At 40.0% G+C, this 60,948-nt stretch overlaps 3 protein-coding genes across 3 annotated transcripts; 1 reads left to right on the plus strand and 2 right to left on the minus strand.

Moving 5' to 3' along the window:
- Positions 1 to 1,629: 1,629 nt before the first annotated feature.
- On the minus strand, positions 1,630 to 12,365 carry LOC110963833 (sodium- and chloride-dependent betaine transporter-like). The gene is made up of 13 exons (XM_051953685.1): positions 12,242 to 12,365; positions 12,064 to 12,148; positions 11,855 to 11,987; positions 11,123 to 11,257; positions 10,692 to 10,795; positions 10,474 to 10,598; positions 9,175 to 9,287; positions 8,435 to 8,572; positions 8,170 to 8,272; positions 7,595 to 7,695; positions 6,948 to 7,118; positions 4,406 to 4,541; positions 1,630 to 1,679 (listed from the first exon to the last, which is right to left on the minus strand). The coding sequence occupies exons 1-13, from the start codon at positions 12,339 to 12,341 to the stop codon at positions 1,630 to 1,632; spliced, it is 1,494 nt and encodes a 497-aa protein (XP_051809645.1). The 5' UTR covers positions 12,342 to 12,365.
- A 7,847-nt stretch (positions 12,366 to 20,212) lies between these two features.
- Positions 20,213 to 22,637, plus strand: gadd45aa (growth arrest and DNA-damage-inducible, alpha, a). The gene is made up of 4 exons (XM_022212336.2): positions 20,213 to 20,482; positions 20,991 to 21,092; positions 21,214 to 21,448; positions 21,742 to 22,637. The coding sequence occupies exons 1-4, from the start codon at positions 20,433 to 20,435 to the stop codon at positions 21,853 to 21,855; spliced, it is 501 nt and encodes a 166-aa protein (XP_022068028.1). The 5' UTR covers positions 20,213 to 20,432; the 3' UTR covers positions 21,856 to 22,637.
- A 6,335-nt stretch (positions 22,638 to 28,972) lies between these two features.
- Positions 28,973 to 60,590, minus strand: gng12a (guanine nucleotide binding protein (G protein), gamma 12a). The gene is made up of 3 exons (XM_022212325.2): positions 60,228 to 60,590; positions 31,979 to 32,087; positions 28,973 to 31,031 (listed from the first exon to the last, which is right to left on the minus strand). The coding sequence occupies exons 2-3, from the start codon at positions 32,069 to 32,071 to the stop codon at positions 30,906 to 30,908; spliced, it is 219 nt and encodes a 72-aa protein (XP_022068017.1). The 5' UTR covers positions 32,072 to 32,087; positions 60,228 to 60,590; the 3' UTR covers positions 28,973 to 30,905.
- Between the last annotated feature and the right edge of the window lie 358 nt (positions 60,591 to 60,948).

The following is a 60,948-nucleotide window of genomic DNA, read 5'->3' on the forward strand; positions in this document are numbered from 1 at the left end:
TCCTGCGTTAACAGAGGGGTGCCGCCGCCACCGACCTCCGGCCCGGCCTCCAGAGGGTCCTCGTTTCGGCCACCCGGCCTCCAGAGTGGTTTCGCTGCCGGCCTCCAGAGTGGTTTCGCTGCCGGCCTCCAGAGTGGTTTCGCTGCCGGCCTCCAGAGTGGTTTCGCTGCCGGCCTCCAGAGTGGTTTCGCTGCCGGCCTCCAGAGCGCCTTCGCCAGAGTGGCCTTCAGAGCGCCTTCGCCGCCGGTGCAGCCGGTCCTCAGAGCGCCTTCGCCGCCGGTGCAGCCGGTCCTCAGAGCGCCTTCGCCGCCGGTGCAGCCGGTCCTCAGAGCGCCTTCGCCGCCGGTGCAGCCGGTCCTCAGAGCGCCTTCGCCGCCGGTGCAGCCGGTCCTCAGAGCGTCTTCGCCGCGGCCAGTTCAGACGGCTTTCAGAGCGTCTTCACAGCCGCCGGCCTTCAGAGTGTCCCAGCCGCCGGCGATCCTCCAGTGGAATCCTCTGTTCCTGTGATAACTGAGGGGTTCCTACACCTGCGGCCGCCAGAGTTTCCTCGCCTCGTCCAATGCCGCCGGCCTCCAGCCCGGCCGCCAGAGTTTTCTCGCCTCGTCCGACACCGTCGGCCCCCAGCCTGGCTGCCTGTCTCCGAGCGCCTTTGCTACCGTCTCCAATATCCTTCTTGGAGTTATTTTGTTTTGGACTGGTTAACGTTTTTGGACTTGTTTGGGACCCTGTTTTGTTGTTGGGGTTCCCATTTTTTTTGCGTGCCTTGTTGCCGCCCTGACTGTTGACTTTGTTTTGGCCCTCCGGCCTAACCCCCGCCACCCGCCCGACTGGGGCATTTTTGTTTTTGGTTCTTTGTACTTGCGCCAGGAGGCGCACGTTAAGGGGGGGGTACTGTCAAGAAGCTGTCCAGTTCCTGACTGGTATGTAAGCTCAGTCATGTTATTTAATAGCCACACCTCGAATTCCATAAATGTTTTGTCACAAAAAATATTCCGTTAAAAATAATCCCTTCCTTCCCTGAAATGTATTTATATAACTCTACACTGCTGTTTCCTCCAGAATGTGCAGATCTGTGAAGTTCCTGCCTCCCTCTCCACACATCCATCGGTGTGTACTGCAGCTCGAGCACACCAGCTCACCTACGAATCTGCTCAAACACTGTAAAACTACTCTACAATGCACAATGGCAAGCCGCACATTTGAATGGGAAACCAAATATGAAGAAGAATACGGAAAGCTCCACCCTTCAAGTTTGATTCTTAGATGTGTCACATATGAAGTCTCAAGGCAAAAAAAAAAAAAGAAACTCAGAATTTCAATTCTTATTTCCCTAATGTGTCCTCTAGCCTGTAAGCAATCCCATATGGTCATGCTAAGAAGGCAACGAACATAGTTTTCTAGTTTTAACCAGAGTTCTTCACACTGCGCTTCAACAACAAGAAGGAATATCAGGTGGACAGGCTGCTGATAGCGTCAATGGAAAAGTTACCAAAGGTACAGCTGACATGCATGACATTGTATGTTAAAAATGTCTTCACTTTTAATCTATTTTATAAACCGGTTACTTATGCATTAATTATAAGAAAACTTTGGTAACATCAGTGGAGAGAAAGAGCCTGAACAGACTGGTCAGGAGGGCTGGTTCTGTCCAGGACTGCTTCCTGGACTCCATAGAGGAGCTGGGTGAGAGGAGGATGTTGGCAAAGCTCACATTTATCATGGACAATCCTTCTCACCCACTGCATGACACTGTGGGGTCTTTGAGAAGCTCCCTCAACAGCAGACTTAGACACCTACCCTGCAAGAAGGAGCGCTATCACAGGTCTTTCATCCCATTTGCTGTAAGACTGTACAACATCAGCATCACTAGCTGATGTTGACATAAACTGGACTTATATCATTATCTTTAACCATGGTAAACCCTGTGCAACAATTATTTACACAGCTGGCATTTTGCACTTTTACAGTTATATTTATTTCATAAGCCACCTTATGCTGATGTCATTTATGGTGTAGTAATACAATATTTATTAATTTTTCATTCTTATATATATTGTACATATTATTGTTACTATAATTCTTATTATTACTGTACATGTGGTTAGTGAAGCGGTGTATAGAGGATGGATGGATGTGGTTAGTGCTGCTTTGAAAGATGTTACCGCTGTAACATTGGAAATGTCTCCTTACGTGTGGAGCAATAAAGGATTGTCTTATCTTATCTTATCCAGTATGTGAGTTAACACGTAATTTACACAAAGAAATTCAATCAAAACCGATTTTCCTTTTCCTCTTTGGCAGGAAGAGAAATATTTTTTAAAAATCATCATCTGCGCTGTGACATGTTGTGTATCCACTCCAGCAAAGCTTCAAACAGACCATGTTGTGTGTTGAGAATAAACTGCAGCTCAGGCCTTAGACTCCTGTTTATTGATGCTTTCATCAGGTCTGCTGCAGCGCAAAACAAGACCAGCTTCTGTAAAGATGGAGGAAAAAGACAATTATTAGCATTATTTTCGATTAACATATTGGGGGCTTTTCTGTTTCAGAGTGGAAGTAACCAACTGCAGGGGACTGGACAATCTGGTCTTTGTTATGAGCTGATGCTCGACATATAGACATAAAAGGTGAGGTGGATCTTTGATAGGTCCAGAAAAAAGGACTTATTTGAGTCTTGGGCCTTTTAAAATGTCTAAACTTAAGTAATCTATTTATTTTGTTCAGTCATAAATGATGGCTTCAAGTTCTGCAAGCTGCTTCTCTGGCCCGACAACTCCAGTGTTTAAAACTTTGACCTTTCTAAAATACTGCTGACAAAAAAAGCAACAACAGGTCACAATGCACACATATTTTCCTCTTTGTAAAGGCTTCCTGTGCAAGCTGGAAACCAATCTGTCACAACATTAAAAACACTGGTGGTTGAAGTGAATGACTTTAATTATCTCTTTACAATCCAGTGGTCTGCTAGGAAACTTTGGCTTCTAACATTCATGTGGGTGTTGCTTTGACACGCAGCACCCACCTAATCGTTGCTGCAGACTGAACACTCTTTTGAGCTGAGGAGTTTTGGTCAATTTTGCATCAATATTATCCCTCACAATGATTAAAAAAGAACTCTGTCCTGGGATCCTGGTCTGACCTGATGCTCAGCCCAGATTATTTGGTTATGTGAGGAGTTTAGAGATCCAGTCTTTAGGATAGCAGCCTGCTTGCAACCTCACTGGAGCTTTTTTGATTAGCATCAAACATGTTTGGTATTTACAAGTTAAATTATGGATGGGCACAATTATCACGGAAACAGTATTGCAAAGCAATGCGAAACCTGTTGCTTATCTATAGCTATAGATTAGCTAACATTAGCTAGCATTATCTGTAGCTAGCATTCGCGATAGAAATTAAACCCTTTAGAACCCAATAATAGTTTTGAAAGTCATGACATCTTTTTTTAAAAATGCCAATATCGTACCATTTAACTTAGTCAGAAACTGTAAAAACATAAAGAATCATCAGGTCTTCAACATTCTGATGATCCTTGAACTACTCATCTGTGGCATGCTGTTCCATTGCAAAACTTAAACAAGTCTAAGCTACCCTAATATCATGATTTTTCTTTATTTAATCAAAATCTGCTGTATAGTACATGTCTCATTTAAAAATATGCCAAAAAGAAATTGTTTGCTCTAATCAGATTCTTCAAAAAGCTAAAATTTCTGTGTTCCTCAGTACAACCATGAAAGAATTACTGGCTCATCTGTGATCAACAGTAAGACATCAGACGGTGATCCCATATGGGTACCATACCAATGGAGCTGGTTTTCATGCTCAACTTGTGAGACAACAGAAAAAAAAGCAGCACATGGTCTAGTTCCTCACCTCTGTCATTGAGTCACTGTGTTTTAAATTTTAAAAAAAAAGTCTTATTTGGCAGATCAGTAAAAGACTACAAAGGATTTTCACAGATTTGTGACCTATTGCTGGCTTCACAAACACAGACACATTTACAATTTGATGCCAAACATCAGCCTGAGAGGGAAAAAATACCAAAGTCCAGACACATGTGAACTCATGGCCTGTAAACAATTGATTAAGGTTGGGATGGAGAGTGGTTAGAAGACACAAAGACAGAAGGTCTGGAAACAGAAAACCAGTTTTTGCAGGTGTTAAACTCCAAACTTTCTGCTGACCTATTCCCTTCGACATCCACTCTTTTGTAGATCTGTTGCTGTAGTATGACTTTGCACATTCTGTATTGTTCCAGATGACTAAGGCCTCTTGTCACTTGAATACTGAACATAAAAATGTGGTTTCTGGGCATTTTTGCTCGAAATTTTCATGGAATGGCAGTTATCATTCTGCACAGCAAAAGTCAAGAAAAAGTGGTATCAAATTAAAGCAGGTGACTCACCTTCCAAAGTGACAGCTTTGGGTTTCTCAGTCATATTTAGAGCACACAGCTCTGTATCAAACAGAGGTTGTTCTTGGTACGGAGTTTTCCTTGGGTTAAGGAGCTCAGCTGCTGGAGTGCATAATGTTGTCAGTCTCTGTAAAAAGATCAGAATATACCACTGAATTCTTCTTCAAGCTGTGTGGATAGAAACCATCCATCCATTATCTATACACCGCTTAATCCTCACAAGGGTCGCGGGGAAGCTGGAGCCTATCCCAGCTGACTCGGGCGAAGGCAGGGGACACCCTGGACAGGTCACCAGTCTGTCGCAGGGCTACACACGTGGACAAAATTGTTGGTACCCCTCAGTTAAAGAAGGAAAAACCCACAATTCTCACTGAAATCACTTGAAACTCACAAAAGTAACAATAAATAAAAATTTATTGAAAATTAAATAATCAAAATCAGCCATCACTTTTGAATTGTTGATTAACATAATTATTTTAAAAACAAACTAATGAAATAGGGCTGGACAAAAATGATGGTACCCATAACTTAATATTTTGTTGCACAACCTTTTGAGGCAATCACTGCAATTAAACAATTTCTGTATTTGTCAATGAGCGTTCTGCAGCTGTCAACAGGTATTTTGGCCCACTCCTCATGAGCAAACAGCTCCAGTTGTCTCAGGTTTGATGGGTGTCTTCTCCAAATGGCATGTTTCAGCTCCTTCCACATATGTTCAATGGGATTCAGATCTGGGCTGATAGAAGGCCACTTTAGAATAGTCCAACGCTTTTCTCTCAGCCATTCTTGGGTGTTTTTGGCTGTGTGTTTTGGATCGTTGTCCTGTTGGAAGACCCATGACCTGCGACTGAGACCAAGCTTTCTGACACTAGGCAGCACATTTCTCTCCAGAATGCCTTGATAGTCTTCAGATTTCATCGTACCTTGCACACTTTCAAGACACCCTGTGCCAGATGCAGCAAAGCAGCCCCAAAACATTACTGAGCCTCCTCCATGTTTCACCGTAGGGACAGTGTTCTTTTCTTCGTATGCTTGGTTTTTGAGTCTATGAACAGTTGATGTGCCTTACCAAAAAGCTCCAGTTTGGTCTCATCTGTCCAAAGGACATTCTCCCAGAAGCTTTGTGGCTTGTCAACATGCATTTTTGCAAATTCCAGTCTGGCTTTTTTATGAGTTTTTTTCAGCAGTGGTGTCCTCCTTGGTCGTCTCCCATGAAGTCCACTTTGGCTCAAACAACGACGAATGGTGCGATCTGACACTGATGTACCTTGGCCTTGGAGTTCACCTTTAATTTCTTTGGAGGTTGCTCTGGGCTCTTTGGATACAATTCCAACGATCCGTCTCTTCAATTTGTCATCAATTTTCCTCTTGCGGCCACGTCCAGGGAGGTTGGCTACTGTCCCGTGGGTCTTGAACTTCTGAATAATATGAGCCGCTGTTGTCACAGGAACTTCAAGCTGTTTAGAGATGGTCTTATAGCCTTTACCTTTAAGATGTTTGTCTATAATTTTTTTTCGGATGTCCTGGGACAATTCTCTCCTTCGCTTTCTGTTGTCCATGTTCAGTGTGGTACACACCTTTTCACCAAACAGCAGGGTGACTACTTGTCTCCCTTTAAATAGGCAGACTGACTGATTATGAGTTTGGAAACACCTGTGATGTCAATTAAATGACACACCTGAGTTAATCATGTCACTCTGGTCAAATAGTTTTCAATCTTTTATAGAGGTACCATCATTTTTGTCCAGCCCTATTTCATTAGTTTGTTTTTTTAAATAATTATGTTAATCAACAATTCAAAAGTAATGGCTGTTTTTGATTATTTAATTTTCAATACATTTTTATTTATTGTTACTTTTGTGAGTTTCAAGTGATTTCAGTGAGAATTGTGGGTTTTTCCTTCTTTAACTGAGGGGTACCAACAATTTTGTCCACGTGTGTACATATACAAACAATCACACTCACATTCACACCTACGGGCAATTGAGAGTGATCAATTTTTGGACTGTGGGAGGAAGCCGGAGTGCCCGGAGAAAACCCACGCATGCACAGGGAGAAAATGCAAGCTCCATGCAGAAAGATCCCGGGCAAGCCAGGACGCGAACCGGGGACCTTCTCACTGCAAAGCGAAAGTGCTGACCACTATTGCACTGTGCAGCCCGCATCGAAACCTTAACTTAATAAAATAAAAGCTAATAGAGTCCAACTAAAACCCTCAAACCCTAACCCTAAACCCTCTGACATCTCACAGAGTTCAGTTTCAGAGTACATGAGTTAAATATGGACAATATTTTCCCATGGCAACAAATCAACATCCACCTGTGGCTCCCACACATGTCTGGACCTGATCAATAGACTACTACGTTGATTTAAATCTGTGTTGCTTCACAAGGTTTGTTTCACGCAGGCTTTTGCTTTGGCAAGAAACAGGTCAAGATATTGACCTTTAACTGCAAATGGTTACACCGATTTATCTGACCTGAGTACTTCATTAACTCTGTCTGTGGCAGTAGATCTTTGTGGCCATACGTACCTGTCTCATTGTTCCTGGGGTTATGGCCATAAGGTAGAGAAAATACAGAGGAGTCACAAGAACTGACGATAATCCAAGAAATATCCCAATGGCATAGCCCCAACCAGGATATATATAGGTGTTATTGTATCTCAGAGGGGTAAACCGGACAAGAGAGAAGAGCAGTATTCCCTGTTCAAGAAACAAGAGATATACAGAGAACATTAAGTAAACATTATATGCATATTCTTTTCCTTCTTGCTATATGTTTCAGCTGAGTATCGAGGCCACTTCATGGTTTCCATATCACTGTAGATGCTCCATTCATACAATAAAGGCTGACTGTGGCTGTCATTTTTGCAGGATGCAGCAGCTATTTACAAACTGGGCTCAAAGATTCATTGCCCTCTCGCAAAATTAGCAATTAGCAACTTCCTACTGTGTTTGGGCACCACTGAATGGAAACATAATGACAGCACCTCTAAAATCTGGTGTCATCTACTTCAGTTACAACTTTTTCTTTTAATGATAAATTATATAAGTGTAGATGATGATAAATCTCTTCATACAGCCTCTCTCTTTTGGATACATGAGCATCAACTGGCCTTCACTCTTGATCAGATCTCTTGTTTTCCAACATGCAGACGATACACCGTAAATGTACTTACAATGCAGAAGGATGGTGTAAAGAACTTCCAACAGTACTTCATATAAGGTGAGGGGCGGTAACCAATCATTTCCTTTATTTTTCCATAATAACGATCAGCACCTGGGAGACAGACAGTCATATTAGCCATGCCAAACTTGGAAAGTATATAATGAATCTCTTGGCATACATATATTTAAATTTGAAGATACTACAAGAGTTGTTTGTACAGTACCGATGAGAAAAAGAAGAATCACTTCATTAAATACGAATGCAAATTGTTTATTTCAAATATTTTTGTAAGTTTAACAGCAAAATCCGTCCATAAAATCATATTGAAATGACACTACACCTTAAAATAACTTTAAAAATGACTAAATATTTTTTTTGCATCCATCCATTAACTACACACCCCTAACCACCAAGCCACTGTGCAGCCCTTTTTGTATCATTTAAAGGGATATTGATGTTTTAGGATATGTCAGTGGTGTATTTGTTAATGCACTGGAACATTACAGCTACATTACTGAATGCACATGTGTCTATTCCGCTTGTGATTGACAATAAATAAATGAAGAAATGTGTCTTTTTGCTCACCAAATGCCCATCCCACACAAACAGTCTCCAACATGCCGAAAAACATTAATGGCATTCCACTGCAGGCGTAGTAGTCAAACAGGAGAAATACATAAAGTCCTCCCTGTGGCACAGAACAGCAAAAATCAGGAGACTAAAAAAGTATAACAGATTCAAATACCAGGTAAAATAATACATTTCTGTAGAAGATACAGATCAATTCAAAATGTATTTTGCAGAGAAAAAGAGATCGAACCTTTATTTTACTTTAGAAATGAACTCTTACCTCCGTGACCATAAACAGGCCAGTAACTAAGCAGATGAGACAGATGAGCAGCAGAAGCAGTTTACGTTGGTGACCGGTGAAAAAGTACGACGGATACATATCAGATACGGATGTCACCAGACCCTCCAGATACACAAACTGTGTAAGAAAAGAAACCGTATATGTTCACATTTTCTACTACATCCCCTCATTAAACTTTATAAATATGAGGCATTGGTTATCTAGCTGGTAGAGAGCATAGCAGGAGTTTAGTTAGTAAAGGAGCATGACAGAGCCTAATGTGACGCCTAATGACCTCTGACTTATGCGCAGGTGTTGGGTTCATATTGGGATAACATTCTTATTTCCCAATTGGATATGATACAGCCATTTTTGTGATTGATTCTTGTTCCTGTGTGAAAATAGCTTAAAATAAGTATTTCAACTGCTGGTAATTAACTTCAAATTCAAACCCCTAATTTAGGATTGGGATTGAAAAATCGCTAGTTTGCGATAATAGCATTACCAAAAAGGCAGCATTAATTCTTTTTTACCCATTAACTACAAAATAACTAAGATAAGCTGACAGAATGCTGTGGATCTGCTATGATGTTGCACAACTATTAAAACCAAACAGAAGCAGAGAAAATGACTGAAGTGCTCTTTTTATTTAGGGATTTGGTGATGATCTGTAGCACATAAATCAAGGAGCTTATAGGGAAATGGTATGGAAGTCTTTACCTTATCTGAATTATATTTACCTGACTGTCCAGTCCAAGGAAGACTATCATGAGGAAAAAGAAGACAGCCCAGAGTTGTGGTAAAGGCATCAAGGCGACTGCTCGAGGATAAGCAACGAAGGCAAGACCGGGACCTAAAGGGTTCAACAGCAGAGGTCAAAAAGGATTCAAGGATATTTATTGTCAAAGCGTTTCTGCAATGAATCTTTGTTGGCACTTTCAAGGACAAAAACCAAAACAACATAGTATAACAAAACAATAAACAGCTGTACAAAAAGTATTAAATATATACAGCACCCTCCATAATTAGTGGCTCCCCTGGTTAAGAGGTGTTGAAAGCTTTAAAATAAACTCAGTTTTTATTGCAAAAGCATACTCTCACACTGAGAATTGTAGAAAACTGTATTATAGGAGAAGATTAGGTGCTGTTTTGTTGGCAAAAGGGGGTTGTAGAAAGTATTAACATCAGGGGTGCTAATAATTGTGGCACACACGATTTGATGTAAAAGAATTATTTCTTAATGTGTGATTTTTTCCCCCACTGAATAAATGCACTTGAATTAAAGGTTGGATTTCCCTCTTTTTTCATTGTGGTCCTATATTGTTTAGAAAAACTGAATGTATTAGAAGCTAAAGAACACATCTTAACCAGGGGTGCCAATAATTATGGAGGGCGCTGTAAATTTAGTGGATTATCAGATAAGTTTCTTCAGGAGTTTATTGAGACCAAAAAACAGAGCTAAAGAGAGGGGAAATGTTTGATTTATGTACAGGAGTTACTGTGTACTTGTCGTCAGAAACACAGCTATAGATTAATCTGAATGGAACACATAGAATAGAATAGAATAGAATAGAATAGAATAGAATAGAATAGAATAGAATAGAATAGAATAGAATAGCCTTTATTGTCATTGTACCGGGTACGAGATTAGGATACCAGTTCCCATTTGGTGTCAAAGCAAGAAAAACAGCAATAAACAGTACAATTTAAAAAGAACAAAAAATATATTTACACAAGGGCATAAATGCAATAGCAGCATGAGTCTTTCAGGTGCCGAAGGAATGTCAGTGTCAGGCTCTGTGATTGTTGACTGCAGTGATAGTTTTTGGGAAGAAGCTATTTCTGAGTCTGCTTGTCATGCACAAGAATGAGAGTGTTAGTGACTTTTCGAGCACTCTGAGGACCTGCATGCCATGTGAGGAACATCATTTTGCTTCTGGTTTTGGGTGAACACAAAAATATATTAGCATATGCATTTCATACAGTGTTAAACGTGAGCAGATGTGCAAAAATATATTTATTTGCGAACCATTCCATACCTGATTCAGCCACCGTGGAGATGTCGACACCCAACTCATGCGACATGAAGCCGAGGACGGAGAAGACTGCAAAGCCAGCAACAAAGCTGGTTAAACTGTTCAGTGTGCACAAGGCAAAAGCGTCTCTGAAATTAAAAAAAAAAAGATTATTACGGACTCTATCATGTGTCATATGAACAAGCAGAGACACTAGACAGCATGATATGTATTTTTCTTACTTGTAGCAGTTGTTGTTGTATTTATTGTAACTTCCCAAAGACGGCAGACAGCATGAGCAGACGGCATAGGAGAACAATATCTGGCCTGCAGCGTCCATCCACACCTGGGACAGTAAGTAAGTTGGAATTGTTGTATCCACTTAAACACACTTTTTTTTAACGTATTTCACAAATAGTTACATACATACACTGTAAAAAATGTTTTTTATACTGAAAAACTGTCAAGCCATGACGGTAAACATCTGTAAACTCTAAAACAGTTGGATGCAGTTTATGGAACACTGAATCACCATAAGTAGGTTAATAAGGAGAAAAGTGTGTTTTTTAGATTTTTTTCTCTTGACGAAATACATTTCCTGACTCCTGTACAGTTTTTAATGCAAAAATGTTGTAGCATGTATAACAATACAGTAACTTTTCAGAAATCTTACCTGAGGATCAGTTAGACGTGTTGGATCAGGAGAAAGGTAGAATCGAATTCCATCTGCAGCTCCTGGCAGTGTCACACCACGGATCAGCAACACAATCAGCATCACGTAGGGGAACGTGGCTGTGAAATAGACGACCTGAGAAAGAAGCGCCATTACAGTTCATTTTAGGATTCATTTTAAAATTTTAGCTATCACTTTTAGAGCTCTGAATGGTCAAGCTCCAGCTTATATTTCTGATATTTTAAAATGCTACAACCCAAAACGTTCTCTGAGATCCTCAGGCCAAGGTTTGCTGGTCATTCCCCAAACCCGTTTTAAAAGCAGAAGGGATCGAGCCAATCAAGTAGTGGCCCCTAGGCTATGGAAAGCTTTGCCACTGTCTCTGCGCACTTCAGATTCTGTTGAGTTCTTTAAAAGGCAGCTGAAGACCCAGCTGTTCAGTCAGGCTTTTAGTTAGGTGGTGTTGTTGTGACAACTTGTTTGTATGTTTTTCTGTTTGTGCATTTGGTTGTCATTCCTTGTTTGTCTATTGCTGATTTCAATTTCCCCTACTGATTTTACTGTGAAGCACTTTGTGAATTCATTTCTGTGAAAAGTGCTATGTATATAAACTTTGCTTGCTTGCTTACATATGTTATGACGTTCCACGTGCAAAAAAGTGCAGCAAAAAGCATTTTAGTGGAGGTTTTGGCACCTTCACCTTCATGTGCAGGATAAATGTACACATCTCACCTTTCCTGAAGTCTTGACTCCTTTCCAGATACAAAAGTAACAGATAACCCAGCTCAGTAGAAGACACCCAGCCAGGTCCCAGCGCATATTACCCATCTCCTCAATTCCTCCAGACAAACCCAGAACTCTCCTCCTGTGTTCAGAGAAAGAAAAATGTCAAGACACATTTTTTATGACTCTAAAATAACTCTGGTATTGTGAATACTTACTGCCAGAATTCTTGAACTGAAGATGTTATATTGTGATTGACAGTGCCAGAAAATGATTCATTCATGCCAGAATCAATGCAGTTCTCTTGTGGAAGAAAGGTGACAAGTTAGGAAGTATTATTCCAGTATAAAGTCATGGCACCAACCATTGAGCCACTGACACAAAGCAGTTGTGCACCTGTGTTCCAGGTGTTGTTGCAGCTGGCCCAGGGCAGCACAGTGTGGAAGCAGGAGAATAAGTAGAGGAAGGCCCAAGCCAGAATGACGATGTAGTACATCGAAGTGTAAAACGAAATCACTATGTTGCCATAGCCTAAACCTATCAACAAAACAGCAAATTTAACAACAGGGAGTATTACTAACTACAATACATTTACTAAATGTTCTGCAGAGCTACTTGTACCTTCAAATAAAGGACATATTTTCTTCCAACATGTGATTCCACCCTGACCAGTTAACTGCCCCACAGACACCTCCAGGAAGAAAATGGGGATTCCACAAGAGACCAAAGTCAACACATAGGGGACCAGGAAAGCTCCTAATGATTAGAATTTAGCAAAGTAATGATTCAAGTTAGAACATTTTAATAGAAATACAAATGATTTAACACAACTCTGATTTATGAAGTAACAGACTCACAATAAAATGTACAATAGGACTTTTTTTAATCACATCCTCACCTCCTCCATTCTTGAAGCACAGATATGGAAACCTCCAAACGTTGCCCAGGCCAACGATTTCTCCAATTACTGATAAAATAAATTCCCTTTTATTGGTCCACTGGCCTCTCTCATTGCACTTTGATGCTGGACAATTTGTAATCGTGCCATCGTTCATCAACTTCTTCTCTGGAGTAGTTGGAGACTCCATTCAGACTAGTGCACTGTGGGAAAGAGTAAGTGAGGAGGTCTTCAACATTTTCTAAGATGCTATTCTAAAAGTCTTGAGGCTCGTCTAGATATTTTTTCCCAAATGCTGGACGAACCTTTATGGTCTTTTTGGTCAGTGGTGGTTTACGCCTCGAAACTCTCCCATAATGCAATTTTCTTCCGAAGTCTTCCTTATTATGGAATTCACTAGACGGAACTTAACTGAGTCTGCAGTTCTTTCAATGTTTGTCTGGCTGTTGCAACAAAGTTTCATTTGTACTTGGATGAATTGTATTTGTACAAACATTACAAATCATATTTGTAATGTGACGATCACAAACCAGTCTGGGCACGACTGTTCTCACAGCACATGATTTTGTTATGATATGTGATAATGTTATGGCCAGTGTCAAGCACCAAGGTCTGACAAGAGACCGTGAGACTCCTTGGCTGAAGAGCCTCTGTTGTCTTCATGATAGAGATGAAGCTGCTCGGTTTGAAGGACAGATGCTACTATAAGTTTGCATTTTGTTGTTTTTGTCTGGGTCAGACCTCTGAACATGAGCCTGGTGTCGGAGCTCTGCCTTCAGATGAAATATTCACTCTGCATTGCTCTTCTTTATTTTTCAATGAAGTACAAAATTACAAATACTGTTGCACTTTAATTGCTTTTGCTTGGGCTCAACCAGATTTCCATAAGACTTTTGTGACATCCTGGACGAGATACTGACGTGCTCTTGGAGAAATGTTAGTTGGCCAGCCACTCCTTGGAAGGTTCACCACTGTTCCATGTTTTCTCCATTTGTGGATAATATCACTCACTGTGGTTTACTGGAGTCCCAGAGCCTTTGCAATGGCTTTTTTAACCAGCCCAGTCTGATAAATGTCAGTGACTTTGTTTCAAAATTGTTCTTGAATCTCTTAAGAATGTGGCATCATATTCAGCTTTTTGAGACCCGTTAGCTACTTCACAAAGTCGGACAGGTTCTATTTAGTGATGTTTAGATTTAACAAGCCGGGCAGTAATCATACATGAGTGTGGACGGTGAAACTGAACCCAGTTGCCAAATGAATTTGGTGATTTGTTAGATTCACATAGTGCAAGATGGGCAGAACAGCATTTTTCCTTTAACCCTCATGTTGTCCTGTGAGTCAAATGGACCCATTTTAAAGTTTGAAAATGTGGGGGGAAAAACACATTTCCACAGTGAAAATTTCCACATCTTCAACATTTTTGAGAAATTTTTGAATTTTTTTGGGTGGAAAAAAAGAAATGTTAAAAACATGTTTTTTTAAAGAACATTCAGAAAAACATCAACCAAAATCCAGCGAAATTCACTCAATTTTGGTTGATTTTTTCTGAATGTTCTTAAGTAAAATATTAGAAGTTTTACTGATATTTATGTAATCACTTTAGAGGATTTTAGGATTTTTTTGGAAGATTTTTGCTCATTTTTAAAAAAAATATTTACAAGAATTTTCTTGCCAAATTTGGAGGATTTTTTTTAAATAAAAATTTTAAGGAAAACTTCTAAGGAATTATTGGAATTTTCTTCTTGAAAATTTTGCACATTTTCAAGAATCTGCAGAATTTTTTGCTGAATTTTTGGATTTTTTTCAGACAAAGAAACAATGCTTTTAGTGCCCGCAAATGAAGACAACAGGAGGGTTAAAAAGTAAAATCTAAAAGCTGCATTTTGTGTTTTCTTGGATTATTTTTTGACTGATAAAAAATAGTTTGATGCTCGGGAACATTTAAATGGGACAAATATGCAAAAATAGAAGACTTCTGTATATAATGTATATATATTGTATACATTCTGCTGTCCTTATCTGACCCCTCTCTTCAACACTCCGCCCTTGTCTCACCCTCCTCATAACTGCTTTTATTGAAAAACAACACTGACTAAAGTCATCTTAACATCCTGCCCCAATAAAATAGACCAAAGTACATTATTAACATTTACAAGAACGGCCCCAGCCTACCTGGATTCCCTGATACAGGTCTACTCCCCTTCACGCCCACTTCGCTCTGCATGTGAGAGACGCCTGGTGTTTCCAGCCCAGCACGGCTCGATATCTCTAGCCAGACTCTTTTCCTCTGTTGTTCCCAAATGGTGGAACAATCTACCAAACTCTGTGCATTCTGCTGAGTCCCTTTCTACTTTTAAGAGACAATTGAAGACTCAATTGTTCAGAGAACACCTAGGCACTTAATCTGACTCCACCTTAGGGGTAGAATAAGTCAGGTGGTCCAAAACCCTCGATATCTCTAGCCAGACTCTTCTCCTCTGTTGTTTCCAAATGGTGGAGCAAATTGCCAAACTCTGTGCATTCTGCTGAGTCCCTTTCTACTTTTAAAGACAATTGAAGACTCAATTGTTCAGAGAACACCTAGGCACTTAATCTGACTCCACCTTAGGGGTAGAATAAGTCAGGTGGTCCAAAACCCAGCATTTATTTAGCGCTGACAAAGATTTAAAAAAATAAAAAATAAAAAATAAAAGGGGGGTGGGGGGTGGGGAGTGGTTGGTTGGCAATTCTTCTGCAACCTTTGACCAATCGCACTTGAAGCACTTTTTGCACTTACTACAGGTTTTTCCTTATGTCTGAATTCTTGCTTGTGTTGTACGTGGCTTTGGACAAAAGCGTCTGCCAAATGAAATTGTAGAATTGTAGAATTGTAAAATCATCACCTTTCCTGCTGCACATATAATATAGTAGGTATAAATTGGAAAAATGCCACTTGGAGTAAATCTTATTTGTATTGTGGTGTAATAAACTTACCTGGAATATTCTTTACCTGCTTCAATAAGATCTGGAGATCCACATGTGCAATCCGAAAAATAGACCACATGTGGTAAAGCCAACTGTGCAGTGCTGAAAAAAAGTCAAACTGTGTCTTTAAAATTTTACCAAATGTAAAAACAAATGCAGTGAATAGACAATCCTCTCTGAACGCCGATTCTCAAATGATGACCATTCTGTGGATGAACAACTGAGTGCGTAAACGTCGGGGCGTGGCTAAGAATGGCAAAGATAACTGGTTGGTCGTTACGCAAATCACCCGTGGGCTTTTCTGCAGTAAAAAGGTAACAGATGTGATTCAAGGGAAGACGTGCTCATGCTGATTGTCACTTGATGTGAAGGGAAGCGTGACAAAATGATTTTCATTTCGGTCAAACGATCAGTCATGTCCAAACTGAACTGGGCTGAGAACACGTGTGTTGTGCATTATTAGCATCAAATATACAGTGCTCAAGTAAAAGCACATAGCACACAGCCCTGACTGAACCTACGCTGAGATGTGATGACACAGACCACGACATGTGATACAGTGTAGTAGAGGCTAACAGCTACAGTTCATAGTATTGGATCTTCAAGTTTTGTATTTTTTTCTTTACTGTTGCACAATTGTACTTAGAACAGGTAAAACCATTCAGAGACCTGAAACCTATCCATTTAATCTACTTGTGATTTTAGTGACATATGAAAATATAAGTGCGCTTTCAACATTTTGAGCAAGGAGCTAAAACTGACAATAATTAATGGAAGATATGAGTTGCATGTTAGTCAATCAAATAACACTAAGTTCTGATCCTACAATATTTCCAGTCTATATTAAAAAAGAGCAGTGTGGAGAATTAAACTTCTAACTTTACCTTTTACAGGTGTCCTTGTATACATGATTCTGTATTTCAGTAGTCAGTGTAGTAAGTAAGATATTAGTAATTTCTTATTGTATTTTTAATTTTAATACTTGTCGATAAATGATAGGTATTTAATACACTGACAACAAAATTAAATCAAACCAAAAAACTGTCATTGGTAATATCAGAGACTGAATTTAGGTTTGCGTGTGGTCCAGTACCATACAATGAATGAGTAATCAGCGGATTCAAATCAGAGCAGAGCAGTACTTTTGAGAAATGTGTTGCATGTGTGTGATGTGCTGATGCTGCCTCCTGCTGGACAGACCTGGAACAGATGAAACCAACTTTTATTGTGACTATTTAAAAAAAACCAAGGCTTTAAAATTTACACAGCCAGAGTTTTGACATACTCATATTAAATTTAAGTGATTGTTATGTTAACCATGTTGTTAGTTTTTAGAAAGTATCTGAAGGATGACATATAGCCTGTTACCTTTTGGTGATTTAATTGAGGGTCAGGTGCCTTCAACTGCAAACATCGGACACAAATAGGAGTTAGAAATAAAGAAGAGACGGTTTTTCTGTCTTGTATAATGCTTTCTGCAATGCATTACTGATATATTGTGCTTGAGTGTGCAGCCAGGCAAGTTTGGTCTGCAGCCACCAAGGGGCAGCATAACATCCCATAACATCCCACAGCATGGCTTCCTCTCACTTCTCTGACTCATTTCCACGTCATTGTCTGGATGTAACTTTTCACTTCTAAAACTTCAGCACTGTTGTTTGAACCAGCCTGAAGGTACAACTGTGCAGGTATCAGTGAGAACATTAGTTTGTGTATAGTGTAGGATATGCAGGTTTTGTATCCAACCTTCACAAACCTGGATCAGCCTTTGTCCCGGTCTGGAGAAACCCGGGTATGTTCACTGTGAGGGAAACCAGGACACTGAGGCATGCAGACACCTATATACAGGTCTCTGATGGCGCTCTGTTTGTACAGAAGTGAGTGGCTGAGATGTGGAAGGATCAAAGCATTAGTGCACATGCAGAAAACACAGAAATATATATATATAACACCATTACAACCACTAAATCAACTGTGAAAAACACAATTACAAACATTCATCTTCATTATTTTTTTTAACTGTCACAAACCCAAACACACATATGTGGGATGCATTTTGAATCTGCAGAAAATTTTAAACACAGACTGTTTAGTTACAGGAGTTCATATGATGATTTAAATTAATACATTTTCTGTTGGTATGAATAGGTACCACATGCACATTTCAGTCCGTTATTTCCTCAAAAAAAAAGGCACAAAGAGGAGCGAAGAAAAAATCATGCTTATACACACTACAGTTCAAAAGTTCGGGGTCACCCACACAATTTCACGTTTTCCATGAAAACTCACACTTTTATTCATGTGTTAACATAACTGCACAAGAGTTTTCTAATCATAAGTTAGTCTTTCAAACACAATTAACTAACACAATGTAGTATTAGAACACAGGAGTAATGCTGGAAATGTTCCTCTGTACCCCTGTGTAGATATTCCATTAGAAATCAGCCGTTTCCAGCTAGAAGAGTCATTTAGCACATTAACAATGTCTGGACTGGATTTCTGATTAATTTAACAACAATTTTTATTTCAAAACTAAGGACATTTCTAAGTGACCCCAAACTTTTGAACAGTAGTGTATGTGTAGACTTCCCAGAGATATTGTTCCATGAGAAAGTTGATCCATGGTTGAATAAATGTTTGAAATTACTACAGTGAATACCTGAGAGCCTTATTGCATTATCTTATTATATTTTGAATTGACACTTGTGCCTTTCCTTTATGCAAATAAGGACATTTCCAACATTGAACTGAAGCAGAAAATGCACAAGTTGATGCATGAAAATACACCAGAATGTAGGAAATAAAGTGTTTGATGCTCAGAATTATGGAAGCTTAGACTTAATGTGTCCCTCCCAAATGTTCAAACAAAATCTAAAGTCATGCAAAAGTGGTACGCTGCTAGCATCATTATCTCTAATCACAAAATATTTCACCCTCCTTCTTCGTCATTCCCTCAGTTGGCATTTCTCTATGAAAACAATAAGACAACTCCCCCTCTTCCTATTGTTTGTGACTCTTTTCCTACACTTCAACAATTTCATGTAGTTTTTATCCAAACCGAGAGTAGAAACAACACAAGCAAGTTAGGAGAAAACAACTTGGATAAGTGGCAGAAAACAAGTTCAAGTGTGATAATAGGCCCATGTATCTACAGGCAGTGCAGATGTAATAGAATTTTTTAAACATGTATTTAGTTTGCTGCTTGTGTCAGCATATAAAGGTCCTTAATGTCCATATATAAGTTTTTCTTTTGCATGTCAACCTGTCCACATGGTGTTTTGTACATGCTGACACGTGTTGTTAGCAAAATAAGCAGTAACTGTCATGACTGAGCATTTTCACCCTGAAACTGCAATCTACTGATGACCGTCTCAAAAACACAGATTCAGACTTTCAGGGATTCATATGTAACAGACCTAAGGAACCAATCAGATCATTACTTTTTAGTTAAGCATGAATGGATGAAGTTACTTCATTATTAAACTTGTAGGGCAGAGTAGTGTTTCAGCAGGTGTAGGTGAGGTGGTGTACTTGAGTTGCAATGAGCAGGAAGAGGTGGATATGACTAGAGGCAGGGACTTCATAGATCTGTAAGGTTTTTTTAATGCAGGGAATGAATATTTTCAACTTATAAATGTGTAACTTTGAAACAGAGGTTTGAGTTTTATGTGGTTTAATCAGTGATCACGTTCAAGAACAAGTGTTTAAAAGTTGTCTCTCTGCATTTATTTCACTCTGTTTGTGATTTTATCTTCCTGATGCTCATCTCTGAGGCTGAATCATTACGGAGCAGACATAATTAGCAGCTTTCCACCATAATCCAGAAGCTATAAAACGTGAAAAGTATAATAACTTTAATTCTGAGTAAACATGAGGACAGACAGAGCCAGTTATTCAGAGGGAGGATGGTTGCTGGGAGGGATCCTGACCTACTTTTCCAGCAGAACGACTAATGCAGGTGTGTCACTGCTCCCGTACTCCTCTCTCGCGCCAGTCCTTTGGATCTCGCGCGCGGTTTCGGTAGGTTTTCGCACGCTACGCAGCGGACCAATCAGAGCGCAGCTTCTTCCTACGAGACGTCCCGTTGCTATGCGGTTGTCCTGGAGACTTCCCGGTCCGGTCCGGCAGCCAGGGTGAGTTCTGCAGCTCCATTATTACTCCACTACTGCATTAAAACTCACTTTGAGCGGCATGTTTCACATGTAGACTCCTGCTTTGCTTCTTTCAGGCTGTTCTTGAATTGTCCGAAAATATTACTTCACTTAAATAAGACGTGCTTTTGTGCAAAACGTGTTTTTGAGGATCTAATGCTAAGCAGTAAAGTTACAGCTGTGCACAAGTTATGCTAACATAGCTAATTGCGTGCTGCAGCCGGCCTGCTAAACGGATTTTTTATTTTTATCCACATGTTGGAGGAGGCCAGCAGACAGCTGCAGTTACGCTAGTAACTCGGCCGGAGACAGACACGCCTTGTCGCCGCGTGTCTGTCCAATCCGGTCCCAGAGCCCAGCGGCTACATTAGCATACCACCAATGATCGCGGCTATGCAAATATTCGCCTGACTCGCATTGTCCCGTACTGTTTTAATGTGAAGTTGCCAGATTTATCTCTCAGTTGCAGCACAGTTGGACTACAGATAAAGTGTGTGTCACGTCGAGAAGATACGAGGAAAAAGTGGCCGGTGGTTCTGTACTCTTTGCTCTAAGGTGGATTTTGGATTTTATGTACAACATGACATTTGAGGAACTAAATGGGGATTACTCTCAGGAAAGGTAAATAATATGGAATATTAATGTTATTAATGCATATTTACGCTGCGGGTGTATCGCCACCGTGTTTATTAAGGTCTGCTGCATGCATTAGTTAAATAATGCATGATTGAGATGATTTTTTTATTGTTGTAACTTACAGTTTACAGCTGCAGATGTTAAAATCTGAAGTTTAATCGGTTTTAGCTGTTGAGTCTGTCGCGAGACGCTCTCCACTTTTCGATAACCGGTTAGCTAACAGCGCTGCACCGACCCGGTTTAAGGTGAAGAAAAACTGATAGTTTGACACGACAGCGCAAATTCAGACTTTTCTACATACGTAAAAGTGATTTTAGTCGCTGCACTGGCAAGAAATTTGCTTTTTTTAAGTGTCGAAACTAACTTGTGCACATCTGTCGGCTCTGCTCGGAGTGACGCCGGCTGCTTCGCTAGGAGTCTCCGGAGCAAGGAGTCCAGCTAACTAAAGGGAAGTTTTTGCAGCGACGTTAACGTCATTTTCTCGGTGTTACAGAATGGATACAGTGGCGAAAGCTTTGGAAGAAGTCCTGACCTCTGCCTTGCCACAGGGCTGCATTACAGTGGGAGTCTACGAGGCTGCCAAGTCCCTCAATGTGTAAGTTCATCTGCTGTCACTCAGCTGTGAGGCTTTTGTTTGACCTCCTCCTATTAAGAATACCACAGGTGCTACATATGAGCAAACTAACACCCCATCTCTTTTTATTCTCCCCCCACAGAGACCCTGATAATGTGGTTTTGTGCATCTTGGCTACGGATGACGAAGACGTCAAAGATGTGGCCCTGCAGATCCACTTCACCCTCATTCAGGCTTTCTGCTGTGAGAATGACATCAACATCCTGAGAGTCAACAACACCAGGCGCCTGGCAGAAATCCTGGGTGGAGGAGGAGGAGGAGGAGGTGGGAAGCAGAGTGGGGGCGAACCTCTGGATGTACACTGTGTCCTCGTCACTGTAAGTATTGTTGTTCATCATTCAAAGTGGGTCTTGTTGTGTTTTGATTTCATCCAAGATGTTGAAAGATGAGTGAAACTCTTAGTCAGGAAAGAACCTGTTAGAACATGTTTTCGAGCATTCAGTAAACATGCTTATGACTCCTCCCTTATATGACTTCCAAGGAATTTCAGTACCGGGAAGTGCCTTGCATCTGCATACACAAACACACAAGGACTATCAGCGAGTTACTGCAGTGTAAACCATGCAGAAATATATTCAGCTAATATATTGTCTTTTTCAATTATTTTCAGAGCCCACATTCTACATCATGGAAGGACCCCGCTCTGAGCAAACTGAACCGTTTCTGCAGAGAGAGCCGCTGCATGGACCAGTGGGTACCCATCATTAATCTGCCTGAACGATGAACTTTAAGCTGCAACAATCCTGTCCAGAGAGGAATTTTATCTGCGCAGGAAGAGTGGTGTGAACCCTGATGGACACATGTAACCACCCAGAGATCAAATTCCAAAGCACTGCTGATGGGAAAAGAAAAATTTGGTGGAAAAAAAAAGTCCCTGTCTGTCTGCACGGGATGAATTTAAAAGAGAAAAAAAAGCAGGGGGTCTGATTTCCGCTTTGGACCGGACTGTTTGGAGTTGCGTCTGTCAGCTTTTGCAACCAAGATGAGACGACGAGGCTCTTGTATCGTCATGAGGTGGAGATGACAAAAAGCGTGTGTGCTTTTAAATGTGGAACTGGACACTGTACAGAAGGATTATATCATGTGTTTGTTTGGTGAAGCCTCTGTGACGAGTCAGAAAAGTGGGGAGAGACCAGAACATGGAGCTGTTGAGTGGACCAAGGCCTCGGCCTCTCTCTCTCTGCAGAAACAAAGCACTTGTTGAAACACTGGACCTACTGCAATTTCACTTATTTGATTAAAATTGTTAATGTTGATGTTGCTATTGTCATAATTTAAAAAGGGAAGGGCTACACATCCAGTGAAGACATTCTGTGTATTTAGTGTTTCTTAAACCAGCTGGCTTTTTTGCCACAAATGAAATAGTTCCTTTGTTACAATTTAAGTTATTTCTAATTATATTTAAATGTATTTATGTTTCATTTTTTTACCATAAATATTTGCAACATCTGAATACCAGACACATATATGTATTGCTGTCAATAAAAAGTATTTTTTGGAACAAGAGCTACACGTGCTTTTTTTTCTTCTTCTTTCATTTCTGGAAATTTGAGCAAAGCCGAGCTGAATTCTGACCTTTTGGCGGCTGTGAAAAGGGGAGTCACGTGTGGATCACAGGGGTCATGTCGGCCTCTGTGGCCTCAGTGCCATCTCTGAGCTGAACAGAACAATAATCCTCGCCGCTCTCTCTGCACAGGCTTCTGCCTCGGTCAGCAGGACCATGCTCATTCATCCAAACGGGTTCTCTTTTCACCAATTCTCTGATTTGTTTGCGTTTTCACCAGCTGACTTCCTAGAAAGGGCGTCTGTACCAAGGACGCATTACCTACATTACATGTCACTTATTGCAAGATATGTACAGTGAGCATTCATAATAGGGCAGTTGTGCATTTACTGCTTAAACGGCGAGGTTACATCAGGTGTTCTTATGGTGCTTGTGCTGGTGGCTGCTTCTGCCAGTAAGACAGAATGTGTGGCAAAGTTCAACCGAGAGTACACAGCTGGAAGGAGGTTTTTGGTCAGCAATCTGTTGTGCAAGCCGGTCTGAACTGCTCCCTCACTCCGTCGCTAATTTCCTTTTCCACATGCATAGGCCAGGTGATCTCTCCGGAGTTGAATGTCGATGATGTCAGTGGATGCAAGGCGGGCAATCCCCTCTGAAAGCGCAGAGTCATGATCACGAGAGGAGAGAGGGCAGAAGGCTGTCCTTGAGTTGCACAATCCAGCTCCAGCTTTTCATGTCAGGGAGACCATGTGACCATTTTTTTCTTTTTTTTAATATTGCTAAACTGGGTGCTTTATACAACCCAGCAGATCACATGAAAATGATTCAACATTTCTGCAGCCGGTGTTTTTCCTGTAGCTGATGCCATTTTATGATTCCTCCAGTAATGTCCCTGTTGTTTTGTGCTGCTCTAGTTACACTTAATTCACGTGTTTAACAAGTTTACAGGGTTTTTCTGAAGGTTTTCTTCTCCCAGGAAACTCAACAAGATACCGAAGAAGATCGCCACAGCAGAGAACTGGCCGCAAAGCTAAAGCAACACTACATTACCCAGAAGCCCCCACTCCAGGCAGAAATATTAACCCTCCTGTTGTCCTCATTTACAGGCACCAAAAAATATTGTTTCCTTGTGTGAAAAAAATCTGAAAATTCAGCAAAAAAAATTCCCCAAATTTCTGAAAATTGGCAAAACATTCAGGAAGAACATTCCAATAATTCCTGAAAAGTTTTATTTTTAAAAAGTGCCCAAAATTTGGCAAGAAAATTCTCGTAAATAATTTTTAAAAATTAGTAAAAATCTTCCCAAAAAATCCTAAAAATATCTAAAGTGAATATATATGTATCAGCAAAATTTCTAACATTTTCTTTAAGAACATTCACAAAAAAATCAACCAAAATCCAGCAAATTATTTTTTTGTGAATTTTCTTGAAGAAAAATTTTTAACATTTCTTTTTTCCACCAAAAAATGTTCGAAGATTTCCCGAAAATGTTGAAAATGTGGACATCAGAAGTTTCAGCGTGACAATATATATATATTTTTCCACATTTTCCAACTTTAAAACGGGTCAATTTTGACCCACAGGACAACACGAGGGCTAATAGCTGCACTTAAAGGCAAACTAAATGCACTTTAACTATATATTTCCCTTTTATAGTATATTAAACATAACTTTTATTGTATGAGATCTACACGTGTGCTTTTATACACCACACAGGCACTACTAATGAAGTCATTAATACCAAAGTATGTCATGAATACAGCATTCAAAATAAAGCCTGATGATGTGATAATGATTTGATGGCACTTAAAATAACTTCTAAGTGGTACCTGAACTAAAATGCCCCCCTGCCCTAGAAAAGCTCCTCGGGGCCTCGTGGTTTCAGTTGGCACTGGGTAAAAGGCTGCCTGACGTGTGACTGTGGGGCGTGACACTGACTGATGTAATGTGGCATTGTTATTGTAGAAGGGAAAAGGTTATTTTAAGATTGGAGCGGTCAAGCTCTGATGCAAGTGTTGGAAAGACACTTTCCTTGTTGGAAAAAAAAGCCGTGCGTGTCATCACTAGTACCTGCTGCAGCGTGGGTCACAGTTCATGTGCAACAAGCATGTGTTTGTTTCTGAAAACAGAACACAACTGTGTGATCTTATAAGGCACCTTGCGCTTTGAATTGTTATATATAGTGCAACCCGGGAGCACATTGTATAACCCGAGTCAAATGTATGATGTATTCGGAGCTGTATTATACTCACTCATTGTGCCAAAGATTAGGAACATACAGAAATCAGTGTGCTGCTCAGATTGGGAAGGAAAAGGTAAATATGTGAAGATATGTGATGATGAAGTTGCAAAATCAACCATGAAGCTTACACTTCTTAACTGAGTTAGGCTAATGTAGCTTGAACCTGTTTTAGAGAGGTGTTTCCTTTACTTTACTACCATTTTTACTGGAATAATGTAGAATTATGCTGCTGCACACTGAGAGATCCTCCTTATATTATGTCCAACTAGTTTATATTGATGAAGGCAAAGGAATCACTGTCAGTATAAGGCAGTGAAACCTAACAGCATGACAAAGTACAGCCTCCAAAATGACCTTTGGGTGCTTTGGCTTCCTCCCATAGTCCAAAGACATGCAAACCAGGTTATTTGGTGATTCTAAATTGGTTATAGGTATGAATGCGGATGTGCTTGGTTGCCTGTCTATGTGTTGGTGATCTGTCCAGAGTGCTTCTTGGGGAAAAATGTTTTTCAAGCTCAAAATTTAAAGCATCAAACTTTAAGAAACGCTTTTAGATTCATCAGCCGTGTGGGCTCATGGAGTTCTTGTTTGAGGTGTAGCACACAGATCTGGTCGATTTCCTGATAGCCGGAGCCAGAATTAGAAAGCATTCAAGTAAAATCTACACATACAGAAACTAAATTCAACAGTCAATCTTGAGCTGGACACTACTTTAGAAATACAGTGGAGAAAAAGAGTTTTTGGACAACTCATGAATTTGGGAAATATTGCATTAAGAATCACTCTTAGGTCTTCAAGTGTAAATTCTGTTAGTACAGTCACCACTAAAGTACTAAACAAATCCTAAAAAAGTCATTAAATGCTTAAAATTGATTGATTCCATAAAAATACATATGAAGTGATGATGATTTGATGATGTGATGGTTGATATATTTTTTCTTCAGTTTTGAACACATTCTCTGTTATTTGTTGATTTTGATAATGGCAATGCTGAGAACTGACATATTGAAACTGTCAAGAATTTAGCTTTGTTAGCTTTTCTTGTAAACTATAAACAAAAAAAACATCATTTGTATTCGTTTAAGTCTGTCTAATGCAGTTGCACCTTTTGAAACACAAACATTAGATTTTTCCGCAAATATTTCATGATAATATTTGAGATTATGTAAATTTTAAGGCTGTCCGAAAACTTTTTTCCACCACTGTACGATCCATGTTCCAATCCAGGCTTGGTGTTTTCCTTAAGGAAGCTCAGTGGTGGAAGGGAGTGGTAAACAGTGGAGCACCTGACATCATTAAAGCTGATATTTTATGCCCTTGGTTTTAATGCAGGACAAATAGCAACTTTATCATTCTGTTTATTACTTGGTGACATCATGGAAATCCCAGCAAGAGATTTACAAAACTCACCCGGACTAGTCAAGGCAGATCACCGCCCTCACTGAGAATGGTTCTGCTCAAGTTTTATCTTCCCACTACTGCTAAGTTGTTGATTTTTTTTTTTTTTTTGCTATGATATCACATTACTAGGCCTTCATCCCACTATGTGAAGTGGCCTGAGGTGACTTTGCGCTGTGTAAATAAAGCTGAATGGAATATATCTAATCAGAAAACTCATACGACCTATATGGGTATTTGTGGACGTGTGTGACCTTTTATTTGTAATGCAACACGCTTAATAATCTAATCGTGTTCTTAGATTGTGGACTACGGCTGTTAGATGAATGCAGTGGATCAAAAGCACAAGAGTAAACTGTAAAAATAAAAAGAAAACTGGTGTTTTTACGGTGAAATTCCAGCAGCTGTGGTTCCCAGAACGCTACCGTAAAATTACAGTAAAACTTTTTCTACATTTATGGTAAAGAAATGTATTGATATTGTTGATTTTAGGGTTAAAAAACATGCTTCATTCCATATTTTACTGTAAAATAAAAAAGTTTTAACCTTTAAAAACTTGCAAACTTATATGAAAATACGATATAAAATAGTTTCCGTAACTTATAAATATTACAGCATTTTTCCATTATCAGCACAACAGTTAGTATATTTAACATTAAATATATGTGGTTTTAGCAAAAATTACGGTTAAAGCTGTCAGATATTAAAGCATGTCTGTTATTAACACAAAAATGCATCAATTTGGCTGGTAATAAATTGTATTTTTCACATATAATTAATGTAGAAATAGCCATATTACGTGTTTGAAATGTTTCAGCATGTCACAATTTGTACATTTAAATGGGAAGAACTGTGTTCTTTTCAAGAATTAAATGTAAAAATTACAGTATTGTTATACATATTACATCAATTTTCCATTTAAAACTGTGCAGGAGTTGGGAAATGTATTTTTTCAAGAGAAAAAACCCCCCTAAAAAACGCATTTTTCTCTTCATTAACCTATTTAGGGTGATTCAGTGTCATATAAACTGCATCAAACCGTTTTACAGTTTACAGATTTTTACCGTCATGCTTTGACAGTTTTTCACCGTAAACTGTACAACTTTTTTTTACAGTGTCGATTGTATAAAATGCATCAAATTATAAATTCTAGCACTGTTTATGTGAATACGAATAGCCTTTAGTTGGCACTTCAACCCGTTTTAAAGTTTGAAAAAAATATTTTCACAGTGAAACTTCTGACGTCCACATTTTCAACATTTTGGGGAAATTTTTGAACATTTTTTTTGTGGAAAAAAAGAAATGTTAAAAATATTCCTTTAAGAACATTCACAAAAAAATCAACCAAAATCCAGCGAATTTCGCTGGATTTTGGTTGATTTTTTTGTGAATGTTCTTAAAGACAACATTACAAGTGTTACTGATACATATGTAATCCCTTTAGATATTTTTAGGATTTTTTGGGGAAGATTTTTACTAAATCTTTGAAAATTTTTACAAAAATGTTCTTGCCAAATTTGGGTGTTTTTCTTAAAATCTAACTTTTAAGGGAAACTTTTAAGGAATTATTGGAATTTTCTTCCTGAAGGTTTTGCAAATTCTCAGAAATTTGGGGAATTTTTTTGCTGAATTTTCGGATTTTTTTCAGACGAGGAAACAACACTTTTTGGTGGCCGTAAATGAGGACAACAGGAGGGTTAATGCACCAAGAGGCTGGAAAACCATGCAACAGTTGGCAGCGGTCTAACAAACACGCAGCTGGGCCTACCAGAGGAGCAGAGGTGCCACTGCAGCCCTCACCCTCCACCGTCCAGCCTCACCCTCCCTCCCCTTCCTCGCCCCCACATCAGCACATTCCAACACACTGACACTGCAGCTGCCAGGACAGAGCTTCACAGTGGGGCACATGCTGAGAGAGCCGGGCTGCCAGCCGCTGGACATGCGCCCCGCTCTGATTCTCACTTTGCTGCACAATGACAGGCCGGGATTACGGCAGAGGGTGCGCTGCAGGGGCAATCATGCTTATGCAGAGATATTTGTGCGGGGACATCTTTGTGCTTAAAGCATTATGATTTGTCTTGTTATTTTTAGCATTCAGTGAGAAGTTCTCGAACGCTCCTGCACCTGGTTTTTCCCGCATGCGGTGACACTTGACCTTTCAGGGGAGATCACAATCGGTGAGAAAACAGCAAAGCGGAAAGTTCGGCCTATGTAGATTTTAGACAATAAATAATAGGTGGCATTGTTATTTCACCACTACCTGTTTTTATGTGTGAGAACCGTCACATTCACGCCAGTGTTTCTGCAGTTCTTTACAATAGGTGATAATATGTTGCTCCTGTGTGATCTTCCCATTGTGTGCAGCAGAATATATGACAAGCTGTGCGTCCACCAGCTGGACAGAAACAAGGTCGGAGTGACCCAAGTGGCCACCGGCAGAGAAAGAAAACAGACTCTCAGGCTAAAGAGACGGCTTCCCAAAATAGTTCCTTCACTCTTCAAGAGCGGAAATCGGGGTTTGGTAGTTTCTATATTTAGCTCTTGAGTTCTCCGCTTTCTGGCAGCCCTGGTGAGAAGCCCGATGACCCGAGTGAGCTGTAAATACGCGACGAATGAGAGGAAACGGCTCCAGAAACACTGTGAGAACAAATGAGGTTTCTCTACTGGATAAATCTCAGTCCAGTGATCTTCCAACTCTTCCAACTGTGCAACACAACACATTTTTATTTTTATATTAGTACAGTATTGTACTGTAGGAATGCTTCACTTTATTAATCTTAGTTAAGTCTTCATACAAAGGTTGGTATATTAATAAAGACATTCATCAAAATGCAGATTTTGACAGTTAAATTAATCCATCGATGGCACAATAAGGCTGTTACAGAGTGGCTGTGAATGGACAGAAGTCATGACATGGCAGTGGCAATCTGAATGTTTCTTTAGGAGGCGTACAGGATTGATTTATTGCAAGTAAGAACAGCTGACTGCTAGAGGCAATCAGAAAAAATACAAATGAACATTAACACTAGATCTGGATGATTTGAAGACCTGAAAGTACACTTTGGAGAAGGCGACGAAACAGAAACTGCTGAAAAAAGCCGAGCACCAGGTAAGTGAAACACGATTTAACATGTTCTGCTAGTGACATGGAGACAAAAACAGATGGCACGATATTGTTACAAATCACTTCCATCCCACAGATAAAAACATTTTCTAGAAACATAATTGTTTTTAGAGTACTCCCATTAAGAGTGTTCTTCATGATACAAGGCAAACATAAGTAAGGCTTTAGAGTGAAGAAAATTTTAATTTATACTATCTACTCTGTTCTTTTTTTGTTAAATTTACCGCAGCAGATATCTTCCCCCAGTGAATCACAACATGCAGGACATGTTAGACTGAAGCCCCCCCACCAACACAAATGTTATAGTTTAAATTGGAGAAAAAAGGAGTGGTTTTATCATCAATGCACACATTTGCGCTTGTACCTACGACACTTAAAAAGACAAAGATGTGCACATTCACTGGACTAAGACACTTGTTGTGATGAGCGAGAAGGCGCAGCTCACAGTGTTGCTGACGTGTTTTTGTCGTCAGCATTCTTAAAAAAGGATAAAAGAAAAACGTACCACAGAAGGCTTTCAGAAGGAATGGCTAACATGGTCTTATTCTGACTATTATAATATTGAGATGCTTTAAAATGTAGTATTGTGGGTTTGGCTTGGTCCCAACGTTTTCATTACACAGTGTTGTTCTGCATCCAATGTCAACAGTTAAAAAAATCTGCCCTGCAATCATGCGATAAAGCATTTTTTTCCCCACTCTTTATCTCTACACGGATAGCCGACTTTCCAAAAGCTTGGAAATCTGAATATGAGCAAAGATGATTTGCGATTAAAGGTGTTAATTTATCTCAAGATGACGGTTCAATAAATCAGGTGATCATACTGTGAATACCACACAAACAGCAGATTAAATGGGAAGCAGATTGTCGAGGAGCAGCTGCAGAATACTTCGAGTTACCGTCGATTAATTTAACACCAGACCTTTATCAACAATACATCGTGGTATTAGAGTGGAAGCTCAGTTTAAACACTGAAGCCTGAATTTAGTGATCTGAACTGCACAAAGTGTAAAATACTGTTGGCATCGGTTTCTGAAGCTATTACTATGATTTAATTAACCTCACACTGATTTACTTCTAAAGGTCAAAAGGGAGACTTCGGCTCTATGCATCCATTTAAGGCAAACCAGAGAACAATAACAGTCGCTGCCTGCTGGAGATGAGACTGTGCACAGACGAAGACGAGAAGTTCTACTGCCGTCTGAATGTGCAGAAAATAACATATGCTTTCGACATTTAGGTAACAAGATGTCCCCGATGTCATCACAACTCAAGTTTTGTTAGTGGTCAGAGCTTAAACTGAATAATACCGGCTAATGGGGGCGGCCACACAACGTTTCTTTGCTCAGTACAAACTGCTGCTTTTGAGAAAATCACGGCTGGATTGTTAACAGAATACACGGTAATAACACGGTCACAGTCCACCCCTCAACTCCTCCCAACAAAAAAAAAAATACAGCAACATTAATAAGCAAAAATAAACACATAAAGGCTAAGTGGCATCCACTACAATATAGTGCAGGGCTTTTTGTCCTTGAAGGGATTGTCTGAAGCAGGGATGCCCATGAGGAGAGGATCGTTTCTGGCGTGTTCACTGCAGTAGTTCATAAGGTCCGCAGAGGCCTTGGATACCTACAGAAACCATCAAAAACAAAGACACAGGGGTGGGGAGGGATTTAGCGACTTTATTTTTATTACTCATGCTTTACACGCACAATAGGTCAATCCAGTGGTAAATATGACCTGCTTTAATGGAGCATCTGAGAATTGGAGCAGCAGAGAATTAGCAGGTGTTTCTCACACTGGAATCACTGAAAGTATGTTGAGTTGGTTATGAGCCGCTTCTGTCTGCACTCCAAAAAAGACCAGGCTACAAGTTAGGACAGAAATTGTGGCAGCCAGCCACTATCTGTTCCGGTGGGCCTTAGAGTTATATTATGCACATTTACAGGTGCATAAAGTTATTTCTGGGGTTTAATAGAAAATGCTAGATTGCTACAGATGTATCAGGTGGTAGATATCAACACGTCATAGATATATCCTTACAAAATTTTCTTTTTTTTTAACAAAATAAAAGCCTGGACTTGGACAAAAAACTCTACATAACACACTGAAGGAAAGAAAAAGCCAAACAGCAGAAGATGGACCCATTAATTGAATGTGCGATCACAGTCGATGCTATAGTTGATGCTATTACTTATTGAGTTGGTGAATTTATAAACCTCAGCACTTAATAAACTTTTCTAAGTTAATGTCAAATGATTTATCATCCACTTAATGACATACATGGACCTAACAGATGCAAGAATTCTCCCAACATTTGCACCTCTATTCTTCCCTTTCATGACATCTGTGTACTTCATTTCTGCAAACTCCTTTATATCTCCATTAGCATTAGGGCAATTTGATTCCTTTATAATGTATATAAATAAAATAATTGGACGTTGGCCTAAATACAGACAAAAACTGGAGTATACGCTGTACTGAAGGAGGAACACAACAGGTGGATTGAAGAGAACAAAGACTAGTGCAGACAATGAAGATTCATGGAAAATGGCTGGTTTATTGCTGCACTGTACCTTTATCCTCTCGATGCTCGCCTCTATTCTCAGCTGCTGCACCGTCCGCCGGGCATGGGCGATGTTATTGGAACTGTGTGGCTTTGTAGACATCCTGGGCAACGCAACACTGCAATGAAGCACAACAGAGAAAAGCTTGAAAACACTGATGAGTGCAGCGATGCTATACATATATGTAGAGCTATTAAGACTGAGCTTTGTTATATTCATAGTTTCCATGCCATTTTGTATAGCAAATTATAGATTTCTGTTCAGGTTAGAGACAGAGAATAGAAAAAGCTGTGAGCTCGTCAAACAGGGAATTCACTTCAACACTGCTTCTAAAGCAGGAAAAGCCACATTTATCTGACATCGTGTGTCAGACTTGGTGGTGATGATGACAACTGCAGCTTTGTGCAAAAAAACACTTTTGTTTCTCAGCAACAGAGTGTCACATTGATATTAACCCAGTAAATGATTTGAATGCAGGTGAATGTGCTGTAAACTACACAGCTGCTGGCTTAAAAAGGCCCAGTGAACATTCTTTCATGCTTCCTCTTCCCCTGCAGGATTGTGGCTTAACCAGAAGCACGCAAAGCTGAGGCATGTCCATCCTTATGCAAATTCACTTTTGTATGCTTCAAGTGCGTACGAGCTTGTAGTGAGCGCATTATGAGTTTCAAGTGCACACAATCTGACACAAATCTGATGAGGTATCTGTGTTTAAACAGCAATGCAAAGATTTAAGGGTTGGAAAGTCAATGTGACTGAGAGGCTGATGTCTGAGAGAAAAGCGCTGCAGAGGGTCTGAGCTGTGCTTCCACTTCCTGCAAATCATTAACAGGCTGGATGGGAACAAGTCTGAACATATCCTACAGTCCACGTGGGAGCGTTGGCTCCAGCGTCGCTCCCCTGCACTCCCTTGCTTACTTATATTGCCTTTATTGTCTGTGTCTCATAAAAACACGTGCTCATTTCCTGCAACATTTTTTGCAACACACACTTCTTGTGACATGCAGTGCTTTCGCCAAAACCTTTCTCAGCAGGGAACAGGAAGCTTCAAGTACAATTTCCCAGAAGTGTATTGTGAAATCCACAAGAAATGCTTCTGCAGGCTGTGAGGTTTGTTTTACAAATACGACTGAGTAAACGAGGTTTCTGTATTACGTGTTGGTTATGCAGCGATCCATCTGCATGTGGTTAGAGTGTTTCCCAGGATTCTGTAAGTGAGTTCCTCCGGCTGAGAGGCAAAGACAAAAGGTGGCCATGCTTTGCTATCACAACTCTGGAATACTAATAATCCTGAATTTTACCCAAGCATCAACCTTATGAGTTAATAAAATGAAGTCATTGGAAGTGGCACAAACTGCAGTTCCTTTAAAGTCCACTTGAGGCTGCTCCAAAAGTGGGTCAATCCCTATAGACTCCTATATCAAAATGTCAAACTTTACAGCAGGAATGAACAGATTTACAGAATGGAACCAGAACAGTTTTGGTCTCTACAGCTAATCACCTTTCTCACAACAACAGCACAAGGAGTGAACTTTTATAAAACTCACCCATTTGAACTGCATTAAGGCTTATAGTGGTGCTGAGTGGCTTTTGTTCAGGTGGTACAGGTTGTCCACTAATTGAAAGGTTGGTGGTTAAATCCAGTGTGACTGCTTTGGGTGTCAGGTGGTGCTGTCAAAGTCCATAACCCTGAGACATTTGGCTGGCCTGTCTTGGCTCCACTTATGCTCCACCTCTTGGCTAATTTTTGGATTAGCTTGGCGCTATGAGATGGTGACAGCCAGTTTCACACTTGCTGTTCAGAAAAAGGAGTGGCATGGCAGGAAGTTTCTTCATTTTTACATACAGCCTCTGGCGTTGGATTGTCTTATTTTAACCAAATATATTTCATTTTACTATTTTTATGGGTGTCAATCAGATTAAGTCAGGACTATCCAGTAACTACTCACGCTAAATCAATTTGTTCAATTTATTTTGAATGGTAAATGGTCTGCACTTATTCAGTGTCTTTCTACCTTGGTGGTAATTAAAGCGCTTTACAATGTGCTTCACTAGTGGCGACAGAGCTGAAGGTTTGTGCTGTTGTTGGTCTGTTTGACAAGTCATATTCGAGTGTCATAGAGCTAGAAAAATACTTAGTTGACATCCAAGAAAATAACTTGAAGGAGCTTTACAGAAAAGGCACGGTTGGCTTCTGGTCTGAATTCCAGATAGTGGTAACAGGACCAATTGGTTAAAATATAAACAGTGCACAAACCTTATTCCAGATATGCCTCATTGTTTAAGCACCTTGTGATCTTGTGGTTTGGAAATATATAAAGTTGTTATTGATGCTATCAATAAATGTTTAACTTTCATATTTTGATTCTTAAGTGTGATGCAATCAGGGCTCAGTAACAGGAATCATAAATAAAAGCAATAATACAGGAAGGCTCAGTAGATGTAGCAATGGAAATGAACTTAGAAAAGTCCTAAAGGCTTATTTTTATAGTAAATCACAATATATTGGACTGTATATTTATTTTTGCTAGATCCTGGTTGTACCCAGTTCACCCTGCAGGATGTAGTCCCTCCAGTCAGCCTCTGATGTAGCTGCATCGCACTACTCTTCTTTTCAGGAACAAAGACTAAAGCAGGAATAAGGACAAAAAACGGAAACTGGGAAGGGAAGGAAAATCTCCATTTTTAGACTTCTCCTGGTGAGTGCCTGATTAAAGAGCTTTATTTCCATCTAAAGATAAGCAATCACTCGGACGGAAGCACGGCCAAAGATGACTCAAAGGGTTAAAATGTTATTGATAGCATGTAAGTGAGACATGAAAGGGTCCCAAAGACCAAAAGGAGGTGAGCAACTATCCTAAAGAAACATTCTCAGCTTAGTCATACAGGCGAGGCACCACAGGTAAAGAAGGGGAAAAAAAATCCTTTCATCTGCCATTTATGATGAGCGAGGCTGCTTACTTCTACAGTGTGGAGGATTTCTTTACATTGGGCGTATTCTGGATGAGTGACGTTCGTTTATTTGGCAAACTTCAGTTAAGTGTAAAGTGATGTGGAGAAGTTAAATTACACTTCAAGAAGAGGTTAAGCTTTTTCTTCAAACATTCTGAGACCTAATGACTTTTCAACGTTAAGTTTCAGATTCAGAAGATTGTGTCACTTCAAGCATCACGTCACTGAAGATCATTTCTAACAAAAACGAGCTCAGTGACTTCCTGGACTGACTGGAAATCCCTCCAACAGTTCTTTAGCTGTAGAATAGTTTAGTAACCAGTTTCTTTTGAACTTTACCCACTTTAAAGACTGAGCAGGAAATTTCCTGCTGCCAGGTACATATTCATGTGTCCTGACACTGCCAAGCAACCCAGATTGCACGGTTTAATAAATTGTGCAATATGCAAACAACACAAAAATTGCTGATCAAGTACAACAATGACTAATAGATAACATGAGAAATACAAATATGTCTCGCACGGCAAGGCTGCAGTAAAAAAAAAAAAAAAATAGACTCCTCTCTCTTGAAAAATATCTGCAGAGACTTAAGGGTCGATAATCTACAGCTTGAATCAAAGCCTGATTGACAGTTTAAGAGCAATTAAAAGTAGCCACCAAAAAAAGACTCTTTAGCCAAGGAACAGAGCTGCAGATGAAACCAGAAAATTGATAGCATGTCACGTGACACGATTAGGTAAGAATAACCGTGAGCAGCTTGTTTCAAAGGCAGCACAGCACTTCATGCCTCTGTGCTGCTGAAGTACCCTGGAGCAAGACAGCGGATACAAGTGCACCTCTGTATCCAACTGGGAGATTCTTGAGGAGCCAAAATTACTTTCAAGGCCAGTGTCAAGTGACAGAGGTAGCCTAGTTAACCCCTTGATGCCTGAATTTATTTACAGTTATACAAAACAACATTTTTTGTGTTCTTGCTTTCCAGCTGATGCTAAATTAAGTGGAGATTTTTATTTTTTCTGTTACACACAGAATGGATAAATAACAACAGATATATAATAATTTAGGTCCCACTCCGACTGGTCCTATGAGAAACCAGTGCTTGAAAAAGGTTCCGAAGCACGTACTGAATATGCACAAACCAGCATTGGGGGAATGGATACGTTATCTCAACGGCAGTCTGGGTGAGAGTAGCATGCTGCGAATTTGTGACAATTGGTGTCACGGGGTTAACACTGCAGCCTGTGAGTTCTTTAGCACTACCGGTTGTGCAAACTGCTCTTTCACTGTTATTATAAAGTTATGAAACACGCTGGATGTGGGCGGTTTGATGAGTTAGGACACCGAGCTTTTTTCATCAGTATTTCTCCAGTAAGACGCTCCTGCCTTGGCTGGAGGGCATCTTTTGCTGACCGAAACTTTATCGTTGCATAAATGAAAGGTACATGCCATACTATATTTTAGAGAAGTTGGCCTGTTTTGTGTGTGCTTTTAAACGTCTTTCCCTGATTGCATTCAAATCAAAGTGACAATGTGCTGCTTTGTCGCATCTACAATAAAACACATAAGTTCATTATACAATCAAGCCCTGAAAATTATGGATAAAAAACCTATTCGCTGGCATCACTGTCTTCTATTTAAAAAATATAATTTATTGAGCTTTGAAAGCTTCATCAATCTTTGTTTCATCAAATTAGTCTTTAAATGCCTCAATAACTCAGCGTTATTCTGTGGACTCATCCAAAGACTGGAAGGCTGCAGGGTCACCAGAAGCACCGACAAATACAAAATATCTTACCGCAGAACTACATTTGGACAGACAGCCTTTTCAATCAAAGGCATTCCCAAACAAACAAAATGTTAGCAGACTTAAAAACATTTACAGCAAAGGCTAAGTATTGGCTGAAAGAGAAAGGAGAATGAACCTATGAGATCTATAAGGTTTAACTGAGTGTGGATTGTGTCATTATGTGTGTGTGTGTGTGTGTGTGTGCGCGTGTGTGTAATGCAGTTTATAATGTTGTCTGTGTTGTTTTTAATGGTGTTGTTGGCCTTCTGTCTACTTTTACTGAAAAGCCCAACCATAAATGGGAGTTAAAAATGAGCTTAATGACACTCTACATGCAAGACATCTGATGTTATCTATGTTAATTACATGGTCCCTGATCAAATGAATAAATTTTTAACTTTAGATTGAACCAGATTTATTACTTTTTCTCTTTGCCGTAGAGAACACTATCAATTTTTCAAGGAGTGCTGTGGTGTTTTGCTAATTATCCGATTACAAACGGCCCTCTCACACTTTTGGCTGCCTCCATCTGTCACTTGACCGAGCCTGGCCTTGAAGGAGACACAAAGAGGCCTCTGCAGCTGTAATTTAAGATCAAGTTCACCGACAGAATTAATAGTGCACCGCTCTGTCTGCAAAGTATCAGTATCAGACGGCAGCGGCAAGACTTCAATCCCACCGACCCTCAGAAGTGATTTTTGCAAGCAAAACGTCCAAAGTGATTCACCTCATTCACCCGGTGCAGCCTCTGTGATGTGATGCCAGCTGCTACCAGCACCACCGGGCTGACTGAAACTCTATGGGAGGGCACCAATGAGTGTGTGGCATTAAGAACCACCATGTACATATAGGAGCCCTGCAAAAAAAAACGTTACCTCCAAGGATCAGAAACAAGACCACCCCCTTTATAGCACAACACACACAGGGGCAGCCAGGACCACCTACTGCACAGAGCAGCGAGGCCCCACCGCCCTGCTGTACCTTTATACACACTAACCCACCCGCACACATGCGATTCATTAGCACGGTGTTCAAAGTGCCAAGAACAGGGAGCCATTATGAGTCAATGCCATTAACACCAACACTCAGAGATGAAAAACCGTGTGTGTGTCTCACCGTTACAACATTGCAGCTCACACCAAAAAAAACTCTTAAATTGGCCACTGACAAATGCAAACGACATCCATTAAAGGCTAAAAGAAGAGTCGGTTCTGTCAACTGTACAGTCTGTGTGGTCTCGTCACTGAGTATCTGAGGTTTTATACACTGGAGCAGCTTTTGTAATAAAGGGACAGTGATGGAAATAAACTCCTTCAGGGCATTAGTGTTGCCTACCACACTTGACTAACATGGCGCGATGAGAGATAGGCAAAAATCATGCCTTTTATACAGGGAAACTCTTCTATATAGTTCAGTCCAACATGGCAGAGGGGTAACCTGAAGAATAAGTTATGAAAAGTTCTCTTAAATATATGTAAGACACAATAGAACAAAGGCATTTCAATAACTTTTTGTGTTGGAGTTTGTGTTATTTTAAATTTTGACACCAACATTTTCAATTTTACTGCAAATGTACACGAGTTCCAAATAACTGTCTCCCTGATTAGGAAAATGTGTCACAGGAACCTGCATGTTCTACAAGTTTGGCTGATCCAATTCCTGTGCAGATGCAAGTCTAAAACAAAAAGAAAATATATACATTTTTATTAAATTCATACAGGAACAGAAAGACACAGCATCTGCAAATGTCACTGAAGCAGATCAGAGGAGTTTGTTCCACCCTAAACTCACTGTGTAACTGAGGCTTTGATGAATCTCTTTGGTTTTTTTTAACGAGGTAGCGAGATGATAGTAAATGACTTGCTGTGAACTAACAGAATGGCTGGATGCAGTGAAAGGTCTATATTAAACACGAGGCTCCTCTTAAAGTTATAATTCCTAATTTCAAGCAACCAAATTCCTTTTTGATACCAATAATGATCTGCATTTCTGCAGAAACACTGATTTCATGTATTTACATTCAGTAACTGTAGTAGTAGTTATTGTTAGTGGCAGAGTCCATCATTCCTGCACTAAATTCAAATTCTCCTGACAAAGCACATAATCCATGTTACCGTTTGTAATTTAATCTTAGTCTCAGCCTTACTATTTATTGTTCACGCTTTTAATAGCGTGTCAGAGCGGTTTCAAATTACTGCTAATGCAAACACAACATTCTGCAGATGCCACAAGACAACAGTCTTTTTCGTAATCCAACCCTTTATTTTTTCAGCCAACAGCACGAGAAGGAGTGAGAAAAGGGTACAGAGCTGCAGGCTAACTTCTCTGCAAGGTAACAAAACACTCTGTGTCCTGCTGATGTGTGCAAAGCCACTTGTTCACTAAATCTACCAGAAGTGAGTTTGATGTGTAAACAGATACACTAGTTGCTCTTCTATTGTACTACTCTAATTATGCACATTCTGCATATAAATGTTTGTGCACAAGAAGTTTGCTTTCTTATCTGCCTATATCCAAACCAAAGGTGGAACTTAATTGCCTGTAACACTGGTGATCATGCTTAAAAACCCTGCAATATCTAGTGGCTGGCGTCTGACTTTATAATCCAAGAGCAAAGTAAAGAACAGTGAGTTGTGGAAAGGCAATATGCAGACAGATGTCTGCAGCTTTGAACAAAACAGTTCAAAGACCTTGGCTCCAGCCACAAGCCAGTATACTGGTTGTTCTCCCTTGTGTATCCACACACACACAACTCTGCTATCTCTCTCATGTACTCCCCTCCCCCTACAAGCAGGAGTTTCCCAGTCTGCAGGCAAAGCTAAAAGTAGCCTTCTTATACTCTCTGCTGCCAGTCAGCACTTTTCCAGCTCAATGAAAAACCGTCTCGTGCTGCACCTACAACACGACCCTGTACTTCAGGTTGATGCTGATCTGATCAGAGCCACTGTGCAGTCCCTCCTGCTTTACTATAAACACTATCTTTTTCTCACATAGTTACCCTGCTTATCAAAGTCAGTAATACTCAGTCATCAGTCCTGCTGCTGAGTAAAGTCTGATTGTGTTTACCAGAACCACAGAGGAGACTCTGGCTGCTGAGTTTCTTGGTCTGACAAAGAGAAGGGGTGAGGCAGGGTGGAGAGGCTGTGGGCTTGCACTTGTTCAGACTGTGAGAACCACCAGAGTGACATCACTACTTTCCCAAGAGAAAGTAAGAAAGAAGGAACTGTCAGGCCCTGGTTTGTCTGGAAGCTGCTGTTAGGCAGTTAGCATTGCCAACTCTGAGGTGATGCTGTTTTCCAGAATCAGCAGAAACTCTGGAGCCTGGAGGATGCTTTACACGGTGTATCAAGAGTCATCTAGACAGCAAACTGTGGGAAACATCTGTCTTCATCTACAAAACTACTCTTCACTGACATTACTGTGTACATGTGTAATTTTTCTACAGCTCAAAAATGCCTTTTTCCATTCAGGATGGGCCTTGCCATCTCTAAATTTTTCTGCTTAGTTTGCACAAAAATATGCTGTCAAATAAAAAAAATACAGCAGCAACTCGGTGTTGGCGATCTGACGATTTTTTATTTGAAACAATTTCAACTTGGCAAATATCTGCTTTTCAGAAGAATCATGGAGAACTGACTCATGTAAAACTACGGCTTCATTACTTATTGCATGCTTTCTCTTTTACTGTCAGTGTGTACTACAGCTGCTCTCACTAAGTAAACACCGTGGCTGTAGTTTACAGTAAGAGTAGTAGCGATCATTTATAAGCTGTTTACTGGCTGCACACATATACACACAAACAGTAAACAACAGAGAGAAGCAGAAATATATGCAGACCATGTATGCTTTAAGGGGAACAGTGACAAGACACAAAGCTGCAGCTCCACCCCCAGAGTTCCAGGTATGGCTGCTGAGATAAGTGAAGCTGACGGGCCTCCGCCCAGGTCACTGGCTGTGCATTCAGTACAAAGGACATACTAGGACATCCAATGCTTTTTCTTGTCTCTGGACTGCCTGCTTGCGATTGGCCGACAGACATCCATTATTCCTGTGCAAGCAAACATTTCCAGGAAAAGCTGAAGGACTGTTCAAGGGTTAATGGAAACTAGCCCAGTTTAAACATGAGGTGCTGCAAATGACACAACTCTGTGTTATTTTAGCTTTACCAGGAAAAGGTCTCAGAGTCAAACCCGCATAGTGGAGCTTCTCAGAATCTGTCAAACTGCACAATCATGAAAGTTCTGTGGCTCCACAGGATGAAAAAACAAAACAATCCAGCATACTGTAGCATACAGTGGCACAGTCACATAGTGTCTAGACAGAAGACTAGACTGGACTCATTTCTCCAGGATTTCTAAATCCTAAATTCATGTGCAATTACTTGAGGCTCATTCCTGTCCAAATACACTATGAATGATTCCTTGTTTCAAGCGTAGACGAGATGCCTGACAAGTTTTGCTGCGGGAATTACAAGTCAGCCCAGTTTATTATGAACTCAATTCAAAAGCACTGGAAGATACAAGAAAAAGCTGCATGTCAAGTCAGATAAGCTGGTTACATCCATGAGATAGCAACCAAATAAGTCAATCTGTGATCTTAGACATAATGTTTTTTTGGACAGCATTGTGTGAACATGACTGACTGGCACATACAGGGGCTGATAGACAACTAAAAAGAGCAGCATGTCAAGGTCTGAGACTGCCTGATATAATGACAGATAGTGATAACACAGAGGACGAATAAGACTCTGGTATGGAAGATTAAATGCAAATTCATGATGGGAAAAACACAATTTACACACTCACTGCTAGATTGCAAAAGACAAAAAAACAGACTGCTGTTCTTTGGTTAATTTTCTGAGATACACGCATTTGCAGAGAAATTACAAATGCATTTTCACACCATTAAAACAACAGCCAAAGTTCTGTCCTTGACTTATTTCACCTCTTGTACACACCAGAGAGTCAGATGGGAAAATCTGGTTCCTGAACTGCTGAGCAAGCTATTTGAAGCTAGCAGGGTAGGCCATGCTGTTAGCCTACCGACGAGATTGCAAATTATCAGTTGTGTAAACCCTAAATGTGGGTGCAGTGTGGTTTTAATATCAGGGGGAACGTCAAGTAAGTGCAGTATAGGACCAGTGAAGGTTTAATGGATATCTGCAGGTGTAAGGGGGCGACTTGGGAATGCCAGAGCAAAACACCGTACTCTATATTAAAGAAATATGAATCCGCATTTTTGCTCTGTCATTTAAATAATACACTGTGGATTGCGTTACATACTAAGCGTTTAGACTAGAGACGACTTTGGGCTGCAGCTTTAAGCAGCCATTCATATCAGCAGTGCAGTGACAAAAGTGCTGGCATACAGAAGATAAAATGATTGAAGCGAATCCAATGGCATCAATAAGTAGCTAACTTGGTGGCTTATGTAACACAATAGACCTCAAGAAAGACCACAACAAAAACACAACTAAAGAATGACTGACAGTGAGAGTCAATGGTGACAAACACCAACCAGGAAATGCCCTTTGCTTCCATTGATGCAACCGAACTGCTTGCATTCCTTCCACAGGAGGGGCCGGAGATAATGAGTTAATTATGTAAAAGGACTCTAATGATGCTCAACAAGTATGCAAACACAATAAACTTGCATTACACACAAATTGCCAAACATCCAGGAGCAACGCAAACCGGCGCTGAGGGTAGCCGGTGTCTCAGTGATATCATTAGCAGCTAGAGTATGCACTAAAAATAGCCCGTTTGTGGCTGCTGTGGAGTTTGCTTTCCACTAAAAACTACCCCAAACCTTGGCTAAGTATGACCAGTTTGAATGCCAGCTAGGTGTCACCAAGATTAGCAAGACCTCTCCAGTTTCCCTGGAGGTTCCTATGAGCCTCTGGTTCCCCGGTAATGGCCCATTATCAAGCAGAGCGCAGCCCAAAACAAACAGAGGCCTGTGGCAGATAATGCCCTTCAGACGTCACTGCAGACGCACAGAGAGTGACATGTAGGAGACACGGGCGACCTAGGCAGAGAGGCTGGCAGGCAGCGTCTCTGTGCTCTGCCCTCAGAAAACAAACAGCATTGTTGTCCCAAAACTGCACAAAAGAAAGCTTAGTGCGGGCCGAGTGGAGCTTGCTGGAAATGGATGCAGGGAAGGAATGAATGGTGGGCAAGAGAGCAGTGTGCTTGCTACTGAGACTCGGGCAGAGATAAGAGTTTGTGTGTGTGATGGAGAGAGTTCAGCTGGAGAAAGCAAGCTGTGCAGCTGTGTGTATGTTGCATTTGGTCTCATGCCAAAAATCTGCTGCTGGCGACAGGAGCGCCATAAAACTTAAAGCTATTGTGAGTGCTTTGCCTTTCGCCTCAGTCCCCCTCGCCTCTGAAAGCTACTATTCATGACGAAGGCAGAGAGATACAACACAATGGATCTCCATTTGTGACCCAACACTGCCCTGCCTATATGGAACAAAAAACAAACGTATTCAGTCTTTCCAGTCTCCACCCCTGAGCTGGACTGACTGCATGAACGTTGCAACTGCAGCAAAGGTGGAGTAAAGCAGGCCAAAGGTCTGCAGTGTTTGGTCCTCATATTGCAAATCATCCCCACTGGAGCTGATGTAGGGAGGGTAAAGGAACAGCGTGCATGGATGGAGTAACTGATAATGGCTTGGACGTCACAAAGCTCATTAGAAAATAACATAAAGGTCATAAAGCAGTTTGTTTTTCATGTAAAGAGGAAATGGGATTAGTCAGAGGCTGACATAAATGAGGATGGGACAACGTATGTGCGTGTCACACAAACATTACATGTGGCAGAATGTGCAAAGTCCAGTTTTCACTAGTGGATATCTGATATGCCTTTTATGGTGTTGAGGCTTGAAAGATGCTAATAACTTTCCTGTTGGACATGCTCAAAAGACAATTGTAGGAACAGCAAAATCAGCCCTTAAACAAACAGCAGCCGCCAGCTGTGTAAAACAGAACAAAGGCATCAGTGGTGGAAAAATTCCAGCTGCATGATTTCCTCTTTAGGAGGCTCAGAGGTTGGAAAGTGAGAGAGAGAGCAAAGCTTTCTATACTATCAGAAAAGTGCTACAAAAATCCCTTTTCTTTTCACATACCATCGAAATTCCAACATTGAAAAAAAAGCTGTGAAGCGTCTTCATTTATTGTGAGACAGATGATCATGAAAACAGAATATCATCAACCGCTGTTTGAGCAAAACAATCAATGTAAAGAGACCAAACAATGACTGATTAAGCAAGAAAGCACAAAGTTAAAAAAGCATGTTTGTATTGTAAACAGTTGGAAAATACAATATATAGAGATATAAGTAAAGAAGGTGAATATGAGGAGAACAGTGCACAGATATTCACATTTTTGTCCTTGGCTTCTGCAGTGCAAAGATATTTTTCGCTTATTTTTGCAGAATCATTGTGTACTTTGTGTGTATTTATTACCGTTTGTCAGATGTTTGCTAGTCTAATTAGAGTTGTTGGTCATAAAAGCAAATGGAGCACAACTGAAGCTGAAAACATGGAAACACAGAGCACCTGCAACCACATTTTAGTGCACTCCGATCGCACGACGCATTAGTCAATGTTTTGCTGCTGCTTCACTAAATCAGTGGATATCCGAGAAATTATGACTATTTTAGTGTGTCGTGCTCACAGTGACATTTATTTGTCTACAGACTGCTGACCTTTGTACTCAGAGGTGAAAGTTCAACAGACCAGCAGGGACAGTGTGGATATTTTTTTCTGTTTCTAGTCTGGACTGTTTCCTTTACTTGAGTAATAAAGGAAACTTGGATAAAAGGATATAGAAATAGGGCTACAGATTTCACAGTACAGAAGAGGGGAAACCTGAATCTCCCAAAGAAGGATAGAGGTTATATAAAACTTTCAGAGTCATAAACTAGACCTGAGACAAGCTTGTGTCCAATTTTAGAGAGAAAAAACGTCTGAAACACCTGAACTTTCCTCCAGTTTTGTGTGAGTTTTTAGGTGTCAGCAAGTGATGTGGTCTCAGAGTTCTTATCTAAAGCACTGACTGCATAGTCCGGAACCCAACTATCCACTTTATCTGCAACCAAGAAGGGACATTTCTGAACAAACAGGGACAGGAATGACAGGCATGTGGATAGAGGACTGATTATTACACGTGGTGACTCGAGACAAGTTGCACGAGAAGATCCCACGCAAGCGAACAATTCAAAAAACAGGAACAAGCCGGTATAAAGTGTCTGCAGAGGACAGTGAAAAGTGCTGATGTTTATTTCCTTGAGTGAAGTAGAAAAACGCAGCCGTCACTGTGACAAATGCACATTTATGTTATTCTACTGACACAGGCACAAAGAGTAAAACCTTAATAGAGCTAATCTATTGCTTTTTCTAAAGCCATTAGCAATATCAGGTCATGACTACACTGTCCTAATAAAACTATGCAGGAATTTATTGTCCTACTGTTTCAAGGTCCAGGTACCTGATTTTATTGTCACTTTATGATAGAGTTGAAGGTCTTTGTGAACGCTAAGTGGGAAGAGGCACGAGGTCAGGACAACAGGCCAAAACCAGAGAGAATCATTTCATCATCACAGAAATGCAAAACTGTGTCCCGCTGCTCAGAGACAAAAAGTTTGATCAAAGTGATACAAGGTTTTGTCTGTGTTAAGCAATGGGAGTAGTGTTTTACTAAATCAAAAAAAAGGAGTACATTTATTATGTGGCTATTAAAAGAACTTGCTATATTTGGTAAACCCACCCACAGCCAATTACAATTCTACAATCTCATTTAGCAGACGCTTTTATCTAAACCCATGTGCATATGAGAGAAGAAACAAGCAAGGATCTAGTCAGGAGAAAACAACCTGGATAAGAGCCATAAAACAAATTCAAATTAACTCCCCTTATACAGTGTCAGTGGGAAGACACACATGAGTCAGTTTAATTGTAAAAAAAAAAAAAAGAGGGATAAATCAAAGTAGAAGAGGCCAAAATATTCTGACTTTTACAAACAACTATGACTAATGTTTTAAAAAAATACAACTTAAATTTTCGATACCATTTTTTAAGTCTCCAACCCAAGTGCACATAACAGCGATGAGTACACTAAAATGTATGAGAAAGATAAAAAAAAGAAAAAAGAATCAGAAACTTGCACAAGAGAAGAACATGAAAGAATTTCATCACTGTGTAAAATCCCACTAAAAACCCCTAACCCCTGTAAGCATTTTCTCTACAACAGAAAGACTCTGGCGTGTCTTTGAAGAGCGACTGAAGACAAATGAACGTAAAAAGGCGTTTAGGCAACCTCTAGGAATAAATGTGGAAACAACAAAGGGAGTTGTGTAAATGGAAAGTGAAGCTGGCACCGTGGATCACCTGCAAATCAAATACCAATGTTAAGAATGACATTATGTTAAATACTTTCTTTTATGTCGTGGAATTCTTGGGGGTGCCAACAACAGCAGACAGAAGACAAAACAACTGTAGCCAGTTTTACAACTTAAGAAACTGTTAAACTAGCTGCATAAATATTGATGCAGTTAGTTTTACATAAGGGGCTGCACAGTGACTTGGTGGTTAGCACTGTCGCCTTGTAGCTAAAAAGATTCCTGATTCATGTTTGTCTTTCTGCATGGAGTTTGCATGTTCTCCTTGTGCATGCGTGGGTTTTCTCCAGGTTCTCTGGCTTCCTCCCACAGTCCAAAAACATGCCGAGGTTAACTGGTGATTCTAAATTGTCTGTAGGTGTGTCTGTGTATGTAGTTGTCTAGGGAGTCCCCTGTCTTCAGCCCCCCTGTGACTCTAATGAGGATTAAGCAGTGTCTAGATAATGGATGGATGGATTACATTAGCCAGCAAAGCTAGTTGGAGTTCCATAAAGATAACGCGACTGAAGTCACACTGCTATCCAAAGTAATTTGATACCTAATCAAAGCTGGTCAAAGCACTTTCATAAGCATAAAAATCACTTTTACAAATTGTGGTTGAGATCCTTCTTCATTACCATAACTTCTAATGACCTAAAGTTAACATTTCTCATCGGGATAGTTTGGCTAGCAACTGGAATAAACACAAACACAAAACCAGATCCAACCGGTTTTACTTTACAAAAGAATTTTGATGATGAATCATTACAAGATTTTATTGAGCCAACAAAGCTGGGAAAGTGAAGCGTTTAAAAGAAGGCTGAAAGATTTGTAGATGAAATGAAAGTTTAAATAAATCATGAAATCCTCCTCTTGGTTGCAATTTCAAAATAATTACACATCCATTCATACGTAATTAAATTAAAGAGACTTAAGGAAACATGTATATTCTTCCCATGTATGCAAGTTAAATGAATCTGCATATATTCTCAATGCATCTGAAACACATTATTTGATGAAATTAATAGACTTTGACTACAAGTATAATAAATGCTGTTGGCTTTTTTTCATAAGTTATGGTAAGAATAATGGTGAAGAATGATGTGAAAAAGAAATAATTAAAATAACGTCTAATTTCCTTTGAATAATATCGACCCCTCTGAACCCCCCACCACCACCCCTCATGAGCCAAAAGAGCGCCCTAAGCCCTCTGAAAGCCTCGGGAAAGCCCTGTAATGCCACTGGGGGTGCTGCCCTAAGGGAATTTAAAGTGACAACAGGCCTCAGAAATGCCAGTTATGCTGCTGAAAGGAAAAGTACTTTTGGTTTTGTTTTTCAAACGTTTGCTGACAGAGCCGCAGCGTACAAAGGAAAAAAAAGAGGAGAATAAATTCTCCAAATCCTCAGAGTGCTTTTAAGACAGTCAAACACATTAAGTAGATTCAGTTACAACACATTTACAACAGAAAGGCATGAAATTTAAATTATAACAGTTGAAATACATCACGGCTAGAGGCAGACAGGATCTCAGACTGACCCAGTGACTTACACACAGACGGATTGCCTTACAATCACCCCCCCATAACACACACAAAGGGGTCTGAGTTACTATTAATCAGAAGCCACATGAATGGCTGCTCCTCCCTCCAACCACTGTGACTCTGTTCATCTAACAGTTTCAAAGACATGTCGGCTGGAGGAAGAGGCTCACCCTGTGGGTCACACCGAGGCCACTTCCTCTGCAGCCCACCCCGAATCCCTTCTAAAATGATCTCTACCTCCTCCTCATCCTCCCCGTGCTTCCTCTCTTCGTACTCCATCCATTTCTCAACACGAGCAGGTCACTAGGTTCAACCTGGCTCATTCATGCAAGCAGTTTTGTTTATTTGAAAAATGGATTGTAGCCTCTTTAAGTCACTCCACTGCTGTGAGATCAATTTTATGTGCACAGTCATGGCAACGCATAGGAAAGTTAGCTTTTCTAAACTGTGCCATAAGGTCATGTTAAAGTAAAAAAACGTAAAACAAAACTCCTCTGTTGTGAAGAAAGAAGCGCTTCAACATATTGAGAGGTGCAGACAGAGATGTAATTGTGTTTCTTTTTTCCTGAAATGGAGCCAGAATGAAATGTCTGAATTGCAGATTCTGCGGCTGAACGCTGCTGGTGAAGCAAAAAAAAAAAGTTCCACACAATCAGATAAGGGCCTCGTTTTCCTAGAAGAAGTGTGCACCGGGAGAACACTGCCTATTTGGCACAGTTCAGAAAGGTAACAGCACAAGGAGACACTGTACGAGAACTATTCCTGGACAAAATGTGAGGCCTTGTTCCAACCGTGCCCCGTGAAGGAATGAGCAAACGTCGCTATAAATCACAGACCAACAAAGCCTTGGAGTGCTTTAAAAGGGAATGGATTCAACAGTGTGAATGAGGCACCTGATCAGAGCAAACGAGGAGACACTGTGGACAAGGAGACAGGCGGCGATTGTGCATCTCTTGGACACCTGCTCTAAACAGAAACACTGCAAAGCAATGGACAAAAAACTGTGGGGCCCGACGAGTTATAACGCGACCAAAAAGGGGTGCAGTTTCTTCCCTCAGACACAGCACAGACACTTGTGGATGCACGGCTCTTTGCTACAGGTGTCGAGCTCTTTTATCAGAGTCACAGTTCAGTGAGGAAGCTCACACACTGGCCTTTGTTTGGGATGCCAGCAAACTTCCCCATAGACTCATAAAGGGCCCTAAAGAAATGAAAGAATCCATCAAAGTGACACTGTTTCTCCAGCCCACTCGCACACGGGCTGACAGCTGAATTGACATGCTGATTCCACCATACGCATTATGAATGATTCATCTGTCACTGGAGCCTTTAGGCTGGACTGCAGGCTTCTGCTGCCTCTTAAACTTTTCTCTAGCTGGTTTAAAGGAAATGCTGCTGAAAGAGCGCTGCACGCTGTCTCACTTCAGGAGCATTTGGCACATTGCGCCCCAGAGGTAGCCTAATCCATGCCCATTCTTTTTTACCTGTGTGACAGGATGCTGCCTGGACTCTCGCCCACTCTGACAGGAAGCGCCCATATTTGGGCTGCAGTCTTTTGAAATGCTGTACATGTCAGAGGAAACAACACGAGAGGAGAGTCTGTGACGTTGCAAAAGGTATGCCTTCCTGTGAGTGGGAGTACTTCAAAGCACTTCACCCAGTCCAGCCAGACACAGCAATGACTTTAGTTTTTCGACAAACTCAAACATTGGGTAAACTTGCTTCCATGGCAGTTAGGGCTGCAGTTAATGACTATTTTCATCGTTTGATTAATCCATCAGGTATTTTCTTGATTGCTCAATTACTTAGTTAGTCTACAAAAATGAAGAAAAAGGTGAAAAATGCTGATCAATCAATCAATCAAAGTTTATTTCTATAGTCCTTTATAGCAGCCTAAAGGGTGACCAAAGTGCTTCACAGTAAAAAACAAGAAAATAACTTAAAAACAATATAGTAACTTAAAGCAGGACAAGCAATCACACTCACACCTACGGCGTAATTTAGAATAATCAATTAACCTCAGCATATTTTTGGATCAGCCCAAGACGAGATGCTGTTAAAGACATTCAGTTTGATGCTATAGGAGTAAAGAAACCAGAAATGGGAAACTGAACAGAATAGATCATCAAAATAGTTAGCAATCAATTTAATAGTTGCCATCCAATTAAATATTTGATTATTTGTTGCAGCTCTAATGGAGAAAATTTTTTTACAGGGTGTATTAAACAAGATTAAAAGAAGAAATGATAATCTTGAGGAATGTAACGATGGATTTTTTTATATAGGAACCGGTCTGTAAATGCTTTATGTCACTATTGTTATGTAACTAAGACATTACGTTTTTATTACAATTAAAACCTGTTTTTATACTTGAACAGCTGTACAGACAGTTTGTATCTGTTCACGTTAGAGTTAATTGTATGTCATGCTTTCTTGTTTTTTTGTTTTGTTTTGTTTTATTTTTTTTTACCTTGGCTTTGCTTGCCTTAAGTTCAAGTGCAAAGTCATTAATATTAATAGCATGCCTCAAAGTGTCGTAACTACAGTCAGGTTACCAACAAACAGCACATCATCAAGAAGACTGACGCTCATCTGTCGGCCTTTTGTATTAATTACTATAGAGTCCTTCCAGTCAATAATCCAGACAGTAATATGATGTACAGAGGTGCACACACACGATCTGAGCCGTCTGACTGGACAAATACCTGGAAACTGATTCACGTCACAGGTGCAACATACAGAAAACACACAACGCGCTATCACTCTGGCGGAAGGGCCTCAGTAACGCACACACGTTTGATCTCCATCCCTCTCAGGAGGATAAACACATATTTAAAGTACAATGGACAAGTTTGCAGTGTGTTTTGGCCACCTGGCAGCACCACAGCGACAGATGGCGAATGTGTGTGAGAGAGCGTTAACAAGATAAGGGGAAATTTGTCATTAGGGAGAAAATGGGCTTCACGGGAACACTGTAGAAGCAGGAACTGATTTTAAAATTTCACTTAAATGCAAGTGGCTGAATGTAAAGTGCTGCACTACAATGACTTATCAAACGTGTTTAGCTGAAGCAACACCGTTTAACCTTTGTAAGCACTGAGTGACTGAAAATGGGCAGAAAGCAGTCAGAGTGCTCCACCGTGTGGCAGAAAGAAGGTATTCTACTACAGGGGCTTAAATGTGGATTGTAATTAACTCTCCTGTCGTCTTGCATTGAATTGACCCATTTTAAAGTTCGAAAACGTGGGGGGGGGGGGGGGGGGGGGTATATTTTCACAGTGAAACTTCTGATGTCCACATTTTCAACATTTTTGGGAAATATTTGAACATTTTTTGGTGGAAAAAAAGAAATTCTAAAAATGTTTCTTCAGAACATTCAGAAAAAAAAATCAACCAAAATCGAGTGAATTTCGCTGGATTTTGGTTGATTTTTTGTGAATGCTCTTAAACAAAATAGAAGTTTTACTGATATATATGTAATCACTTTAGATATTTTTAGGATTTTTTGGAAGATTTTTACTAAATTTTTGAAAATATTATCTTGCCAAATTTGGGGGATTTTTTTAAAATAATCAAACTTTTAAGGGAAACTTTTAAATGAAACCTTTAAGGAATTATTGGAATTTTTCTCCTGAAGGTTTTGCAAATTTTCAGAAATTTGGGGAATTTTTTTGCTGAATTTTTGGACAGTATTTGATGACTTCAAAGTCCAAAGACGTCTCCTTTGTTTTAGGGCTGTTTTCTATAAATCTGTTTTTAACTCTTTTGCTGCAGTTTATTTTAAACTGATAAAAGAATCCCTATTCACTAAATATGTAAACACCTTCATCATTTACTCAGAGGAGCACTGTTTCCTTTAGTTTCCCTCACATCTACACAAGAGGCCGTTTTTAAATGATAAATATTTAAAACCCACAATATGAGAGAGAGACACTGTTCATTTGTTTCTACAGAGAGCTGCTGGGCGATAGATCGCTGCCAAACATCCTCCACCCCTGTCACATTACCGCTGGGGAGGAAACAGAGCATCAGACAACGCAGCAAGAGATGCATCCCTCCTGCTGCTCAGTCTTTATATACGGATGTTTTTGTTTCTGACAAGCTGCCAAGAATTCCCTCTAATTATCCGGGAGCAATGTAAGCTCCTGCACCTCTGTCCTTTAAATTAGGTTAAGTCGGTTCACACCCACCCAGTCAAGCAACAGGTGGGTGACGGGGGAGAGGAAGTCCCCTGCATGGGGCAGTTTGAAGAGCACAATGGGCCTAAAAATAGACTTTCTGATGTCACCACTAATCTATTAATAAACTCTTGTCCCTGTTCTTCTTCACACTCATTGACACATTGTTCTCCTGCCCGTCCACAGCCCTTATGAACAGAAGTATACACAATATGCAGAGCCCTGAGAAGCTAGACTGGACTGTGTTTACATGTTTGAATGCCAAGTAAGGTAGTTGATTTAAAGGTGAAGGCCCCCAAAAGCAATATCAGTATTATGAAAATTTACATACATTAGTGTTTAATCTATAGACGTTCAGAAAATACTAAAAAAACAAAAAAACAATGCTCATCACATTTTTACAGAAGTGAGACAGCTGGTTTAAAGCAAACACAGCCAATAATCAATAAAAAGATTTAAAGTGACAAAATGACACATACAACTATGCACTAAACACTTGGACATGTTACAATTAAAATATTAATATAATAATAATAATAAAATATTAAAAACCAAATAAAACTATACAGGCGTAAAGAATGAAATTTATTATAACTCCACTCAGCTGTTCAGCTTCACAGCCAAAGAGTCTGATCTAAATGGCATATCATCTACTGATTCTGACCAAAAGCAGCAATTAGTTTGTGATAAAGTTGAAAATTACCTGGATAACACGCTACACTGACCAAACGTCTGTGTAGGCCACTTGAGCTATCTGCATGATTTACTGTGTCCCACAGTGCATTATGCTAATTACCCAGCAGAGGATGGCGTTGGGATTAGGACAGATTCCACTGGATCCAAAACTGATATCATGATAGTAAATGGTTTTTTAACTTTGCTGCAGGTAGGAGGAGGGAGACAAAAATAAGCTGCCCGTTCATGGATCTAGAACTATCCAAAAGGATTGGGTCAACAAATGAAGATTAAAGAAAGTGGATTTTGAGACACAAATTTCTTAATTGTTACTAAACAAGATCAAAAAGAATTGGACAACAAATGTGCAAAGTATTGATATACTACAAATCTGGCTCCTCCTATTTGAAGCTACATGCTTGTTCCATTCTCCCTGGTCAAATTAAACTCTCCTTCAGAAATAAAACACTTCTTCAAGAAATGGGTACTTACGGCTCTAGACGAGCTGCAATCCTTATGACTGTAACTGTACCATCAGGTATCTTTATGCTGCACAGTAAAATAACGCGTTATCCCAAAGTATTAGGAGAAGATACAAAATCAATCAAGCTTGTGAGTGCAGGAAGGAGTAAACTAATACGCTGTGAGAGCAGACAGTCCTGGTCACAAATGCAGCAAAAGTGGATTAAAGAAAACAGTCTGTATAGAACTCTATTCCCCAGTACAGAAAATGTTGTCAAAAAATTGTGTATGCCTTAAAAAAAGTCTGAGTACAAGTCTAAAAATAACATTACATTAATATGATTTCCTCTGATGCGTTCTCATACAAATTTGATTTGCTGCAATAAACAGCCTCAGCCTAAACTCTTGCAGTCTGCTCGCTTGGTAGCAACAAATATGAACAATTCCAAATCTAGCAAACAATTTCACACAGATTCTATGTAAAATTATAAGGTATATTAATTTTTTTTTGTGACTCTTTTCATTGCAATACTATAATTCTGGTGGTCATGTGACTATGTAGCACAGCATCAGAACTTTGCCATGGTATATACTACACGGTAACCTATGACAGGAAGTAGCACATGGCCTACAGTACATTTTTACACAGGTATATGTAGGATACAGTACAAGCAAACACCCCACATATGCCCCTCCTACTATATGAAAAGTCTAAAAAAAAACAAAAAAACCCCTCACATATTACACAAGCTAGAACCAGTGGAGCATTTCAGCCCGACAATTATTGATATAAAACTTATTTGGCTTTTCAGTTGCTGAGACCTGAAAATACAGAATTGTTTATCTGCACTCAACTATGACTCTCAATCTTTGGTTTAGATTTGCAATGACAACCTCTTTAACCAATTGTTATAACTAATTTTTAGTCATATCCTTGCTCAGTTTCTTTTTCTCAGTTTCTCTCGTCAGCTCATTGACTAACCTTGACGGTCTGAGGGACAGTTTCAAATCTAACCTCACATCAGTGTCTCAGAGGAACTTCCACCTTGGACACAGTTTACACTCTAAACACACCTATCTTATCTGCTTCCCTCTCTCCGTCCAATCAGAGCTGAGGATGAACAGCTATTTACTGGCAGCAAACGGAGGTCCTGAACAACCTCAACCAAACACTCAATATGTTAACTTGTTTGCCAGTTCTAAGGTTTTGTTCTGCAGGGTGAATGCGTCTTTTCTCACGAGCATAATTAAAAGCTATTAGTAATATAAGAGGCAACATTCAGTGTATTGCTAGGCTGCTCAAAACAGGCAGTTCTTGCCTTGGTATAATAACCACTTACACATGCATTATAATTACTGCATAACGATTGTGTAATGGACTGTATTACTCAGCATTTCAGAGGAGAAAAGAAAGATGACTTCAACCTAAAACAAAAAGGAAATCCCTCTCAGGATGGCGATGTTGAGTTGATCCATTTCAACTATAATATGCCGTTCTACACACTACAAAAAAGCATTTTCTAAGAATCCACACACTGGTTTTACTCTGTAGACTCTCCTACATCCAAAAAAATATTCCCACAAAAGCTTGTTTTCCCTTTAGAGCGGCATTTTGGATTTCCCTCTTAGATCTTGGCATGTTATCACAGGCCCCAAGAGCTTTGTAGGCACAAGCAGGTCACAGCATACCAAAGACTGTCAGGAGTTACTGCTTCAATATCCTGCTTTAGAAAAGAAAAAAAAGTCATGAGAATACGCAGATGTCAAGAGTGGAAAGAAACAAAACTTAGCATGACAATAATTTAAAAAAAAACCTTCAAGTTGTCAGTCAATCAGGTCGAATTTAGTGGCTGAACTATTCTGCTTGTTATATGCAAATATTTAAATAATTGCTGCTGTTTTTGTATTTTACATCATTGAAGACTTTCCTGGTAGGAACAAAACAAAAGCAGTATTTGTCCAGGCAAATGAAACGATGCAGAATAACAAATTGTTGCCGGCAGCACTTGCTGTTTCCTTATAATGATCGAGCTTTAAATCATCTGACATAAGCCTTTTAAGTAAACTATTTGTATTTGCCAAACATCAAGCAGAGCATTGTTGCTATGCTGCTGAGCTATATTACATTTATTCATACATTTTTAAAAAAAAAACAACAAGTGAACAACATAGGACTATTGAGACGAGCGCGGAGGCTGTGAGGAGGAAGTTGTGGGAATAAAGAGCTGCTTGGTTTCTCCTCCCATGTGGATTCAGGTGATCTATGTTTGGGGGAATTCACCAGTTTTATCTTAATTTCCGTCAACCGTCTCCTCTGCTTATAATGACAAAACACAGCTGTAACAGTTTTGCACAGAGCTGTTATGAGGAATCTAAAAATCTTGACACATTCGCAGAAACGAGGGGAAATTAGGTCTGATACGATACCTTTCCTATCTATCTGAGATGGTTGCCATGACAACACTTCCTGCTTGGCAAACATGTACATCTGAGGTTGATGTCAACCTGATTAGTGCTTTACTTCCTGAAGAAAGCAGTGGAAGAAAAAAAATCTACCGTCATCTGACCTCATCTTTGTGCTGTAGTGCTTCTTTCACTGTGGCTTCTAATTAATGCAAATCAACACAAACAGAAAATTAAAGCAAAATGTTGGAGAATGTTTCTGCCTTAAAGTACAGGGTGTCCATAAAATCTCAAAGGCAGTTGACAAGATATCTTAAACAGATTTGTTTTATTGTAATCAGCGTTTATTAAAGTTTGTGATCACATTGAAATGGTGTGTTTCAGGTATCCTGTTGGTGAAAGAGATGCTGTTAAATGAAACCCTAAAAAAATGGATACTCCTCAGACCAGTGGATTGGAAGGGATGGGCAATTTCCTTGGCCACCACGTTCAACCAGATATCACTCCCTTGGACTTCTTTCTATGGGATTATGTTAAAGACATCATCATGTATCGAACAAAGATTAGGGACATTACTGACTTGAAGCAAAAGATTTCTGATGCCATTGCCACCATTGATGAGGCTATGCTACAGCAAACATATCAAGAAATCGAGTACCATCTTGATGTGCTTTGTGCAACTAATGGTGCCCATATCGACATGTATTAACCCTCCTCTTGTCTTCATTTATAGGCACCAAAAATATTGTTTCTTAATCAAAAATTCAGCAAAAAAATTCCCCAAATTTCTGAAAATTTCTGCAAAAACTTCAAGAAGAAAATTCCAATAATTCCTTAAAAGTTTCCCTTAAAGGTTTTATTTTTTTAAATGCCCAACTTTGGCGAGAAGATTCTTGTAAATATTTTCAAAAAATTAGTAAAAATCTTCCAAAAAATCCTAAAAAAATATCTAAAATGATTGCATATATATCAGTAAAACTTCTAATATCTTCTTTAAGCACATTCACATAAAAATCAACTGAAATCCAGTGAATTTTGCTGGATTTTGGTTGATTTTTTGTGTGAATGTTATTAAGAAACATTTTTAACATTGCTTTTTCCACCAAAAAATGTTCAAAGATTTCTCAAAAATGTTGAAAATGTGGACATCAGAAGTTTCACTGTGAAAATAAATTTTTTCCACATTTTCAAACTTCAAAAATGGGTCAATTTTGACCCGTAGGACAACACAAGGGTTAAATGAGGTAGAAAAAAAACTTTGACAACTACTGATTACAATAAAACAAAACTGGTTAAGATATCTTCTCAACTGCCTTTATAATAAATTCCTAAAATTGTAAAGAGACTTTATGGACACCCTGTACATATGTTACCGAGTTGGCCTATTTTGAGCCAGTCGAAAAGGATCCAGTAATGCTCGGTATTTCATAAAAGCAAGTAATTCTGCTGCCAAACCAACAGATGGGTGTGACTGTATATCCGCAGTGTCACCACCACTCCTCTCAGTACATCTGCTGCTGGGTAGGGTGGAATTCAGGCAAACCAGACACTGTAGGCTCAGCCTTGTGACTACCAACACACACAATGCTGAGCATACACAAACACACACCACAAACACCAAGTTGGGAAAAGCCTTTCAGGGCTACAGGACGTCTTTACATACCTCCGAACTGCAACAGCACCATGATAGGTTGGAGAAAGGAAAAGTCACGCAGTTGTTGTTGGCGTGTTGTGCAACATTTAACAGAGTCAAATTATGGAAAATGCTTCAGATTGTTATGTTATCAAAGACATTTGACGGAGCTTTGTTTAGGTTTGTGACTGGCTGTGGGCACAGATTATGGTCAACTGTCAGACAAGCGTGAACAATTGTGCTACGTTTCTGGGAAAAATCAATGAAAATAAAACATTTATGGGAAATCTAATCAGACAGGAATGTTTATTTTTGCTCCACTCAAACAAATACCTGACAAATGGAGTTACTTCCTCATATTGATGCAGAAATTACAAATCACAAATATTTCCTGACATTGATTGCCAACAATGGTGCAACAGAACCACAGACTGTTTTGCTCTGCTTGTAGTACTTGTCATACTTCTGTAAAATTCTCAGTAATTATTATAAATTAACATTTTTAAGTTATGAGTACATGCTGTGCACATTTTCTTTAAACTTTTTATATACATATTTTTCTAACTTATATAGTTATATGACTATTAGATCGATATTTAGACCATTGTGTTGGTGTTCGTCGGGTTTGTGTGTTGTCTGGGTATCAAACGCTGCTGTTGCAAATAATTTCTTTGTTAGAATCAAAAAAGTATATATTCTATTGTATTTTATTCTAAAAATTGATTTCAAATGTTTAATCAGTCTTGTGTGCTTTCATCATATAGTTACATAAACAATGCTGCCATAGTTTAATTTGGATATTTTACAAGATTCTCCATTAATGTATGAGAGATTTGGCCATAAAATATCAGATGTTATGAAAAAAATCACACAGTTTTGCAGAGTCCAAGATGACGTCTTATTTTAACCAATTTAACTGAGAAATCTAAAAACATTCAGTCTGCCAACACAGAACACACAAAAGCAGAAAACATTCAAGAGAAGCAAAGAATGTTTGGTATTTTTAAAGGTTTTACAAATAAGTATTGCAATTCTTAATCATCAAACAGCTGCAGAGTAGTTTTCTAACTGCATAAATGAGCAATAACTTCAATAGCTATAAATACACATAAAGTGTGACAATTAATTTTTTTTTTTAATTTGCAAAAAAATTATGCTCTCCTCCTACAAAAAAATATTTAGTTTCACTTTCAAAAGCACTGAATTATCTCATGTGAGAAACAGAAGCTGCAATTATTTGAAATTTGTGATCAGTGCAGCGATTACGACAGTTCCTGATTAACTTCTTTTTAATCAGCTAATGTGACAGACTCATTATTTCAGTTTTAAATGAGCTCACAGCCCTGTACATGACTAAAGTATCAGTGTTTCCATGATGTGTAGCTACCTTATTATTATAGGCCTAAGAAGCAGAGAGGAGAAAGAGTGTGAGCGCACTCTTTGATGAGGTATAACATACACTTTGGAACATATACTTTACTACACAGCCTGTTAGCTGTGTGTAACATGTTGAGAAAGCATGTGAATCACTCAGGAAACAGTCAAGATCGCTGAAAAGGCACTGGAGCGTGCACACACACACACACACACACGCAGGCACGTCCGCGCACACACCTACTCCTGCTTCAACAAACTCTACACGGTGAGGATTCCACAGACAGCACTATGAGGAAACAGATCGCGACTGATGAGAGGCTCAGACGGCGGCCACCGCTGTGCCGAACTCCCACAAAAACTCGTCTGCAGAGCTGCCAGTCAAGTCGGGCAGCATTCTGTGCTTCCAGAGCAGCCTGCTAGCCGGAGAAGCATTGGTTGCAGCTGCGTGTGCCACATCCCACATGATCCCAACAGCTCATGCCTTGTTCAGCGAGTTAAACTCATCTGGAGACACAGGAAGGAGATTAAAAATGGATCAAACCGTACAGGGTTGCTCCCTTCCCCGTCCCCGTCCCGTCTAACCCTTGCATTAAGCAGGACATTGTTCCCATCTCGACCACCTACCCCTCCTCTTCCTGTTACTAATCAATTTACATGCATCCCACGTCACGTTAAATCCTGCCAGCAATCCGGGTCTAACCTACTCACCCAGCCCCAAATGCAGCCGGTGCCACCAAAGCTGGTAGAGAGAGACGCAATGAGTTTTAGAAGCTGTCAAAGGTCACATGTTTCTACCTCAAACCCCTCAGTAAGCATCTTCTGACTAACTGTACTGCTCTGCCCGTTCAAATAAGAGCAGGAAATGATCAGTTCTAGTGAATGCACAGACATTGCCAAATACAGCAGGACAGTGTTTGCTCAGGGAATTGTGCCAGGCAGCCTTATGACCAACAGCAAAGCACAAGGCAGCTGTTCAGCAACTTAATTTCTGATAAAAAAAAAAACAAAAAACGTCATCATAAGAGCTGCACATTCTTTCTTGTATGGCAATTTTGCTCACGTCTTCCATGCACCTCTCTTCATCTTGGCACTACTTCTTGTCTGGTGTCTGTCATAAGGCTGTTCACTCCTTCAAAATAAAACTTGTCACCCCCAAATTAATGCCCCAGGAACTGTATGATGCTCAGCTTCCAGTGTGCGACCCACTCATGTCGATGGGCGTCGAGAGGAGGCTTTGATGGCGGTGAATGGGGTACTAATGAGTTGGCCTTATCAATGGCCGTTCTGTGTTCTGTCCCAGGGGGACACCGACAGGACTGCTGAAGCTCCATGTAAACATCCCAGACCCTTCCTTCCCTGTGTGGGGCCTCCACTTCAACCATCAGCCTCATAATCTAATTGTTGGACAACACTGGCACCGTTACAAGACATCACCTCTTGCTTAATGTGAAGGAAGTGGCTGGTTTTGAATGTCTATAAAAGTCTGTTCTGGAATAATCTTTTGGCTTTTTCACAATAATTGCAGCAAACCCAGTAGGTGGGGCCTTTGGGGAATAATCAGGGCAGAAGGCCCAGGCAGCAGTGTGCTCAGCAAACCTCCAGCTCTAGCTCTCACCTGTTGAATACCGCATTCATGAAGCAGTGAATCTGCCACTAGTGTGGGTGTGTGGCCACTGGAGGCACAACTATGGAAAACGACACACCGCTGGGTGTAAATTGGCTAATAAGTGTTGCACAAACGGACTGTGAAAGCTGGCAGCTGACAGTAAATATGCCTCACAGTGGAGCAGACTGAGACCAACTGTTGCTTCAGCTAAAAAGCGCGTTATGTCGCCGGTTAACGTGGCATTTTATCGACACATGGCAGTCTTACCTGGCTGGTGTACCGTACAGTCACGTCTGGCTGTGTCTCCTTCCTCTGAAACCCAACTGTGTCCGTCAACAGACTGGGAGGAGACCTTTCCCTCTGCTCTGTGGCTCACGGCGCCCTGTCACAACTACACTAATGTGTTTACACCATAGACTGAGGACAAGCAGCCGGACTCGGAGCTCACGGTCGATTCGTGCCGCTTTCACTGTCCGCCGACGGTGGCTGTTAAAATTTAATATTACTTTTTCTTCTTTGCCAGTACGAACAGTCTCCCCCCCTTCTCCTTTCCTTTTCCTCCTCCACTTGGACGCTTCGCGACGAGAACAGCCGAGTTTTGTCGGGAGGAGAGGCGGAACCGACCGAACACAGGCGGAGATTCACGAGCGGCAAGCTAGCGATTGTTGCTACGGTACTTCTGGAGATTTTCACAATAAAACTTAAATTTTTTTTAAAGCTTGGTTTTTAAACTAAATTTATTTATACAAGTCAAGTAGATTACATGTCGTTTGTTTTCGAGGGAGCACAGCAGTGGAGTAGCTACCGATATGGATTTGGAATCAAAATTTAACTTAAGTAATGAAAATTGTGAAAATTGGAAATTGTCACTGTAAAAACTTTTGTGCATTTATATTATTGTATTATTCACAGTACATTGTATTCATGACTGCTATGTGAATAATGCATGACAAAATAACTAGTTGTTATATTTTCTAGAAAGTCCTCT

The sequence above is a fragment of the Acanthochromis polyacanthus genome, chromosome 9, assembly GCF_021347895.1.
Source record: "Acanthochromis polyacanthus isolate Apoly-LR-REF ecotype Palm Island chromosome 9, KAUST_Apoly_ChrSc, whole genome shotgun sequence".
Lineage (NCBI taxonomy): Eukaryota > Metazoa > Chordata > Actinopteri > Pomacentridae > Acanthochromis > Acanthochromis polyacanthus.

What these genes read in the sequence shown, in the direction of transcription:
- LOC110963833 (XM_051953685.1), bottom strand. Translation starts at nt 12,341, where the DNA reads ATGTACTACATCGTCATTCTGGCTTGGGCCTTCCTCTACTTATTCTCC. An exon ending in CAACAACACCTGGAACACAG is followed by an intron (nt 12,149 to 12,241) that starts GTGCACAACTGC and finishes TTCTTCCACAAG; the next exon opens with AGAACTGCATTGATTCTGGC. An exon ending in CCCCAGGAACAATGAGACAG is followed by an intron (nt 4,542 to 6,947) that starts GTACGTATGGCC and finishes ATCTTTTTACAG; the next exon opens with AGACTGACAACATTATGCAC.
- gadd45aa (XM_022212336.2), top strand. Translation starts at nt 20,433, where the DNA reads ATGTACAACATGACATTTGAGGAACTAAATGGGGATTACTCTCAGGAA. An exon ending in GGGGATTACTCTCAGGAAAG is followed by an intron (nt 20,483 to 20,990) that starts GTAAATAATATG and finishes TCGGTGTTACAG; the next exon opens with AATGGATACAGTGGCGAAAG. An exon ending in GCTGCCAAGTCCCTCAATGT is followed by an intron (nt 21,093 to 21,213) that starts GTAAGTTCATCT and finishes CTCCCCCCACAG; the next exon opens with AGACCCTGATAATGTGGTTT.
- gng12a (XM_022212325.2), bottom strand. Translation starts at nt 32,071, where the DNA reads ATGTCTACAAAGCCACACAGTTCCAATAACATCGCCCATGCCCGGCGG. An exon ending in CGAGCATCGAGAGGATAAAG is followed by an intron (nt 31,032 to 31,978) that starts GTACAGTGCAGC and finishes TGGTTTCTGTAG; the next exon opens with GTATCCAAGGCCTCTGCGGA.